Genomic DNA, 72,089 nt, shown 5'->3' with positions numbered 1-72,089 from the left:
TCAATGGGGAAAAATATGGAGTTTCTTACGGTTGTAATGGAAATATTTACTGGCAGCAGACAAGAATATCTTCCTCTGAGGGGAAGGCTGCATTTGTTGAAGATTTGCTTGGATTCTGCCTTCCTTGCTGGGAATAGTTATTTACTTTTAATTAGCCCTAAATACAGTTCAGCAGAGGAAGGGCCTTATTTTAAAACCATCATTGCTGTTTTAAATCTGACTGCAACAAAAAAGAATGATTGACAGTGATTAAAAGGGCAGTTGATGGGGACATATTAGAAATCATTGTCAATAATAAAATCTGACAACAGGAACAACATGTATTTTATGTTCCCATAAACACAGATTTAGTGCAAGTAAGCCCACATAATAGTACTTGTGGCATGGGCTGAATTACTCCGAACTTAATTTAGAACAACATAAAAGATCCAGGATCAGCTGCAGAGCAGCAGGCTCAACTTCAGCTTGGGGGATGCATCTGTTATGAGAACTAAAGCAATTTCTGTGGTTTGTACTGCATCCTTTCAATTTAGGAAGAACCCCATAAATATGTAGCATTCTCTGAAGGTGATCTCACCTTTCCATGGTGTCAGATGGTGCAGTCAATTTTCTCAACTACCCCATAGCTCTCTCTTGAGCACCCTCTTTCAGTCCCACAGACAACACACAGAGACACACACACACATACATACGCATGCTCCCAACATTATGGCTAATTGAATTTCTTTTTATTATTTCCTGCCTGTCAACCTAATATGGGTGAATTCTTTTGGATGTTCTTTGCTCTTAGGCTACTTTGAGGAACAAGGAAGAAAATGACCTCTCACCAATGGGGCTGTGTTTTGGTTTGCTAAAGCTCCCAGAATGCAATATACCAGAAATGGGTTGGCTTTTTTAATGGGGATTTATTAACTTACAATTTACAGTTCTTAGGACATGAAAATGTCCAACTCTCCCCTTTGGACTCTGAAGACAAACTGCTGGCATCTGGGACACCACTGTCACATGGGAAAGCACATGGCTGCATCTGCTGGTCCTTTGTTCCCAGGCTTCATTGCTTCAGCTTCTGGTTCCAGTGGCTTCTTCTCTGAGCTTCTGTGGGTCCTCTCTTAGCTTCTCCAGGGTTTTTCTTGTGAGCTTCTCTTAATTTCATCTCTTAGGTTCTCTGAGCTGTCTGGGGCCTTTACTGTGTATCCTTTAACCTCTTATGAAGGACATCCAGTAAGGGGATTAAGACCCACCTTGAATGGGGTGGGTCACATCTCAATTGAAATAACTTAATCAAAAGTTCCATCCCTCAATAGGTCTACACCCACAAATATGGACCAAAAGAACATGGTTTTTTTCAGGGGTACATAACAGCTTCCTTCAAACCACCACAGAGTGGAAAGGGATTCAAGGATGGCACTCATCTCTCCCGTCCTTCTTGATTTCTCTGGATCACCAGGTGGCAGTGTCTCTGGGGATGGGGTGGTGGAGGAAGTCCTTCATTATTACACTCACCCATACTTGCTTTCCACTGTGTTGAGCCTGAACCAGGATTGCAGCCTTTTACTTATAAAACTTAAAAAAAAAGTCTATACTCTCATTCACAACCATTTTCCTCAAGTCACATCCCCACCATGTGCAGAGGTTTTACCAGCCCCATGTCAGGAGTGGTACCACCCTTCCCATGACCTTTTATTTCTTTTTTAATGATCTTTTTTGTTTTGTTTTGTTTTGTTTTTAATTCAGTTTTATTGAGATATGTTCACATACCATACAATCATCCATTGTGTACAATCAGCTGTTCACAGTACCATCACATAGTCGTGCATTCATCACCCCAATCTACTTTTGAACATTTTCCTTATACCAGAAAGAATCAGAATAAGAAAAAAAAATAAAAAGAAAAAAGAAAAACCTAAATCATCCCCCTTATCCTACCCTATTTTTCATTTAGTTTTTGTCCCCATTTTCTACTCATCCATCCATACACTGGATAAAGGGAGTGCGATCCACACGGTTTTCACAATCACACTGTCACCCTTGTAATCTACATTGTTATACAGTCATCTTCAAGAGTCAAGGCTACTGGGTTGGAGTTTGGTAGTTTCAGGTATTTACCTCTAGCTATTCCAATACATTAAAACCTAAAAAGCATTATCTATATAGTGCATAAGAATGTCCACCAGAGTGACCTCGTAACTCCATTTGAAATCTCTCAGCCACTGAAGCTTTATTTCATTTCATTTCACCTCTCCCTTTTGCTCAAGAAGATGTTCTCAGACCCATGATGCCGGGTCCACATTTATCCCGGGAGTCATATCTTGTGTTGCCAGGGAGATTTACACCCCTGGGAGTCAGATCCCTCATGGGAGGGAGGACAGTGAGATCACCTGCTAAAGTGGCTTAGTTAGAGAGAGAGGGCCACATCTGAGCAACAAAGAGGCACTCAGGGGGAGACTCTTAGGCACAACTATAAGCCAGTTTAGCCTCTCCTTTGTAGTAACAAGCTTCATAGGGGCAAGCTCCAAGACAGAGGGCCCAGCATGTCAAGCTGTCAGTCCCCAGTGTTTGTGAGAATATCAGCAACAATCCAGGTGAGGAAGTCCAACACTTCCGCATCCTCCCCCAGTTCCTCGGGGGGGGGGGGGGGGGCGGATATATATTTTTATTCTCTGCCAAAATTACTTTGGGATGTGTTGCTATTTCACACTAACCTATAATGAGCTACCATATCTCACTTCCTATTCAAAGTTCCAGGTAATTGTGGTGTTTGAACAAACTGGCTTTAGAGGTCATATTGTTTAGAAAATATAGCTCTTACACCAAATAAACATTTCTTCCCTTGGTCTCACATGGAAGTTGAAGTTTTAATACACAGTCAGCTTCAACCTTTACCCTTTGGCCTAATTTTCCCTAGTCTTAACCAGATCTGCCTCATTCACATCTCTAATTGAAGTCTGGGCTCCTTTTCAGCTGTTTTTCTGAACAATTGCTGTATGCATTAACAGTGACATTCATATCTGCTGAGCTCTAGCTCTGAGTTTCAGGTGTCACACAGATACCCAATGTTCCAGAGACCAATCAGGTTATACATCAAGGGATCAACATCTCAGTGTTTGGAGATAGCCATTACAATTCAGGAATAGATTTGACTGCTGTAAGAGCTTACAATCTAGGGACCATTATGATAATCATTTCCCTTTTAGGCTGTGCTCTAAGATTCAGTTCTGAGTTTACACATTGTAGTTAGCCATGACCTTTTTAAAAAAAAAAAAATAAAGAAGTTTACAGAAAAATCTTGTATAAAATGCTGGCACATAAAACCTGTGCCATTTTAGATGTATTATGTCCCCCCAAATGCCACGTTCCTTGATGCAATCTTGTGGGGGCAGACATATTAATATTGATTAGGTTGGAATCTTTTGATTGAGTGTTTCCATTGAGATATGACTCAATCAACTGTGGCTGAGACTTTGATTGGATAATTTTCATGGAGGTGTTACTCGACCCATTCATGATGGGTCTTAATTAAATCACTGGAGGGAGGTGGGGCAAGATGGCAGACTGGTGAGCTGTATGATTTAGTTACTCCTTCAGGAAAGTAGGTAGAAAGCCAGGAACTGCATGGACTGGACACCACAGAGCAATTGGACTTTGGGCATACTTCATACAACACTCATGAACACATGGCACTGCTGAGATCAGTGAAATCTTTAAGTTTTTGTCACCAGGGGACCCGCACTCCTCCCTGCCAGGCTCAGTCCCGTGGGAGGAGGGGCTGTCAGCTCCGGGAAGGAGAAGGGAGAACTGCAGTGGCAGCCCTTATCGGAAATTCATTCTACTGATCCAAACTCCAATCATAGACTGAGACCAGACACCAGAGAATCTGAGAGCAGCCAGCCCAGCAGAGAGGAGACAGGCATAGAAAAAAACAGCACGAGAAACTCCAAAATAAAAGCGGAGGATTTTTGGAGTTCTGGTGAACATAGAAAGGGGAAGGGCAGAGCTCAGGCCCTGAGGCTCATATGCAAATCCCGAAGAAAAGCTGATCTCTCTGCCCTGTGGACCTTTCCTTAATGGCCCTAATTGCTTTGTCTCTTAGCATTTCAATAACCCATTAGATCTCTGAGGAGGGCCCTTTTTTTTTTAAAATCCTTTTTTCCTTTTCTAAAACAATTACTCTAAGAAACCCAATACAGAAAGCCTCAAAGACTTGCAATTTGGGCAGGTTGAGACAAGAGCAGAACTAAGAGAGCTCTGAGACAAAAAGCAATAATCTAGTGGCTGAGAAAATTCACTAAACACCACAACTTCCGAAGAAAAGGGGGGTGTCCGCTCACAGCCATCATCCTGGTGGACAGGAAACACTCCTGCCCATTGCCAGCCCCATAGCCCAGAGCTGCCCCAGACAACCCAGTGTAACGGAAGTGCTTCAAATAACAGGCACACACCACAAAACTGGGTGTGGACATTAGCCTTCCCTACAACCTCAGCTGATTGTCCCAGAGTTGGGAAGGTGGAGCAGTGTGAATTAACAAAGCCCCATTCAGCCATCATTTCAGCAGACTAGGAGCCTCCATACACAGCCCAGCAGCCCAGAACTGCCCTGGGGGGATGGTACTCACCTGTGACATAGCACAGTTATCCCTCAGCAGAGGACCAGGGGGTGCACGGCCTGGAAGAGGGACTCACTCGTAACTCTCAGGAGCCATACACCACTACCGAGGACTTGTGGGTCAGTGGCAGAGACAAGCTGTGGCAGGACTGAACTGAAGGATTAGACTATTGCAGCAGCTTTAAAACTCTAGGATCAACAGGGAGATTTGATTGTTAGAGCCACCCCCCCTCTCTGACCGCCCAGAAACACACCCCATATACAGCGCAGGCAACACCAACTACACATGCAAGCTTGGTACACCAATTGGACCCCACAAGACTCACTCCCCCACTCACCACAAAGGCAAAGCAGGGGAGAACTGGCTTGTGGAGAACAGGTGGCTCGTGGACGCCACCTGCTGGTTAGTTAGAGAAAGTGTACTCCACAAAGCTGTAGATCTGATAAATTAGAGATAAGGACTTCAATTGGTCTACAAATCCTAAAAGAACCCTAACAAGTTAAGCAAATGCCAAGAGGCCAAAAACAACAGAAAATTATAAAGCATATGAAAAAACCAGATGATATGGGTAACCCAAGCCTAAGCAACCAAATCAAAAGATCAGAAGAGACACAGTCCCTAGAGCAGCTACTCAAAGAACTAAAGATGAACAATGAGACCATAGTACGGGATACAAAGGATATCAAGAAGACCCTAGAAGAGCATAAAGAAGACATTGCAAGACTAAATAAAAAAATAGGTGATCTTATGGAAATTAAAGAAACTGTTGACCAAATTAAAAAGATTCTGGACACTCATAGTACAAGACTAGAGGAAGCTCAACAACTAATCAGTGACCTGGAAGATGACAGAATGGAAAATGAAAGCATAAAAGAAAGAATGGGGGAAAAAATTGAAGAAATAGAAACGGACCTCAGAGATATGATAGATAATATAAAACGTCCGAATATAAGACTCATTGGTGTTCCAGAAGGGGAAGAAAAGGGTAAAGATCTAGGAAGAGTATTCAAAGAAATTGTTGGGGAAAACTTCCCAAATCTTCTAAACAACATAAATACACAAATCATAAATGCCCAGCAAACTCCAAATAGAATAAATCCAAATAAACCCACTCCGAGACATATTCTGATCACACTGTCAAACACGGTAGAGAAGGAGCAAGTTCTGAAAGCAGCAAGAGAAAAGCAATTCACCACATACAAAGGAAACAGCATAAGACTAAGTAGTGACTACTCAGCAGCCACCATGGAGGCAAGAAGGCAGTGGCACGATATATTTAAAATTCTGAGTGAGAAAAATTTCCAACCAAGAATACTTTATCCAGCAAAGCTCTCCTTCAAATTTGAGGGAGAGCTTAAATTTTTCACAAACAAATGCTGAGAGAATTTGCTAACAAGAGACCTGCCCTACTGGAGATACTAAAGGGAGCCCTAAAGACAGAGAAACAAAGACAGGACAGAGAGACTTGGAGAAAGGTTCAGTGCTAAAGAGATTCAGTATGGGTACAATAAAGGATATTAATAGAGAGAGGGGAAAAATATATCTGACAAACATAAACCAAAGGACAAGATGGCTGATTCAAGAAATGCCTTCACGGTTATAACATTGAACGTAAATGGATTAAACTCCCCAATTAAAAGATATAGATTCGCAGAATGGATAAAAAAAAAAATGAACCATCAATATGTTGCATACAAGAGACTCATCTAAGACACAGGCACACAAAGAAATTGAAAGTGAAAGGATGGAAAAAATATTTCATGCAAGCTACAGCCAAAAGAAAGCAGGTATAGCAATATTAATCTCAGATAAAATAGACTTGAAATGCAGGGATGTTTTGAGAGACAAAGAAGGCCGCTACATGCTAATAAAAGGGGCAATTGAACAAGAAGAAATAACAATCGTAAATGTCTATGCACCCAATCAAGGTGCCACAAAATACATGAGAGAAACACTGGCAAAACTAAAGGAAGCAATTGATGTTTCCACAATAATTGTGGGAGACTTCAACACATCACTCTCTCCTATAGATAGATCAACCAGACAGAAGACCAATAAGGAAATTGAAAACCTAAACAATCTGATAAATGAATTAGATTTAACAGACATATACAGAACATTACATCCCAAATCACCAGGATACACATACTTTTCTAGTGCTCACGGAACTTTCTCCAGAATAGATCATATGCTGGGACATAAAACAAGCCTCAATAAATTTAAAAAGATTGAAATTATTCAAAGCACATTCTCTGACCACAATGGAATACAATTAGAAGTCAATAACCATCAGAGACTTAGAAAATTCACAAATACCTGGAGGTTAAACAACACACTCCTAAACAATCAGTGGGTTAAAGAAGAGATAGCAAGAGAAATTGCTAAATATATAGAGATGAATGAAAATGAGAACACAGCATACCAAAACCTATGAGATGCAGCAAAAGCAGTACTGAGGGGGAAATTTACAGCACTAAACGCATATATTAAAAAGGAAGAAAGAGCAAAATTAAAGAACTAATGGATCAACTGAAGAAGCTAGAAAATGAACAGCAAACCAATCCTAAACCAAGTAGAAGAAAAGAAATAACAAGGATTAAAGCAGAAATAAATGACATAGAGAACAAAAAAACAATAGAGAGGATAAATATCACCAAAAGTTGGTTCTTTGAGAAGATCAACAAGATTGACAAGCCCCTAGCTAGACTGACAAAATCAAAAAGAGAGAAGACCCATATAAACAAAATAATGAATGAAAAAGGTGACATAACTGCAGATCCTGAAGAAATTAAAAAAATTGTAAGGGGATACTATGAACAACTGTATGCAACAAAGTGGATAATGTAGAAGAAATGGACAATTTCCTGGAAACATATGAACAACCTAGACTGACCAGAGAAGAACTAGAAGACCTCAACCAACCCATCACAAGCAAAGAGATCCAATCAGTCATCAAAAATCTTCCCACAAATAAATGCCCAGGGCCAGATGGCTTCACAGGGGAATTCTACCAAACTTTCCAGAAAGAACTGACACCAATCTTACTCAAACTCTTTCAAAACATTGAAGAAAATGGAACACTACCTAACTCATTTTATGAAGCTAACATCAATCTAATACCAAAACCAGGCAAAGATGCTACAAAAAAGGAAAACTACCGGCCAATCTCCCTAATGAATATAGATGCAAAAATCCTCAACAAAATACTTGCAAATCGAATCCAAAGACACATTAAAAAAATCACACCATGACCAAGTGGGGTTCATTCCAGGCATGCAACATAAGAAAATCAATCAATGTATTACAACACATTAACAATTCGAAAGGGAAAAATCAAATGATTTAACAATTCGAAAGGGAAAAATCAAATGATCATCTCAATAGATGCTGAAAAAGCATTTGACAAAATCCAACATCCGTTTTTGATAAAAACACTTCAAAAGGTAGGAATTGAAGGAAACTTCCTCAATATGATAAAGAGCATATATGAAAAACCCACAGCCTGCATAGTACTCAATGGTGAGAGACTGAAAGCCTTCTCTCTAAGATCAGGAACAAGACAAGGATGGCCACTGTCACCACTGCTATTCAACATTTGCTGGAAGTGCTAGCCAGGGCAATCCAGCAAGACAAAGAAATAAAAGGCATCCAAATTGGAAAAGAAGAAGTAAAACTGTCATTGTTTGTAGATGATATATTCTTATATCTGGAAAACCCTGAGAAATCGGTGATACAGCTACTAGAGCTAATAAACAAATTTAGCAAAGTAGCAGGATACAAGATTAATGCACATAAGTTAGTAATGTTTCTATATGCTAGAAATGAACAAACTGAAGAGACACTCAAGAAAAAGATACCATTTTCAATAGTAACTAAAAAAATCAAGTACCTAGGAATAAACTTAACCAAAGATGTAAAAGACCTATACAAAGAAAACTACATAACTCTACTAAAAGAAATAGAAGGGGACCTTAAAAGATGGAAAAATATTCCATGTTCATGGATAGGAAGTCTAAATGTCATTAAGATGTCAATTCTACCCAAACTCATCTACAGATTCAATGCAATCCCAATCAAAATCCCAACAACCTACTTTGCAGACTTGGAAAAGCTAGTTATCAAATTTATTTGGAAAGGGAAGATGCCTCAAATTGCTAAAGACACTCTGGAAAAGAAAACCAAAGTGGGAGGACTTACACTCCCTGACTTTGAAGCTTATTATAAAGCCACAGTAGTCAAAACAGCATGGTACTGGCACAAAGATAGACATATAGATCAATGGAATTGAATTGAGAATTTGGAGATAGGCCCCCAGATTTATGGCCTTTGATAAGGTCCCCAAAGTCACTGAACTGAGTCATAATGGTCTTTTCAACAAATGGGGCTGGGAGAGTTGGATATCCATACCCAAAAGAATGACGAGGACCCCTACCTCACACCCTACACAAAAATTAACTCAAAACGGACAAAAGATCTCAATATAAAAGAAAGTACCATAAAACTCCTAGAAGATAATGTAGGAAAACGTCTTCAAGACCTTGTATTAGGCGGCCACCTCCTAGACTTTACACCCAAAGCACAAGCAACAAAAGAAAAAATAGATAAATGGGAACTCCTCAAGCTCAGAAGTTTCTGCACCTCAAAGGAATTTCTCAAAAAGGTGAAGAGGCAGCCAACTCAATGGTAAAAAATTTTTGGAAACCATGTATCTGACAAAAGACTGATATCTTGCATATATAAAGAAATCCTACAACTCAATGACAATAGTACAGACAGCCCAATTATAAAATGGGCAAAAGATATGAAAAGACAGTTCTCTGAAGAGGAAATACAAATGGCCAAGAAACACATGAAAAAATGTTCAGCTTCACTAGCTATTAGAGAGATGCAAATTAAGACCACAATGAGATACCATCTAACACCGATTAGAGTGGCTGCCATTAAACAAACAGGAAAGTACAAATGCTGGAGGGGATGTGGAGAAATTGGAACTCTTATTCATTGTTGGTGGGACTGTATAATGGTTCAGCCACTCTGGAAGTCAGTCTGGCAGTTCCTTAGAAAACTAGATATAGAGTTACCATTCGATCCAGCGATTGCACTTCTCGGTATATACCCGGAAGATCGGAAAGCAGTGACACTAACAGATATCTGCACGCCAATGTTCATAGCAGCATTATTCACAATTGCCAAGAGATGGAAACAACCCAAATGTCTTTCAACAGATGAGTGGATAAATAAAACGTGGTATATACACACGATGGAATACTACGCAGCAGTAAGAAGGAACGATCTCGTGAAACATATGACAACATGGATGAACCTTGAAGACATAATGCTGAGCGAAATAAGCCAGGCACAAAAAGAGAAATATTATATGCTACCACTAATGTGAACTTTGAAAAATGTAAAACAAATGGTTTATAATGTAGAATGTAGGGGAACTAGCAATAGAGAGCAATTAAGGAAGGGGGAACAATAATCCAAGAAGAACAGAAAAGCTATTTAACGTTCTGGGGATGCCCAGGAATGACTATGGTCTGCTAATTTCTGATGGATACAGTAGGAACAAGTTCACAGAAATGTTGTTATATTAGGTAACTTTCTTGGGGTAAAGTAGGAACATGTTGGAAGTAAAGCAGTTGTCTTAGGTTAGTTGTCTTTTTCTTACTCCCTTGTTACGGTCTCTTTGAAATGTTCTTTTATTGTATGTTTTTTTTTTTTTAATTTTTTTTTCATACAGTTGATTTTAAAAAGGGAAAAAAGTTAAAAAAGAACAACAACAACAAAAAAAAACAAGGAAAAAAATATGTAGAGCCCCTTGAGGAGCCTGTGGAGAATGCAGGGGTATTGGCCTACCCCACCTCGATGGTTGCTAACATGACCACAGACATAGGGGACTGGTGGTTTGATGGGTTGAGCCCTCTACCATAGGTTTTACCCTTGGGAAGACGGTTGCTGCAATGGAGAGGCTAGGTCTCCCTATAGTTGTGCCTAAGAGCCTCCTCCAGAATGCCTCTTTGTTGCTCAGATGTGGCCCTCTCTCTCTGGCTAAGCCAACTTGAAAGGTGAAATCACTGCCCTCCCTCCTACGTGGGATCAGACACCCAGGGGAGTGAATCTCCCTGGCAACGTGGAATATGACTCCCGGGGAGGAATGTAGACCTGGCATTGTGGGACGGAGAACATCTTCTTGACCAAAAGGGGGATGTGAAAGGAAATGAAATAAGCTTCAGTGGCAGAGAGATTCCAAAAGGAGCTGAGAGGTCACTCTGGTGGGCACTCTTACGCACAATTTAGATGACCCTTTTTAGGTTCTAAAGAATTGGGGTAGCTGGTGGTGGATACCTGAAACTATCTAACTGCAACCCAGAACCCATGAATCTCGAAGACAATTGTATAAAAATGTAGCTTATCAGGGGTGACAATGGGATTGGGAAAACCATAAGGACCACACTCCACTTTGTCTAGTTTATGGATGGATGAGTAGAAAAATAGGGGAAGGAAACAAACAAACAAACAGACAGAGGTACCCAGTGTTCTTTTTTACTTCAATTGCTCTTTTTCACTTTAATTATTATTCTTGTTATTTTTGTGTGTGTGCTAATGAAGGTGTCAGGGATTGATTTAGGTGATGAAGTACAACTATGTAATGGTACTGTGAACAATTGAATGTACGATTTGTTTTGTATGACTGCATGGTATGTGAATATATCTCAATAAAATGAAGATAAAAAAATGAATCACTGGAGTCATATAAAAGAGCTGACAAACAGAATGTACTCAGTGCTGCAACTTAAAGAGACATTTTGAAGTCGGCCGTTGAAAGCTGACACTGACATTTTGGGGAAAGCCATTTTGAAATGCAACCTGGGAGTAAGCAGACACCAACCATGGCTTCCGAGCTAACAGAGGTTTTCTGGATGCCAATGGCCTTTCTCCAGTGAAGGTACCCTATTGTTGATGCCTTACCTTGGACACTTTATGGCCTTAAGACCATAACTTTGTAATCAAATAAACCACTTTTTTAAAAGCCAATCTATTGCTGGCGTTTTGCAAAATGGCAGCATTAGCAAATCAGAACACCACCCTATTATTAACACCTTGTAGTAGTGTAGTACTTTGTTACAATCGATGAATGCACATTTTTATAATTGTGCTATTAACTATAGTCCATGGTTTACCTTATGGTTCACTGTTTTTGGTTGTACAGTACCATGGATTAAAAAAAAAATTTTCCCTTTTAACCACATTCAACTATATAATTCAGTGCTATTAATTATGTTCACAATGTTGTGCTACCATCACCACCATCCATTACCAAAACTGTTCCATCATCCCAAATGGAAACTACACATTTTAAGCCTTACCTCCTTCTTCCCTACTGCCACCCCGTCCCTTGCTAACCTATATTCTAGATTCTGACTCAATGAGTTTGCTTATTCTAATTATTTCATATCAGTGAAATCATACAATATTTGTCATTTTGTGAATGACTGATTTCACTCAATATGTCTTCAAGGATCATTCATGTTGTCACTTGCATCAGAACTTCATTCCTTTTAATGTCTGAATAATATTCCACTGTGCATATATTTCATATTTCATTTATCCATTCATTCATTGATGAAAACGGGTTGCTTCCATCTTGTGGCAATTGTGAATAATGCCACCACGAACATCAGTGTGCAAATATCTGTTCGAGTCTATGCTTTCAGTTCTTTTGGGTATATACCTAGAAAGCTATACTTAACTTTCTGAGAAACTGTCGAGCTGTCTTCCACAGTGGCTGCACAATTTTACATTCCCACCTGCAGTTAATACATGTTCTTATTTCTCCACATCCAGCACTTGTAATTTTCCATTTATTAATAGTAGTCATTCTAGTGGGTGTGAAACTGTAGCTCATTGTGATTTTGATTTGCATTTCCCTGAAGGCTAATGATATTGAGCATTTTTCATGTGCTTTTGGCCATTTGTGTATCTTCTATGGAGAAATGTCCATTCAAGACTTCTGTCCATTTTTAATTTGGGTTGTTTATCCTTTCTTTTTTTTTTTTTTGTCATTGAGTTGTAAGATTCATTTATATATTCTGGATATTAAACTCTTATCAGATACGTGCTTTCCAAATATTTTCTCCTATAGAGTAGGTTGTTGTTTCACTTTCATGGTAAAGTCCTTTGAGGCATAAAAGTTTTAATTTCGATGAGGTCCCATTTATCTATTTTTTCTTTTGTTGCTTGTGCTTTGAGTGTAAAGTCTAAGAAACCATTGCCTAACACAAGATCCTGAAGATGCTTCCCTACATTTTCTTCTAGGAGCTTGATAGTTCTGGCTCATATATGTAGCTCTTTCATCCATTTTCAGTTGATTTTTGTATATGGTGTGAAGTGGGGGGTCTACCTTCATTCTTTTGCATATGGAGATTGTTTTCCCAGCACCATTGTTGAAGAGACTATTCTTTCCCAACTGAGTGATCTTCACCCCCATGTCAAAAGACAGTTGGCCAAAAATATAAAGGTTGGTTTCTGAACCGTCAATTTGATTCCATTGGTCTATATGTCATCCTTGTGCCAGTACCATGCTGTTTTGATTACTGTGTCTTTGTAATAAGTTTAAGGATTAGGAAGTGTGAGTCCCCCAACTTCATTCTTCTTTTTCAAAATGGGTTAGGCTAATTGGGGTCCCTTACCCTTCCATATAAATTTGATGAATGTCTTTTCCATTTCTGCAAAGAAGGCTGTTGGAATTTTGATTGGGATTGCTTTGCATCTGTAAATTGCTTTGGGTAAAATTGACATCTTAACAATATTTGGTCTTCCAACCCATGAACACAAAATACCCTTCGGTTTATTTAGATCTTCCTAGATTTCTTTTAGCGATGTTTTATTGTTTTCTATGTACAAGTCCTTTACATCCTTGGTTAGATGCATTTCTAGATATTTGATTCTCCATGACTTCCTACCCCGGGCTGAAGAGCAGAGGAAGTCTCTCTCCCCTTCAGTCCCAAGGGATGCCCACATTTCCTACCCCAGTATGAATGGCATTTCTTTTAATGGCAATGTCCCCTCACCCCCAGCCTTATCATGAATGCAAACCTTACCCTTGCAATTTCTGGCAGTCTTGACGCAGTGGGAGCAAACAAATCCACTATTATATAAATCTACCGTCAGTTAAATTAGATTCCTATTCTGGAAAGCTGCTCTCATTCCCTAAGCCTTGCTTGCGTGGAAGGAGGCAGCAAACACAGCATCAGACATGGCCAGCCAGAGCTCCACAGAAACCAGCTTTCCCGTGATGTTCCCTGGCATGGAGGCTCCAGTCCTACAAGGGTGAATACAAGAATTTTCCAAGGCTGCGATTTTATACTCAGGGGTGGTGTGAGTGGAAGGAAGTTCATTTGCTAGTGTTGCTATTTTAGGAGGTATTGAAAGGTAGATTTTCTTTCTCAGAGTCATTTTTCAAATCCTGGTAATTTCTACATGTGACTCTAAGCTGTTCACGCATAAATCTTAGGGAATGAAAGGAGGTGACCAGCTGAGTGACAAGAATGTATCTTAGTAAACCAAAATAAGCAAAACCCTCAAATCTCCTATACAGGAATTTTTATTGTAATAATTGTTACAGATTTGCTCTTTCCTGCTTGATGTGCTAAAGCCCTACCCCCAGGAAGTGTATGTGGAGATTTAAGTCAAACCTGCAACTCAATGCAAAACTAACCCCAGGCTATGCTTCCCCAAGAAAATACAGAGATGACAAATAAAATGCAATTGTTATTTTGTAGAACAGCTTCCATAAGTCTTTTTTGGCCCTGGGGAAATGAGCAAGATGTTCTTTGTGAAGTTCACACTTATTAAACCAAACAGGGCCATAGGAAATCTTATGTCTCTTCCATCTTTCTACTTCCAGTCTCTGGTGGATAAGACAGGGCTGCAAATGGCCTAAAATATACAATCACTGTAATTTCAGGAAGTGAAATATCTGAAAGGCCCTTTGGAGAAATTGCATGTTGTAATATGTGACTTATGTTAGAAGCCAAGTCAGTAGAGGAAAGGACTGTTTTGCAGTTACTGACAGAAGAAATTTGCCAAACAGTACTTGTTCTCAGTTGTCAGAGTGGTTGGCAGGTGAGGCCCCAAAGGACTTTACAGGGCTGCTGTTGAAATAGATTTGGCTTCTTGTTCCTGATAAAGTAAATTGGTCTAGCTTCTGGAACTCTCTAAATTTTCAGGCTTGAAACTCAAGATGTCCTGTGCTAGAGCATTCCTGATAGAAATGTAAAGGAATAATGCTCTGTATTAGAAAGTTCAGATCTCTCAATACCCTTATAAAGGTAAGTGATTTTTAATACCCATTCTTACTGATAGCTGGAAGAGCTCCCCTGCAATTTGTGTTTCCTTTATTTCTTCAACAAATGTTATGTACCATACACTCTTCTAGACACTGGAGATACATAAATGAACTAAAGAAGAAAAGCTCTTCATGAGAGCTTACATTTTAGTTGGAGGGGACAGACTACGATGAAATAGACATCTAGGAGGGCACATGCTGATGACTGCGGCAGAGGATAAATAAAGCAAGTTCAAGAGATACAGAATGGTGGGAGCTGGGGCAGGCAGAGATGTGAATGAAGCATAGAAAGAGCAATTGGGAATTGGGGCTAGAAATACAAGTAAAATAAAATTCACTGTATTGATAGGATCTCTATGTTTCATGCTGCTACCATGAAGGGAAGGGCTTAGAAACTCCCTTATAATAATAATAAACAATATTTATTGAGCCCTTTAAATGTGTTTTTTTCTCAATTAATTCATTATTGACACAACACATGATGACAAGCTCAGAGAAGATAGGCGATTTGCTAAGTGCTGGATTTGGGACTTGAACCCAAACTGTCTGACTGCCTTTCTATCTGATGCTTTCACTGGGTATTGGCTACATTGGGCATAGAGTTTTGCATATATTGAATAGATTTGGGGTTCATAAGGGTTCTGACATCATGTATATGCCCCTACCCCAAAGCTTCCTTTGTTTCTAGTAACACAACCTGTAAGGAGTTGAATGGTGTCCCCCCCAAAGTCATGTCCACTGGAAACTATGAATATTATCTTATATGGCAAAAGATGTGACTGAATTGAGGATCTCCGGATTAAATCATCATGGATTGAATGAAATCACCTAAATCCAATGGAGGAGGATCTTTATTAGAAATAGAAAAGGAGAGAACAGTCAGACACGAGAGGGGAGAATACCATGTGACATTGCAGGCACAGATTTCCAGGGATTGCTGGCAAACCACCAGGAGCTGGGAAGAGGCAAGGAGGGATTCCCCCTACAGGTTTCAGAGAGAGTGCATGGCCCTGCCGATACCTTGATTTTGGACTTCTAGACTCCAGAACTGTGAGACAATAAATTTCTGTTGTTTTAAGCCACCAAATTTGTGTACTTTGTTACAGCAGTCCCAGGAAACCAAGACAACAGTCCCTCCAATTTAGGCAAGTGTTTCTAATAAGAACACCCTTCCCCCAAAATACTCTCAGCCTCACACACAGTGTGCACAACAAGCTATGAGGACTTCCCCTCCCTCTCCCACCTCATTCCCTGCCACCCTCCTCCTTGATCACACCACTCCAGCCACACTGGCTTCACTGCAGCAGCTTGAACATGCCAAACACGTGTCAACCTCAGGGCCCTTGCACTCGCTGTTCCCTATGCTGGGAGCACTTTTCCTCAGATACACACATGGCTGCTCCTTCACATTGTTCAGGTTTCTACTCAGACATCATCTTACAGGGATGCATTCTCTAACTAACAGATACAAAACTGCACACGGCCCTGCAACTTGCCCACTCCTTTTCTATCACTCAGTGTTCTGCTTTAGTTTTATTCACAGCTCTTATCACCTTTGATATATTTTATGAATTGTTTTTGGTCTGCCTTTCCTCATTAGATGATCTGTTTTGTTTACTTCTGTTTCCCCAGCAACTAGAACAATGCTTGGCATATGACAGGCATTCAACCAATATTTTTAATATTGTGCATGGAACTTTGCATATATTGAATAGATATTGATTTAATATTTTAAATCACAGTGAATGTTCCTCATTAGCAAGATCTGCTCATCTTGAAAAATATTGTCAGCTTAACAAAGAAAAAAGTACAGTACCTATCAGACTTTTCTAGACAAGTTTTATGTCCTTTATTAATAGTATAATACAATTCCTTGGAGACAAGTATAATAAGAGCCATTTCTTTGGGTTCTTGTCATTGGAGAGTCATTGCAAGATGGAAGCCAGTGGTATTCTGAGGTCAGGAAGTTTCACTTGGGTGTTTTTCAGATGCTATTTTAAGAAAAAGTGATCAAACGGTATGAAAGTCTTTAATAGTCACAAAAGTAATAGATGCTGATTCTGTCTGCAAGTAGGAGGCTACTTCAGGAGTCTAGAAAGAAGATATGGGTGTTTGGGGTTATTTTTTAATGGAAGAGATGAAAAGAAGTAAATAGGTTTACCAACAGGAATTTCTGAAGGATTGAAAGGAGAGATGTGAAAGAAATGGGAAATAAAAGAATGATTCTAAAGATTTTGGCTAAATGATATTTACTGAAATGTGAAGACTGGAAGGGAATAGGGGAAACCAAGACTTTTGGACTTAGTTAAATTTGAAAACCCTATCAGACTTCCATATGGAGATGTCAAAGCTTAGGGTATAGATTTGGAGCTAGAAAAAATTTTGAAGTCATCAATATAACTATGATATTTAAATCCTATGACTAGATAGGCCTGTCCTATGAGAGTTTAACATTGAAGAGAGGAAGTCCCAAGATGGAGCCTTGATGTACAGTCTTCCAAAACTAGGTCATAAAATGCTTTAACTGAGGTCAATCTCAGTTTCTCCCTCCCCTTCTCTCTCTCTGTGGTTGCCCTTGGAACCCAGCCACTGTGTTTGAGGCAGCCCAGGACACACGGAGAGGCCAAGAGTACTTATTCTGGCTGAAGTTCCCAGCTGAAGTCTGAGCCCACAGCCAGCATCAACCTGCAGATGAGTGAGTGAATGAGCTTCAAGAAGGTTCCAGCCCACAGCCTTTGCATCTTCCAATGAAGGCCCAGACATTGTGGAGCAGGAATAAGCCATCCCTCCCCTGCCCTGTCTGAATTCCTGACTTGCAGAATTCATGAGCATAATAAATGGTATTTTTGCACCATCAAAATTTGGAGTAATTTTTATACAGCATTACAACTGGCTCTTCTCTCTTGGGACATGCATCTTGGTTTCCCTGAGCCGACATGTAAAATTCTGGCTACCCTGAAGTGTCCCTACTAGACAGATCACATGGAAAGGCCATAGAAAGCAACAGCTGCCATAGTATGTAACTTTCATGGGGTAAAGTAGGAACATGTTGGAAGTTAAGCAGTTATCTTAGGTTAGTTGTCTTTTTCTTACTCCCTTGCTATGGTCTCTTTGAAATGTTCTTTTATTGTATGTTTGTTTTCTTTTTAACTTTTTTTTTCATACAGTTGATTTGAAAAAAGAAGGGAAAGTTAAAAAAAAAAAAAAAGAAGAAAAAAGACAAACAAGGAAAAAAAAAAACAAAAAAAAAAAAACGATGTAGTGCCCCCTTGAGGAGCCTGTGGAGAATGCAGGGGTATTCGCCTACCCCACCTCGATGGTTGCTAACATGACCACAGACATAGGGGACTGGTGGTTTGATGGGTTGAGCCCTCTACCATAAGTTTTACCCTTGGGAAGACGGTTGCTGCAAAGGAGAGGCTAGGCCTCCCTGTATTTGTGCCTAAGAGTCTCCTCCTGAATGCCTCTTTGTTGCTCAGATGTGGCCCTCTCTCTCTGGCTAAGCCAACTTGAAAGGTGAAATCACTGCCCTCCCTCCTACGTGGGATCAGACACCCAGGGGAGTGAATCTCCCTGGCAACGTGGAATATGACTCCCGGGGAGGAATGTAGACCCGGCATCGTGGGATGGAGAACATCTTCTTGACCAAAAGGGGGATGTGAAAGGAAATGAAATAAGCTTCAGTGGCAGAGAGATTCCAAAACGAGCCGAGAGATCACTCTGGTGGGCACTCTTACGCACACTTTAGACAACCTTTTTTAGGTTCTAAAGAATTGGGGTAGCTGGTGGTGGATACCTGAAACTATTAAACTACAACCCAGAACCCATGAATCTCGAAGACAGTTGTATAAAAATGTAGCTTATGAGGGGTGACAATGGGATTGGGAAAGCCATAAGGACCAAACTCCACTTTGTCTAGTTTATGGATGGATGTGTAGAAAAGTAGGGGAAGGAAACAAACAGACAAAGGTACCCAGTGTTCTTTTTTACTTCAATTGCTCTTTTTCACTCTAATTATTATTCTTGTTATTTTTGTGTGTGTGCTAATGAAGGTGTCAGGGATTGATTTAGGTGATGAATGTACAACTATGTAATGGTACTGTAAACAATCGAAAGTACAATTTGTTTTGTATGACTGCGTGGTATGTGAATATATCTCAATAAAATGATAAAAAAAAAAAAAAAAAGAAAGCAACAGCTGCCTGGGGAGGACCAGCTGTTGAGGTCCCCAGGTGTTTTGAGTTTTCCCAGCATCTACTGCCAGGCATGTGAACTTAGTGAAACTTCAGGTGATTCCTGCCAGCCTCACGCTGCCTGGCTGACGTCCACTGGAGGAAAGGCAAACTGTCCCTCCAGAGCTGTGCCCAAGGTATCCATTGGTGAGCTCTTCTGGTTTGGAGCCACTATGATGGGATGCTTTGTTATGCAACATTAGACAACTGCAAAAGGGAACTTCCCAGGGAAATGTAGTGATAAATATGAGTTGCAGTGAGGGGAAGAGTGAATGGGAGGTGAGAAAATGGAAGCAATGTGTAGACAACTCTTGCAAGAGGTTGGGCTGTGAAAAGGAATGGAGAACTGCAGTGTTAGCATGAGGAGAATGTGAAAATGAGGGGTTTTTTGCTTTTTTTTCTAAGATGGAGGAAATTAAAGCACGTTTGCAGGATCTGGAAAATAATTCTGCAGAGAAGTACATATTAGTTTATAAGATAAGTTTAAAGCATAGACCAATTGAGCAAACTCCTTGAAAAGGTGTAAAGGGATGGAATTATCAGAGCAGTGTGCGATTGGCCTTCCCTTACACTAGGAGAGAAGTAAAAGGAAGTTGAGTGTAGGTGGAGGCAGGTTTGCAGATGTGTTGGTGGGAATATGAAAGTCTCCATCCATTGGTTTCTATCTTCTGAATGAAGAAAGGAGCAAAGTCATCACTGGAGTTTGAAGGGGGTAGAGGAGTGGTTTAAGGAGAGATGGGGGGATTGGAATCAACATCTTAGAATGGTGGAATGTGGTAGAAATGCTGGGCAGTGTGGAATGCACATTTGAGTTGACCTGCTCAGCCACTTGGTAGCAGGTGGAGAAAAGGACAGTAACATGGCAAAACCAGGGTCAGGGTTTTCCCAGGAAGGTATGTCAGAGAGAGGGGCATTGAATAGAAGGGTGTTTGTGAAGTAGTGATTATAGCAATGGGCCGTGGCACAGACACTAAGAAGGGAAACAAATTAATGAGAAAAAGCTGTTACCTGGCTTGGTGATCTCAATGAGGCTGAAAATTTGTTGGAATAGAGTTTCTAGATTAATAGGTTGGAAGGCTGGAAGAGGTTAGCTGAAGAACGAGATGCTGGGAATTGTGTGAGGCAGCTGCTGGGGTTGACAGAGTCCAGGGAATGTTACTAGTGAAAGAAGCCTAAGCACTAAGAAATCAATTAATTTGCATCAACAGCCAAAGACAACCAGGTGGCCGGAGACAGATGGAAACTTTTCAGTCTATTTTGAGAACAGGTTGTATTGCCTCAGATGTAAAAGTTTCTTACAAGAAAAATGGACCTAAAAAACCTTTGAAAAGTTCCCCTTGAGAATTTTCTTTTCCAAGTATTGTTAAAAAAAAAATGACCACAGTGTTTCTTATATTAAGGTTGACGCTGATGTGAAATGTGGAAATAAATGAAAACCTGTTGGAAGTCTCTGAAATGGAGCTAATATACCTGTAGCTGGCTTACATAATGAGTCTCCCCTTGTTTCTTGGTTATTGGCCTCAGATAAATAGCTGATCTCAGCCCATGCTCTGTGGCCTTCTTCCTGCTGAGTCTCTGCCAGTACAGCTTGCTGAATCTTGTGGAGACAATTATAATGCTGCCCCTGCAATAACTGAACTGGGGCCAGGAGTGCTAACTTCAGCATTGAACACACTTTTTGATTGGATTTTTCTGTTGTTCATTTTTTCCTTCATTTTGGAGGGATTGGCGACCATGGATTTATAAACCTTACTGATACATTCCCCACATTTGGGAGATGAACTAAAATATGGTTGTTCTGTTGAAACAGAACATTCTGGAAGAACCATATGCTCTGCAGAAATGAAAAAGATAGCCATGACAGGTGGTATTTTCTAAAGATTATGTGCAAACCAAAAATGAAAGTGCCCTATGGAGCTCATATTTCTTTCAGCTCTCTCCCCCCTTCTTTCCATTCTACCATCCCAACAGCCACAGAATCAAACCACAGACAAATTAGTTCTCCCAACCTTCAAAATTAATAAATCATCTGACTCAAGAATCTTGAGGTAGCCATTGTCCAACAGAAATGTATGTGATGATGGAAACATTCTATGTCTTCACTGTCTAATACGGTGACCACTAGTTACAGGTGCTATTGAGAACTTGAAATGTGGCTACTGTGACTGAGAAACTAAATGTTTGTATTTATTCATTCTAATTAATACAATTTAAACAGCCAGGTGTTTGTTGAATGAGTGAATGAGTGATTTAAACTCACATGAAAATGAAGAAATTAGTAATCTTAATCTCACATATCTTCCAATATCTCCTCAGTGTTCACTGACTGTTATTTCTGTTAACTCAACCTAATATATTTCCCAATTCCAATACATTAAGATTTCCCTTCTGATCAAACCAGCCGACACATTCACTAATGGTCACTTTATCATGCAGCACAGGTAGAAAATGTTGCATTTATTGAGTATCTGCTCTGTGCAGAGTAATGTAACAGAAGATGCAAAAGAAATGGAGCTTTTCTGCTGCAGAAGTGTCCTAGATGCTGGGCCATGAGGCAGAATTTCTAAAGTAGACCAGCTCTCTGCAGCAATGCAATAAGAAGAGATTACCCCCCAACCATTGTACAAATGAAAAACAGAACCCTCATAGTTTGATGTAGGCTTTGGGCAAAATGGGTGCAAAACATATGTAAGCCATGGCACCTTTGCTTGATAAATGGGGCACAGTTGTAGAAATATTTCTGAAAATATCAAAAATTGCCAAGTTTTTATGGTTTCCAATAATATACATTTATTATTCTCACTCACAGGTCTTCAGATTAGCTGGGGTAGTAACTTCCTGGAAGATGACCATTTCATGGCAGATGGTAGAGAAAGGCAAGCCACACAACACATTTAAGCCTTGGTTCATGTGACATGGACTAACATTCCATTGACCAGAGCAAGTAACATGGCCAAGTCCAAAGTCAATGAAGCAGGAATTTGTATTCTACCAACCTAACCAGGAGGCACTGTAAAGTCATGTGGCAAAAAGTATCAGTACAGAGTTTGTTAATGGAGAAAAGAGTTTGGAACAATAATAAAATTGGAACAATAATAAACTCAAACTCCATGGGTTTGCCTAGGATAATCTTTTTCTGAGGGAAGAATAAATCTTTTTGTCAGTTGGTGGATTCTCACTTCTACCTATTCTTACTTCCTTGGGTGGAATCAACTCTCCTTGTTAATAGCAAAAAGCAGAGAGAGTACTCAAGTCATCACATTGCACACCATATCACAAAGGCCACCACAACAGGAGGGCAAGTTTGGTGCAGCCTGGGACCTGCTTCTGTGCAGCAATGGCCACCACAGAGAACGTGTGAGTCACTGTGCACTTATCAAAACTCTCGGTTTATTGACACTGACTGTGACTTTACAAGGAGAAGACATAACATGTCTACAGTATGCAAGATGTTTTAAAACTTGCAGGCTCTGTGTAATCTTTAAAATTCTAAATCTAAGTCTAGCCCCTTGTGATCTCATCCTTCGTCAACTCCCCAACTCCTCCCAGACCTTCTTCCAAGGTGGAACTAGTGCTTTCTTCTAATTACTAATTTCTTCATTTTCATGTGAGTTTAAATCACTCATTCACTCATTCAACAATTATTGATTGAGCATCAGCTCTGTGCCAGGCAATACTTGAAGCTGTATCGACACTGCAGGGAACAAAACATAAAAATGTGCTTGTCCTCATGTAGTTTACATTTTAATGGAGGAAGAGAAATGCAATAGGAAATTAAACAAGTAGATATATAACATGATTTTTCTAAAAGATAAAGCAAGATACAGGGCTATAGAGTAACTGCAGTGCTAGCTACCTTAGCTATGGAGGTTAGGAAAGTTCACTCTGAAGATGCGGCCTTTGAGAAGAGACCCAAATAAACTGAGGAATATAGCAAATGATAAAAGAATCTTCCAGGCAAAGCGGACACCAAGGGCATGGGGATGTGCAAGGGATGTTCAGGGGGCAGCTGGAAGAACCATGTGGCTGTAGCAGAGCAAGGTGATAGGAAGGAATCAGGTTGGAGAGTGAGCGCGGGGTGATGATGCAGTCCCTCATAGGCTGGGAAGTCACTGGAACATTTTGAGCAGTGGAACGACATGAATGTAACTCTGGAGAGAGGAGGTGTGTGTGTTCCCGAGGACTGGCTGGGTGCCTGCCTACTTCCATGTCAAACCAACCTCTCTTCTATTGAACTGGATGCCAGCTGTGCATTTGCTTCATTTTGGCTCATCATTTCTTATGCTTCCAAGAACATAACACTCTGTGTTTTCCCTCTTCTTAATCTCACATATCTTCCAATATCTTCTCAGAGTTCACTGACTATTATTTCTGTTAACTCAACCTAATACATTTCTCAATTCCAATACATTAAGATTTCCCTTCTGATCAAACCAGCTAACACATTCACTGCACATGTTTATTGTACACATGCTGTGTGCAAGGTTCTGAACAAGGAAACAAGAGGACTTCAGTGCGGGAACTTATAGTCTAATATGGAGTTTCCAAATTGTTTCAAGTAGGCTGACCTCTATTATTATCAGAAAAACTCCCGATCTCCTGCCTGATAATACTTTAGAATGTTTAATACTCATTCATTGAGAAACTACATAATGATAAGAAGCTATTGTACATTCAATAGCACTTTTTGTGCATTTCTTTTTAATTAACACAATGAATACTACATAATAGTAAATGCATGTGTAAGACAGGTTACCTATTCAGTAAAATGTGAGATGTAAGCACGGTTTAGCATCCCTTTGTGATAATTCCATCCCCATGTTATACCCACACATCTGAGGAAGAGTACAAAAACTGAAACCAAACTGAGCTGACCCTCAGCCTATTTACTCTGATAACAGAGACAAAGCTCCATTTACACAACTGTTTTGTAACTTGTTTTGGTGCATCATCAGTTACCAAAGCTCAGACTCCAAGGATGTCCCTAACTAAATGCAAACTACTCATGAGTCAGGATGATAGTGGCCTGTGAGTGACTGGACTCTTGAGTAAATTGCAGAAAGTGGGAGCAGGCATGGTTACACAATTTGCAGGGCCTGGTGCAAAATGAAAATGCAGATCCCCTTATTCAAAAGTTATTAAGAGCTTCAAGATGGTGACAGTAGAGCATTAAACCAAGTGTGGGGCTCTTCTGAGGGTGGGGCTCTGTACAGTCGGTGAAACCAGCCCTTAATGGGGACTTGGAATAACACAAGATATCTGTCATAGACAGTGGGCCTTTAAGCTGCCCTGACATAATCCATTGCCATTCAGAAACAGCGAATATCATAGTCGCACCTACTATGCACTGTGTGCATCTGTAAGTGCTTTCTGTTGCAATGTCACATTCAGGTTATGAGGAAGGTACTACTGTTATCCCCATTTTACAGATGAAGAAACCAAGGCCCAGAGAGGATTAGGAACTTGCCCAGGTTTTGCAGCTAGTAAGAGGAACAACCAGGATTCAGTCCCATATCACCTGACTTCAGAACTTAGGCCTTTAACTGCTAATGTATTTCTGGTTCCTAAAGGAAGTACCCCATGCCCTGCTGTTCGTTTGTTTGTTTTTTCCTTTTTTTAAAATTCAGTTTATTGAGTTATAGTCACCCTACAATCATCCACAGTGTACAATCAATTGTTCACAATATACCATCATATAGCTGTGCATTCATCACCAAAATAAATATTTGAACATTTTCATTATTCCAAAAAAATAAAAAAAATAAAAAATAAAAATAAGAATAAAAACACAAGTGAAGAAGAATACCAAAAACATCCCACCCACCCCTATTTCCCCTATTATTCATTTAATTTTTGTTCCCATTTTTCTACTCATCTGTCCATACACTGGATAGGTGGAGTGTGAGCTACAAGGTTTTCACAATCACGAAGTCACACCATATAAGCTACATAGTTATACAATCATCCTCAAGAATCAAGGCTACTGGGTTGCAGTTTGGCAGTTTCAGGTATTTACTCCTAGCTATTCCAATACACTAAAAACTAAAAAGGGATATCTATATATAGTACATAAGAATACCCTCCAGAGTGATCTCTCGACTCCATTTGAAATCTCTCAGCCACTGAAACTTTATTTTGTTTAATTTCTCTTCCCCTTTTTGTTCAAGATTTTCTCAGTCCCATGATGCCAGGTCCAGGCTCATCCCCAGGAGTCATGTCCCTTGTTGCCAGGGGGACTTACAGTCCTGGGAATCATGTCCCACATAGGGGGGAAGGCAGTGAGTTTACCTGCTAACTGGGTGAGAGAGAAAGAGACAGAGAGACAGGGAGAGAGAGAGAGAAGAGGTTCTCTGGGGAGACACTTAGGCATAATTATAAGTAAGGTTAGCCTCTCCTTTGCAGTAACAAGCTTTATAACAGTAAGACCCAAGATCAAGGGCTTGGCCTATCAAATTGGTAGTCTTCAATGTTTGTGAGAATATCAGTAATAACCTTGGTGGGGAAGTCAAACATTTCCACATTTTTCCCCAGTTCCTCAGGAGGGCCCTGTGAATACATTTCCATTCTCTGTCCAAATTGCTTTGGGATGTATTGTAATTTCACACTAACGTGTACAAACTTACCAGATCTCACTTCCTATTCAAAGTTCCATGTATTTATGGTGTTTGAATAAACTGACTGTACAAGTTAAATTATTTAGTGTGGTGAAGAAAGTATAGATCCTGCACCAAACTTCCCCTGGTCTCACACAGAAGTTGAAGTTTTAAAACACAGTCAGGAGGATGGGCAAGATGGTGGCATAAAGAAGAGTGGAATTTAGTCAGTCCCCTGGAAAAAACTAATAAACAACAAGGAACAACTAGTAAATAATCTGGAATAACTGGTTTGGGGACAGCCATGACTCCACACATCATACACCAACCTGGAATGGGATGAATGCTTGAGATTGCAGCATAGAATCTGTAAGTAAAATCTGCAGAATGGCACCAAGAGCCCCCTCCCCAATGGCAGGCTTTGCTGCAAAACCTCGCTGTGCTAGAAACTAGCAGCACTCTCCAAGTGAGCAAATACAGCTCAGCTGAGCTTCAACTGGGGTTTTAATTAACAAATGTGGACTGCTGAATACAAGCTACAAACCCCCAACAAGCAGACAGAGGCTTTTAGTGACAACTGACCTTAAAAACCAGAAGACTCATCTGTCCTGGGAGGGGAGCCCAGAAGACCAGGTGTTACCTCTGGCCAATGAGTGAAACTGGAGAGCTGTGTACTGGCTCCAAAAGGGGGCTTTCTGTCCCTTTTTCTCTCTCTCATCCTGAGGAGATCAGAAGAGAGAGTTACAGCCATTTCTAGTTTGCAGCACTCTGACCCAGACAGGGGTGGAGATAACAGAGTCAGAGAGACAACAGTTCAAATGCAGATGATAACTCCCCAGGGGGTGTATCTTCCCTAAGAGTAAGGAGGTGGAGCCCAGCTTTCCCTTCAGAACCAGACCACAGAGCCTGGGGGGAAACAGCGAAAAGAAAAACTAAGGAGGCCACAGCTCCTTACACCAGTTGGGAGCAACAGGCTGACAGACACCACCTGCTGGGCAGGTTAGGAAAAGCAAAGCAGAGGCGGGGCAAGATGGCAGACTGGTGAGCTGTATGTTTTAGTTACTCCTCCAGGAAAGTAGGTAAAAAGCCAGGAACTGCGTGGACTGGACACCACAGAGCAATCTGTCTTTGGGCATACTTCATACAACACTCATGAAAACGTGGAACTGCTGAGATCAGCGAAATCTGTAAGTTTTTGCGGCCAGGGGACCCGCGCCCCTCCCTGCCAGGCTCAGTCCTGGGGGAGGAGGGGCTGTCAGCTCCAGGAAGGAGAAGGGAGAATTGCAGTGGCTGCTCTTACCGGAAACTCATTCTACTGATTCAAACTCCAACCATAGATAGACTGAGGCCAGACACCAGAGACTCTGAGAGCAGCCAGCCCAGCAGAGAGGAGACAGGCATAGAAAAAAAACAACACGAAAAACTCCAAAATAAAAGCAGAGGATTTTTGGAGTTCTGGTGAACACAGAAAGGGGAAGGGCGGAGATCAGGCCTTGAGGCGCATATGCAAATCCCGAAGCAAGGCTGATCTCTCTGCCCTGGGCACTTTTCCTTAATGGCCCTGGTTGCTTTGTCTATTAGCATTTCAATAACCCATTAGATCTCTGAGGAGGGCCGTTTTTTTTTTTTTTTTTTTTTTTTAAATCCTTTTTGCTTTTTCTAAAACAATTACTCTAAGAAGCTCAATACAGAAAGCTTCAAAGAATTGAAATTTGGGCACGTCAAGTCAAGAGCAGAACTAAGAGAGCTCTGAGACAAAAGGCAATAATCCAGTGGCTGAGAAAATTCACTAAACAACACAACTTCCCAAGAAAAGGGGGGTGTCCGCTCACAGCCACCATCCTGGTGGACAGGAAACACTCCTGCCCATCGCCAGCCCCATAGCCCAGAGCTGCCCCAGACAACCCAGTGTGACGGAAGTGCTTCAAATAACAGGCACACACCACAAAACTGGGCGTGGACATTAGCCTTCCCTGCAACCTCAGCTGAATGTCCCAGAGCTGGGAAGGGGGAGCAGTGTGAATTAACAGAGCCCCATTCAGCCATCATTTGAGCAGACTGGGAGCCTCCCAACACAGCCCAGCAGCCCAGAACTGCCCTGGGGGGACGGCACTCACCTGCGACATAGCACAGTCATCCCTCAACAGAGGACCCGGGGTGCACAGCCTGGAAGAGGGGCCCACTTGCAAGTCTCAGGAGCCATACACCAATACCAAAGACTTGTGGGTCAGTGGCAGAGACAAACTGTGGCAGGACTGAACTGAAGGATTAGACTATTGCAGTAGCTTTAAAACTCTAGGATCATCAGGGAGATTTGATTGTTAGGGCCACCCCCCCTCCCCGACTGCCCAGAAACACGCCCCACATACAGGGCAGGCAACACCAACTACACACGCAAGCTTGGGACACCAATTGGGCCCCACAAGACTCACTCCCCCACTCACCAAAAAGGCTAAGCAGGGGAGATCTGGCTTGTGGAGAACAGGTGGCTCGTGGACGCCACCTGCTGGTTAGTTAGAGAAAGTGTACTCCACGAAGCTGTAGATCTGATAAATTAGAGATAAGGACTTCAACTGGTCTACAAACCCTAAAAGAACCCTATCAAGGTCAGCAAATGCCACGAGGCCAAAAACAACAGAAAATTATAAAGCATATGAAAAAACCAGACGATATGGATAACCCAAGCCCAAGCACCCAAATCAAAAGACCAGAAGAGACACACCTAGAGCAGCTACTCAAAGAACTAAAGATGAACAATGAGACCCTAGTACGGGATATGAAGGAAATCAAGAAGACCCTAGAAGAGCATAAAGAAGACATTGCAAGACTAAATAAAAAAATGGATGATCTTATGGAAATTAAAGAAACTGTTGACCAAATTAAAAAGATTCTGGACACTCATAGTACAAGACTAGAGGAAGTTGAACAACGAATCAGTGACCTGGAAGAGGACAGAATGGAAAATGAAAACATAAAAGAAAGAATGGGGAAAAAAATTGAAAAACTCGAAATGGACCTCAGGGATATGATAGATAATATGAAACGTCCGAATATAAGACTCATTGGTGTCCCAGAAGGGGAAGAAAAGGGTAAAGGTCTAGGAAGAGTATTCAAAGAAATTGTTGGGGAAAACTTCCCAAATCTTCTAAACAACATAAATACACAAATCATAAATGCTCAGCGAACTCCAAATAGAATAAATCCAAAAAAACCCACTCCGAGACATATACTGATCACACTGTCAAACATAGAAGAGAAGGAGCAAGTTCTGAAAGCAGCAAGAGAAAAGCAATACACCACATACAAAGGAAACAGCATAAGACTAAGTAGTGACTACTCAGCAGCCACCATGGAGGCGAGAAGGCAGTGGCACGATATATTTAAAATTCTGAGTGAGAGGAATTTCCAGCCAAGAATACTTTATCCAGCAAAGCTCTCCTTCAAATTTGAGGGAGAGCTTAAATTTTCACAGACAAAGAAATGCTGAGAGAATTTGCTAACAAGAGACCTGCCCTACTGGAGATACTAAAGGGAGCCCTACAGACAGAGAAACAAAGACAGGACAGAGAGACTTGGAGAAAGGTTCAGTACTAAAGAGATTCGGTATAGGTACAATAAAGGATATTAATAGAGAGAGGGAAAAATATGGCAAACATAATCCAAAGGATAAGATGGCCGATTCAAGAAATGCCTTCACGGTTTTAACGTTGAATGTAAATGGATTAAACTCCCCAATTAAAAGATATAGATTCGCAGAATGGATCAAAAAAAATGAACCATCAATATGTTGCATACAAGAGACTCATCTTAGACACAGGGACACAAAGAAACTGAAAGTGAAAGGATGGAAAAAAATATTTCATGCAAGCTACAGCCAAAAGAAAGCAGGTGTAGCAATATTAATCTCAGATAAAATAGACTTCAAATGTAGGGATGCTTTGAGAGACAAAGAAGGCCACTACATACTAATAAAAGGGGCAATTCAGCAAGAAGAAATAACAATAGTAAATGTCTATGCACCCAATCAAGGTGCCACAAAATACATGAGAGAAACATTGGCAAAACTAAAGGAAGCAATTGATGTTTCCACAATAATTGTGGGAGACTTCAACACATCACTCTCTCCTATAGATAGATCAACCAGACAGAAGACCAATAAGGAAACTGAAAACCTAAACAATCTGATAAATGAATTAGATTTAACAGACATCTACAGGACATTACATCCCAAATCACCAGGATACACATACTTTTCTAGTGCTCATGGAACTTTCTCCAGAATAGATCATATGCTGGGACATAAAACAAGCCTCAATAAATTTAAAAAGATTGAAATTATTCAAAGCACATTCTCTGACCACAATGGAATACAATTAGAAGTCAATAACCATCAGAGACTTAGAAAATTCACAAATACCTGGAGGTTAAACAACACACTCCTAAACAATCAGTGGGTTAAAGAAGAAATAGCAAGAGAAATTGCTAAATATATAGAGACGAATGAAAATGAGAACACAACATACCAAAACCTATGGGATGCAGCAAAAGCAGTGCTAAGGGGGAAATTTATAGCACTAAACGCATATATTAAAAAGGAAGAAAGAGCCAAAATCAAAGAACTAATGGATCAACTGAAGAAGCTAGAAAATGAACAGCAAACCAATCCTAAACCAAGTACAAGAAAAGAAATAACAAGGATTAAAGCAGAAATAAATGACATAGAGAACAAAAAAACAATAGAAAGGATAAATATCACCAAAAGTTGGTTCTTTGAGAAGATCAACAAGATTGACAAGCCCCTAGCTAGACTGACAAAATCAAAAAGAGAGAAGACCCATATAAACAAAATAATGAATGAAAAAGGTGACATAACTGCAGATCCTGAAGAAATTAAAAAAATTATAAGAGGATATTATGAACAACTGTATGGCAACAAACAGGACAATGTAGAAGAAATGGACAATTTCCTGGAAACATATGAACAACCTAGACTGACCAGAGAAGAAATAGAAGACCTCAACCAACCCATCACAAGCAAAGAGATCCAATCAGTCATCAAAAATCTTCCCACAAATAAATGCCCAGGGCCAGATGGCTTCACAGGGGAATTCTACCAAACTTTCCAGAAAGAACTGACACCAATCTTACTCAAACTCTTTCAAAACATTGAAAAAAATGGAACACTACCTAATTCATTTTATGAAGCTAACATCAATCTAATACCAAAACCAGGCAAAGATGCTACAAAAAAGGAAAACTACCGGCCAATCTCCCTAATGAATATAGATGCAAAAATCCTCAACAAAATACTTGCAAATCGAATCCAAAGACACATTAAAAAAATCATACACCATGACCTAGTGGGGTTCATTCCAGGCATGCAAGGATGGTTCAACATAAGAAAAACAATCAATGTATTACAACACATTAAAAACTCGAAAGGGAAAAATCAATTGATCATCTCAATAGATGCTGAAAAAGCATTTGACAAAATCCAACATCCGTTTTTGATAAAAACACTTCAAAAGGTAGGAATTGAAGGAAACTTCCTCAACATGATAAAGAGCATATATGAAAAACCCACAGCCAGCATAGTACTCAATGGTGAGAGACTGAAAGCCTTCCCTCTAAGATCAGGAACAAGACAAGGATGCCCGCTGTCACCACTGTTATTCAACATTGTGCTGGAAGTGCTAGCCAGGGCAATCCGGCAAGACAAAGAAATAAAAGGCATCCAAATTGGAAAAGAAGAAGTAAAACTGTCATTGTTTGCAGATGATATGATCTTATATCTAGAAAACCCTGAGAAATCAACCATACACCTACTAGAGCTAATAAACAAATTTAGCAAAGTAGCGGGATACAAGATTAATGCACATAAGTCAGTAATGTTTCTATATGCTAGAAATGAACAAACTGAAGAGACACTCAAGAAAAAGATACCATTTTCAATAGCAACTAAAAAAATCAAGTACCTAGGAATAAACTTAACCAAAGATGTAAAAGACCTATACAAAGAAAACTACATAACTCTACTAAAAGAAATAGAAGGGGACCTTAAAAGATGGAAAAATATTCCCTGTTCATGGATAGGAAGGCTAAATGTCATTAAGATGTCAATTCTACCCAAACTCATCTACAGATTCAATGCAATCCCAATCAAAATTCCAACAACCTACTTTGCAGACTTGGAAAAGCTAGTTATCAAATTTATTTGGAAAGGGAAGATGCCTCGAATTGCTAAAGACACTTTAAAAAAGAAAAACGAAGTGGGAGGACTTACACTCCCTGACTTTGAAGCTTATTATAAAGCCACAGTTGCCAAAACAGCATGGTACTGGCACAAAGATAGACATATAGATCAATGGAATCGAATTGAGAATTCAGAGATAGACCCTCAGATCTATGGCCGACTGATCTTTGATAAGGCCCCCAAAGTCACCGAACTGAGCCATAATGGTCTTTTCAACAAATGTGGCTGGGAGATTTGGATATCCATATCCAAAAGAATGAAAGAGGACCCCTACCTCACCCCCTACACAAAAATTAACTCAAAATGGACCAAAGATCTTAATATAAAAGAAAGTACCATTAAACTCCTAGAAGATAATGTAGGAAAACATCTTCAAGACCTTGTATTAGGAGGCCACTTCCTAGACTTTACACCCAAAGCACAAGCAACAAAAGAGAAAATAGATAAATGGGAACTCCTCAAGCTTAGAAGTTTCTGCACCTCAAAGGAATTTCTCAAAAAGGTAAAGAGGCAGCCAACTCAATGGGAAAAAATTTTTGGAAACCATGTATCTGACAAAAGACTGATATCTTGCATATACAAAGAAATCCTACAACTCAATGACAATAGTACAGACAGCCCAATTATAAAATGGGCAAAAGATATGAAAAGACAGTTCTCTGAAGAGGAAATACAAATGGCCAAGAAACACATGAAAAAATGTTCAGCTTCACTAGCTATTAGAGAGATGCAAATTAAGACCACAATGAGATACCATCTAACACCGGTTAGAATGGCTGCCATTAAACAAACAGGAAACTACAAATGCTGGAGGGGATGTGGAGAAATTGGAACTCTTATTCATTGTTGGTGGGACTGTATAATGGTTCAGCCACTCTGGAAGTCAGTCTGGCAGTTCCTTAGAAAACTAGAGATAGAGCTACCATTCGATCCAGCGATTGCACTTCTCGGGATATACCCGGAAGATCGGAAAGCAGTGACACGAACAGATATCTGCACGCCAATGTTCATAGCAGCATTATTCACAATTGCCAAGAGATGGAAACAACCCAAATGTCCTTCAACAGATGAGTGGATAAATAAAATGTGGTATATACACACGATGGAATACTACGCGGCAGTAAGAAGGAACGATCTGGTGAAACATATGACAACATGGATGAACCTTGAAGACATAATGCTGAGCGAAATAAGCCAGGCACAAAAAGAGAAATATTATATGCTACCACTAATGTGAACTTTGAAAAATGTAAAACAAATGGTTTATAATGTAGAATGTAGGGGAACTAGCAGTAGAGAGCAATTAAGGAAGGGGGAACAATAATCCAAGAAGAACAGATAAGCTATTTAACGTTCTGGGGATGCCCAGAAATGACTATGGTCTGTTAATTTCTGATGGATGTAGTAGGAACAAGTTCACTGAAATGTTGCTATAGTATGTAACTTTCTTGGGGTAAAGTAGGAACATGTTGGAAGTTAAGCAGTTATCTTAGGTTAGTTGTCTTTTTCTTACTCCCTTGCTATGGTCTCTTTGAAATGTTCTTTTATTGTATGTTTGTTTTCCTTTTAACTTTTTTTTTCATACAGTTGATTTGAAAAAAGAAGGGAAAGTTAAAAAAAAAAAAAAAAGAAAAAAGACAAACAAGGAAAAAAAAAATAAAAAAAAAAAAAAAAAAAGATTTGGTGCCCCCTTGAGGAGCCTGTGGAGAATGCAGGGGTGTTCGCCTGCCCCACCTCCATGGTTGCTGACATGACCACAGACATAGGGGACTGGTGGTTTGATGGCTTGAGCCCTCTACCATAAGTTTTACCCTTGGGAAGACGGTTGCTGCAAAGGAGAGGCTAGGCCTCCCTGTATTTGTGCCTAAGAGTCTCCTCCTGAATGCCTCTTTGTTGCTCAGATGTGGCCCTCTCTCTCTGGCTAAGCCAACTTGAAAGGTGAAATCACTGCCCTCCCCCCTACGTGGGATCAGACACCCAGGGAAGTGAATCTCCCTGGCAACGTGGAATATGACTCCCGGGGAGGAATGTAGACCTGGCATCGTGGGATGGAGAACATCTTCTTGACCAAAAGGGGGATGTGAAAGGAAATGAAATAAGCTTCAGTGGCAGAGAGATTCCAAAACGAGCCGAGAGATCACTCTGGTGGGCACTCTTACGCACACTTTAGACAACCTTTTTTAGGTTCTAAAGAATTGGGGTAGCTGGTGGTGGATACCTGAAACTATTAAACTACAACCCAGAACCCATGAATCTCGAAGACAGTTGTATAAAAATGTAGCTTATGAGGGGTGACAGTGGGATTGGGAATTCCATAAGGACCAAACTCCACTTTGTCTAGTTTATGGATCGATGTGTAGAAAAGTAGGGGAAGCAAACAAACAGACAAAGGTACCTAGTGTTCTTTTTTACTTCAATTGCTCTTTTTCACTCTAATTATTATTCTGGTTATTTTTGTGTGTGTGCTAATGAAGGTGTCAGGGATTGATTTAGTTGATGAATGTACAACTATGTAATGGTACTGTAAACAATCGAAAGTACAATTTGTTTTGTATGACTGCGTGGTATGTGAATATATCTCAATAAAATGATGATAAAAAAAAAAAAAAAAAAAAAAAAAAAAAAAAAAGCAAAGCAACTGGAAACCTCGATACACCCTGAATAAAAGCCCATTCTGAGACCTGAACCCATTCTGGTCTGGGAAAATCTGACTAGGGTATCCAAGGAAGCCAGATGTCTAGACAACAGAAAACTACAATCTATACTAGGAAAAATGAAGATGTGGCCCAGTCAAAGAAACAAACTTACACCTCAATCAAGATACAGTTGAGATACGGTTTCACTTTAATGAAACAATTTATTAAAGAGTTTCAAAAAAATATGCTAAATCAAATCAAAAGCCAAATCAATGAGTTCATGGTAGATATAACAAAAGAGATGAAGGCTATAAAGAAAATACTGGGCAAATATAAGGTAGAAATCAAAAGTTCGAAAAAACAGCAGGCAGAATCTATGAAATGAAAGGCACAACACAAGAGATGAAAAACACAATGGAGACATACAACAGCAGATCTCAAGAGGCAGAACAAAACACTCAGGAACTGGAGAACAAGGCACCTGAAATCCTACACACAAAAGAACAGATAGGGAAAAGAATGGAAAAATATGAGCAGGGAATTGAACGACAACATGAAGCACATGAATGTACATGTCAGGGTTGTCCCAGAAGGAGAAGAGAAGGGAAAGGGGCAGAAGTAATAATAGAGGAAATAATCAATGAAAATTTCCCAACTCTTATGAAAGACATAAAATTATAGATCTAAGAAGGGCAGTGTTCCCCAAACAGAATAGATTTGAATAGACCTATGCCAAGACACTTAATAATCAGATTATCAAATGTCAAAGACAGAGAATCCTGAAAGCAGCAAGAGAAAAGTGATCCATCACATACAAAGGAAGCTTGATAATACTATCTGCAGATTTCTCAGCAGAAATCATGGAGGCAAGAAGGCAGTGGGGTGATATATTTAAGATACTGAAAGAGAAAAACCACCAACCAAGAATCCTATGTCTGGCAAAACTGTCCTTCAAATATGAGGGAGCATTTAAAATATTCTCTGACAGACAATGACACCGTTTGTGAACAAGATATCTACACTACAGGAAATACTAAAGGGAGCACTACACACAGATAGGAATGACAGGAGTGAGAAGTTTGGAACATGATTTTGGGTGTTGGTAGCACAGCAATGTAAGTACACTGAAAAAAGATGGCTGTGAGTATGGTTGAAAGAGGAAGGTTAGGAGCATGTGGGACACCAGAAGGAAAGAGGAAAGATAAAGACTGGGACTGTAAGCACAGTGAAACCTAGAGTGTTCAACAATTGTGATAAAATGTACAAATATGTTTTTACATGAGGGAGAACAAATGAATGTCAGCCTTGCAAGGTGTTAAAAATAGCATGGTTTGGGGGAAAAATACAATCAATGCAAACTAGAGACTATAGTTAACAGAAACTGTATTATGTTTCCTTTAATTTAACAAAGGCAATATACCAAAGCTAAATGCATATAAGAGGAGGACATAGGGGAGTGGTATGGGACTCTTGGCATTGGTGATGTTGTCTGACTCTTTTATCTTACTTTAGTTTAATTCTATCTTTCCTTTCATTGCTTTTTAGCTGTCATTTTTTGTTTGTTTGTTTGTTTTTCTTTCTTTTTGTTTTTCTTTTGTCTCTCTACCTTCTTTGACTCTTCCTTCTTCTTTGTGGAAGAAATGGAGATGTGCTTACATAGATAGTGGTGATGATGATGAATACGTAGATATGTAACTATACAGGGAACCAGCAATTGTTTACTTAGGATGGAAAGTATGGTGAGTGAACAAAAATGTCTTAAAAAAAAATGGGTTGATGAAGAAACCTTGAGGGTACTACATTGAGTGAAATAATTCAGACACATAAGGACAAATATTGCATGGTCTCACTGATATGAACTAATTATAATATGTAAACACATAGACATGAAATATAAGTTAACAGGATAGAGAATGAGGCTAAAGAATGGGGAGAGGTTTCTTATTATGAGCAGAATGTTCAACTAGGTGGAATCTAAGTGTTTGGAAGTGGACAGAGGTGACAGTTATTGTGAGATTTACTAACAGTGCTGAATGGTGTGCGAATGTGGTGGAAAGGGGAAGCTTAGAGTTACATATGTCACCAGAAGGAAAGTTGGAGGTTAAAAGATGGGAATGTATAAAACAGTGAATCTTGTGTTGGGCAATTTGTAATGTTGTACAAATATTAGAAATCTCTTTCATGAACTAGAACAAATGTATGACACTATAACTAGAAGCTAATAATAGTGAAAAATATACCTATTGCTAACTATGTACTACAGTTAACAGCATTTTACATTCTTTCATCAACAGTAGCAAATCTGCTATACCAATACTATGAGTCAATAATGGAGGGGTGGTGGTTAGCTGTAGGGGAGGAATTGAGTTTTTCTTTTTGGTCTTTATTTCTTTTCTAGAGTAATGAAAAGTTCTAAAAATTGAAAAAAAAATTGTGGTGATGGATGCACAGCTGTATGATGGTACCGTGGGCAATTGATTGTACACTTTGGATCTTTGGATAATTGTATGGTATGTGAACAATCTCAATAAAATAAAATAAAATAAAATAAAATAAAAAACCACAGTCAGTATCGTCATTTATCCTTTGGCCTGTTTTGCCTTAGTCCTTAATAGATCCACTTCATTCTTATCTCTAATTTAAGTCTGAACTTGTTTTTAGCTTTTTTAACAGTTGCCATATGAAGTAATTTGACATTCATAGCTGCCAAGCTATAGCTCTGAGTTTCAGATGTCACACAAATGAAGTTCCAGGGACCGACCAGGTTATACGCAAAGAGCTCAGCATCTCAGAATTTAGAGATAACCATTACAACTCAGGAATAGATGTGACTGCTGTAAGAGCTTACAATCTAGGAACCTTTACAATAAACCTTCCCTTGGTAATCTGTGCTCTGAGATTCAATTTTCAGAGTTTGCACATTATAGTCCACATTAGTGAGGCATTATAATGTTTGTCTCTTTGTTTCTGGCTTATTTCACACAAAATGCTGTCCTTAAGATCCATTCACCTAGTTGCATGCCTCACAACTTCATTCCTTCTTGCAGTTACTCAATTTTCTATTGCATGCATACATCACAGTTCACCATTCTGTTCATCATTCAATGTACCCTTAGGCCACCTCCATCCATTGCAAATCCTGAATACTGCCACCATATACACTAGTGTGCAAATGCCCATTTGTGTCCCTGATCTCAGATCTTCCAAGTATATACCCAGTAATGGGTTATATGCCCTGATGTTTTGAGGATTAAATGAGAAAATGTAGGCAAAATGTTTAATTTCATGTTATACATATTGAGCATCTACTATGGGCTAGGCATTGTTCTAAGCACCTTGCATATGTTAGCTTATTTCATCTTCAAAACTAACACATGGATAAGTTTTATCAACTGCATGTTTTATAAAAATGCCATAATTACATTTACTTGTAAAAGTAATAAATGCTACTTGCAAAAAGTTCAAACATTGCACAGGTTAGAAATCAAGTCCTCTGCAGCCCCATTTGTTGGACAAAACCACTAGGTTTCAGCAATCAAATCTTTGTGGGGAGCAAACACAGAACATGGTTTTCCCCCATGTTCACTACAGATTCTCCTTCCGAGAATGACTTCCAAGGAAAATTTTGACTTCTGTTATGAACAAGCTAATAAAACCACTGTCAGTATTTCTCAGAAGGAGTAAATTTTAGAAGGAAATAAGTGGCCCAATGGATTTGATGGGTTTTATATGAGCACAAAATATGTTTCCATCTTTTTAGATCCCCTTCTATTTCTTTAGTAAAGTTATGTAGTTTTCTATGTATAGGTCTTTTACATCCTTGGTTAAGTTTATTCCTAGGTACTAGATTCTTTTAGTTGCTACTGAGAATGGAATCTTTTTCTTCAGTGTCTCTTCAGTTAGGTCATTTCCATTATATAGGAACATTACTGACTCATGTGTATTAATCTTGTATCCCACTACTTTGCTAAATTTCCTTATTAGCTCAAATAGCTGTGTCATTGATTTCCCAGGGTTTTCCTAAAATAAGATCAAGTCATCTGCAAATAATGACAGTTTTACTTCTTCCTTTCCAATTTGGTTGGCTTTTTTTTCTTTGTCTTGCCGGATTGCCCTGGCTAGCACTTCCAGCACAATGTTGAATAAGCATATGCATTGCTCCTGTCTCGTTCCTGATCTTAGAGGGAAGGCTTTCAGTCTCTCACCATTGAGTACTATGCTGGCTGTGGGTTTTTTATACATGCCCTTTATCACATTGAGGAAGTTTCCTTCAATTCCTACCTTTTAAAGTGTTCTTATCAAAAAGCGATGTTGGATTTTGTCGAATGCTTTTTCAGCATCTATTGAGATGATCATTTGATTTTTCTCTTTTGATTTGTTAATGTGTTGTAATACATTGATTGATTTTCTTATGTTGAACCATCCTTGCATGCCTGGAATGAACCCCACTTGGTCATGGTGTATGATTTTTTTAATGTGTCTTTGGATTTGATTTGCAAGTATTTTGTTGAGAATTTTTGAGTCTATATTCATGAGGGTGATTGGCCCATAGTTTTCCTTCTTGTAGCATCTTTGCCTGGTTTTGGTATTAGAGTGATGTTAGCTTCATAAAATGAGTCAGGTAGTGTTCCATTTTCTTCAATTTTTTGAAAGAGTTTAAGTAAGATTGGTATCAGTTCTGTTAACTGCATTTTCATGTTGAGAAAATTAAGGAAAGGAAAATTAGACATGATGTAACTTGCCCATAGGATACACAGCAGGTGAGAGTTTGAACCTGTGTTTGAACCAAGGGCAAGCACACAAAGTGCATACTAAAAATGGGAGCATTGATTATTAAACAGTTATTTGATTATGTAGTTGTACAGTCATAAGGATATTTTGAGGCATTATCTTTAAAACACTTCCTTTCCAATGGAAAGTGAATGCAAAATTATAGCTGGAATCAGAAAACAGAATAAAACCAGGTTCTTGCTCAAGTGGTATCCACATTTTATGAGCCCTTATCTTTTCTGGGTCTGTAACATGTGTCTTTTTTTTTTTTTTTTAATGATCTTGTCATTGATTCTCCAGTAGGATGTAAATAAGGAAGCCTCTGTTTTCCCCCAATTTCTCTCCATTTTCATATTAAACTTGTCATAAGAGTAATCATTACTCTTCCTCAACTACCTGCTGCCTCCTCTGATCTATGTTGTGTAAAAGTTTCACATTCTGCAAAGACAGTTCATGCAAAGGCATACCCTGGGCCAACAGTAATTTGTGTGCAAAGATAGAGAGATCAAGAGAAAAGATTAGCTCCTTGTGAAAACTAACAGAACAAGCCTTTGCCATCCCCTGCGTCGAAGTGTGAGCTATTTAATTACCAAGGCACAGGCCAGAAACCAAACCCCCAATAGATGTTTTCACTTATATTGCCCATTAGAGAGCATCAATGAGCTGCTGAACATTAGCTGTTCCAGATAATGTAATCCCCTTCTTCTAACACCAGGAATTGATGCCACACTCCTCTTTATGCTACCTCTAGCTTTCCCTAAAACCCCATTAGAGAGATTGTGTTCATTAAACAAATAGTGATTGAGAGTCTCTTAAAGCTTCGTGTGAGAAACATAGAGGAATCAAAGCTTCAGGTTCTTTGGAATCTAGTGATGGGCAAAAGACATTTATCCTCAGGTATCTGTTGAATTCGGGGAGAGATACAAAGACTGTGCTGTGAACATCTAGACAGGAAGGAAATCTGTTTTACCAGAGATTTCAAAATAGACAGTCTGTGAACCAATCCATGACTCAGCTAAGTGACCTGGCATCTTACACGTCTTCTGCACACTTCTTAATTTTTCTCAATCTTTCTGATTCAATGTGAGGCTTATCTAAGCACTTTCAAATCAAATTCCATCCATGCTCAAGAATCACTTAAATATTGAAGTATTTTACCTAACTGCTCCCTGAGTCAGCTTACAGGAAAAGAAGGAGAAATCAGAGATTGCAGAGAGGTTTAGCATTTTTAATTGTCCCAGGTCTCAGACACTCTAACCTTTAAACTGTGATGGTGACCTGTTAGTTTCTCTCCAAACTGGCTGCCATCAATGACTCTCTTGTTTCATTATTGGGAAGTGGAGTCCATTTCTCCCCTCCTCTTAAATCTGGACTTGCTGTAGTAAATTGCTTGACCAACAATATGAACAGCAGTGGTATTCTGGGACTTTCCAAGCCAGTTCAAAATAGGCCTCTCCCACCTGGGTCTCTTTCTCTGGCAGCTCTGAGCTACCATGTAAGAAGTCCAGAGACTGCCATGCTGGAAAGGCCACTTCAGGCACCCCGATGACAGCTCCAGCTGAGCCCAGCCTCCAGGCCTCAAATCCAAGGAACTAGGCATGGGATTTGTGCTTTGGCACTTCTACCGCAGCCCATTTGCCAGTTGAATATTATTGAGCAACCTTCGTCAACACCATATAGAGTGGATGAACCCTGTTATGCCCCATTCACATTCCTGATTGACATGACTATGAGATATAATAAAAGACTTATTGTTCTAAGTCACTAAGTTTTAGGGTAATTTATCACAAAGCAGTAAAAACAGGGACAGTAACCAGAATCAGGGCTTTAAGAAAATTTTGCTTTCTCTTTACATTTATGAAACAGAACAGACTTTATGTAACATGTAATTGCATCCCCATATTTTATAGATGAGAAAACTGAAGTCCAAAGACTCAAATTGCTGTCCAGGTTTTCATCATTCTCTTTCATTCCTCTCCTCTCTTTTTAATCTTGAGTTGTTCTCAGAATAAATTAGGAAAGTTATTAATTTTATTCTTGAACTCATCAATAATGTGAACAAAAATGAAATGGCTGGGAAGAGCAAATTTAGAGGAGTAAAAAAGCTCTGCCTAATTTATCTTGTAGCCTCAGTGTTTGTTATAGTGTTGTTGAATAATGGAATGAATGAATAAATGAAACTTCTTCTCTTTGTGTAAATGTAGAGTTTGGCAACAAGGCAGCTCAGATTGTGTCTCACTTTAACCACGTTATCCTTCATAATTAATTCATCTGACCCACTGCCCTTTGACAGATGACTCTGGGGTGTCAACTGGAAAACTAGTCATGTCAGAATCTGGGAATACATGACATAGCTCTCTGGAGGGCAGCGTGCCTGTCTCTACCAGTCTTCCAGCAAGGACTGAATAAATGCTTTTTCTTGGAGGCTACACCTCTCCGTATCATGTACCATATTTGCTGCCCTTAAGGCTCTGCTGGCAGACGTGGCATGGGTCATTTTTTCCTAGCAGTGAATTCATTCTTCATGAATTACCACTTTGAAATCCAGTTGTTTGGATTGCAAAGCTTAAGGTGACCCAATGAGGAATGAGGTCCTGCCTAGCAACTCAATAAGTGTGTGGTAGTTGTTGGTGTCATTGTGTTTGTGTGTGTGACTCAACACAGAAACCAGGAAATGTCAAGGGTCCTGCTTGTAGTGAACTTACGTTACTAGTGGAGGTACAAACCAACTTTAGGTTCTCTGTTTCTCTAAGACAATTTGTCCTTTGAAACCTGAGCAGCACAGATTGGAAGAAGCACAAAATTCGTTGGTCACCCTGCTCAGGAAACCATAAGAATCAGAGCACTCAAAGCTCATGTCCATTCCTGCCACAAACCACACCATGGTGACTCCTTGGAAATAATGGAGGTACAGCCCAGGCAGGAAGTTGGGTTTCAGGGTTGGGATGGGGGAAGGGTTCTTTGACTAGGCTTCATTGACGGGGGTAACTTTCTGCAAATGAGACCCTTGACCTTTTGACCTTTGACACTCCCGGGACCACTGAGTCTGCAGCTGCTGCATCTCCTGGGCTCTCCCCCAAGAAGTTGAGCTCTGAAGGCCCTTTGTGAATAGACAATCCACTCTTATCCAAGAGGGATGGGATCACTTCTTGTCAGGGAAACAATCCAGGGCTCCTGTCTTTCAGGGAAAGTATGAACCACAGCCAAACCATAAAAATCAGTCTGCTAAAATAGCCTCAGCAAGTCTACCTGTTTTTTTTTTTTTTAAGGAATAAGCAAAAGGACATTGGAGGCTTTAGGAGGAGCCCAGCTCCAATCCTTCCCACTACCAATGGGAGGCCAGGGCCAGTGCCACTCCTTTGACTTCAAGGGGGTGCAGCCCACCAGCTGGGCCTTCCAAGGGCCTCAGACCACTTCCCCCCACCTCCTCCCACACCAACCAGTGATAATACATCTGGATTATCAAACAGGACCTTAGAAGATATTATTAAAGTGCCGACTCATTTCAATGAGGCTGAATTGAATCAGAGTGGGCCTTGACCCATATGGCTGGAGGCCCTATAGGCAGAGGAAATTCAGTCAGTAGAAACCAGAAGTCAGTAGAATCCAGAAGTAAGAAGCTAGAGAATGAGGCAGATCACCATGCGATGGAGGTAGAGAGGCAAGCCTAATGGATAATACATCCATTAGGCAAGTATTTACTGAATTCAGGACTAAATGCCAGACATTGTACTCTACCCTGGGGGATACAGTTTGCATAAAGAACACACATGGTTCCTGCCCTCGTGGAACTTACAGTCTAGTGGAAGAAAGAAATGTTAATCAAACAATTCCATGAACAATGTAAAATAATAACTATAATAAGTATTAGGAAGCAGAAATTAAAAGTGCTCTATTCTCATCTATAAAACAGGGATTTGACTTAGGAAGATAGGACAAGTGAAGCTGCTTGCAGAAAGAGAAATCTGGGCTGAAATCTGAACTTTGATTAGGGTTTAACTAGGTGATAAGAAACAGGAGTATTATTTTCACCAGAACAACCAGAGTATGCAAAGGCCCCATGGCAGACAGAACATGGTACATTTGAGGATGGAAAAAGGCTAGAGAGGCTGGAGTGAAGAGATAATGTCTTAGTGTGCTGAGACTGCTATGACTTAAACAACAGGAATTTATCATCTCATGTTTTGGAAGCTGGAAGTCCGAAATCAAGGTCTGGCAGGCCATGGTCTCTCCCAGAGTCTGTGGCATTCTGGTGCTGGCTCACCATAATCCTCGGGTCTCCTGGGCTTGCCTCTCTACCTCCATCGCATGGCGATCTGCCTCATTCTCTAGCTTCTTACTTCTGGATTCTACTGACTTCTAGTTTCTACTGACTGAATTTCCTCTGCCTATAGGGCCTCCAGCCATATGGGTCAAGGCCCACTCTGATTCAATTCAGCCTCATTGAAATGAGTCGGCACTTTAATAATATCTTCTAAGGTCATGTTTGCACCCACTTTGAAAATGTGGAATGACTTGCTCATTGGCATCATCTGTTATACCATCTGGTGGGGCAGCCAGTCTCAGTTGACTATAAGGAAGCTGAGACCCGTGCCTTAACCAGGGGGCTTCATTTCCTGGCCAAAATAAAGCGTGTTGGAGCCAAGCACCCACCAAGCCTCCCCTATATTCTGAACTCTTGTCCCCATATTGCTCTGTACACTCTGGCAACCTTTTTCTCATTCCTCCACTCTCAAGCCCTCTGCCTGAGCAGAAATGCTGATCAGCCAACTTCCTTCTAAACCCAATCTCTTCCATGAAGGTTCCATTCAGCAAATTGTCTTTAAAGGAAACTTGGCAGTCCCTTGTGGACACAAGTTCCAATGTGATTGCTTCAAGCTGAGATTCTCTGACCTCCTCTAGCCCCATTTACTTCAGGCCCAGGAAGTAGGGTGGAAATCTTCCTTGCCCCTAAATTGGCTTGATCTCCAATCCCTTCTTGTCCAATCCCTGCTCCTTTGAAATGCAGACCATCTTGGTTTAACACTCTCCCCTTCCCTCTTGATATCATCTACCACCATCTCAGGCACTCTCTCCTTCTCCCTCACTGTTCACACTTCTAACCTCCAACTTCAGTTATCAATTTTGTCACTTCAACATCCTCATGGAAGAACCATTTAACAGTCTTGTCCTCATCCACATTAGTGATCTTTCTTTTCTAATCAAAGTCAAATCTGAATCTTGTCAGTAACAGACACTCCTTTGAAATCACTTGCCAGCCCCCATTCCCAATTTTCAACCCAACCTTTTCTAATTTCTTTTTGCCTGATCAAGTAGCCCCATCAGGTCATTCTTTGACTTCATTTTGACTGCTGAGCTTTGACTCCTCCTTTCTCTTTCTCTCTAAATCTCCACCAGTCTTCACTGCCTTCTTTATCCACATTAGATTTCATGGCCCATCATTGGTGCAGGGTGTTGAGTAAGATGTTTCAAGGGTGTCATGGAGTCATGATAGCTGCTAAATGAATTAGACAGACAACCTGCAGGACTCTTCAAGAACTAGTTATAATGTTCCAAATTTCCACTTCAAGGAAGAATTGAAAACAAGTAGAGAAAATTGTGCATGAGGAGACTTTTTGAAGGGAGAAGCTATGCTGTTAGACTCCCTTCTCTAGAGAGAAGGGTGGGCGTGTTCCTTCTTCGTCAAGCCTAGTGAGGGGCACTTCTAGAAAACTACTCAGAGAAAGTGGAATGCATTTCTTACAGTTGGGAAATACAGAAGATGGTGCCTATATAACTTCCATGAAAAATAAAGCAAAATAGGGCTATATTTGTAAAAGAAATAAGCTCTGCTTCAATGGCAGGAGCAATTCAAGGCACCATGCTAGGATTAGACTATACTTCTGGAGGTTTTTATAGTAAATCCAACAACCTGATGAGTTTTCTATGGATTGAATATGAGCCATGAGGGTAAGGGGCACCTGCCCAAATAGACCAGTGGGGAGAGAGTCTGTGTGGAGAGCCCCCATCCCCCCAAATCAGAACATGAGCTAGAAGGAATTATAGTTGGGGGGCCTAGAATCAAAGTCCCAAAAGGCCTACATAAATGCCCATGGGAAGAAAAGTCAGCATTAAACCTCTGCCACTCAGAGTTCTCCTTGTTCCAACCACCTGACAACGCCCCAGTTCTTAATAAAGTCAACTGTATCCCTAGTCCTAGGACACATGAGAATGATTGGAGAAAATTAACTAAATGAACAGACGGGTGTCTCTATAAGCTGTTGTTCAATAACCTTGACTAGCCCCTCAAAACTGTAAGACAATCATGATTTTCAAGTTATCTTCTTCTCCCACTCTCCAAAAACACTACTTTATGCTTTATTCCCCTTCCGTGGTCTGTGAATTTTTCTCTACAACGTTCACTCTTAGTGGATGATGTTGCCTCAAACTTCACAGAGAAACTAGAACTCCTCAGACAGCAGTAGAACTACAAACACTGGCATCTGCAGCCACCTCCACCTCTTCCTGTGTCAATGGGGGGGAGGGCTCCTCACCCTCCTATCAGAGGCCAAGCCCCACCCATCTGCTCTGAGCATTATCCCTTTCTTCTCAGGACATTCACCTTTAGCTATCCTCTCACTTCTTTCTTTGCCTCACCTCTAGTGACCCCTGTCTATTATTCAAATATGCTTAAAGATCTCCCAACCTAAAAAACCAAACTAAAACAACAGACCTCCATGGAGATGCTTCCCTGATTCTTGCTGACTATTCACATCCAAACTTCTCTACAATGATTTCTACACACTCTTGTCATCACAGGCTTACCTCCCATTCTCTCCAGAAACTACTTCTAGCCTGGCTTCTGTAAACACCAAGCCATCTAACTGCTCTTCAGTGAGCTCAGTATGACTGAATCCAATAAAAATTTACCTTGCATCCATGTTTGACAAGTTGACATTCCTTCTTTCTTTCATTCAACAAATATTTATTGAGGATCTGCAATGTTCCTGGCAGTATGCTGGGTACTAGGGGTATAGTCCTTGCCCTCATGGAGCTTGAAGACTCGAAACATTCTCTTCCCTTGACATCAGTGTCACCCCACTCTCCTGTTCCTTGTACTATTTCTCTGCCCCCTCCTAGATATGCCTTGCTGATTCACTCTATTCCATTCAAACTCCCAACATTGTGTTGTCCTCATATGACCACTGCTGGAGCTTCTTCTCTTCACTCTTTGCATTGTCCTTAGGCATCAACTTATATGCTAGCAACTCTCATTTATATGCCCAGTTCAAACCTCTCTATAGTAAGTTTCAGATCCTTTATATTAACAGCCTAATCTACATCCTTGTCAGTATGTCCTGCTCCACATTTTCAAAACTGATCTCTCATCTGCCCACCAACCTGGCCCTCCTACAGAGTCTCATTTAGTAAATGACACTATCAGTTAATCCTCTGTTATTCCATGGGAAGCTGTACTACAAAGTGCTATCAGTGTCACTCACATCACTCCTTCCTCTCTCATCCTGTGCATCTAATCACCAAGTTTAGTTTAGTTTATTTCTTAAACATAAGGAACTCCATCTACTTCTCTCCATCTCTATTTCCACCACCAGCCTAGTCCAAGCCACCATTATTTTTCACCTGCCCCATTCCACATCAGCCAGAGCTCCTTTAAAAAGGCAATGTATGGTGAGACCCTTTCCTTTCTCTCATGTTGGAGTGGGGATAATAGGGTGGGGCAATGTCTTTCGCTATCCTTTGGAGAAAGAGGGAATTCAACGGCCAAACTTATGGTTTTTCCAGCCAGCTTATTGTCTACAGCTGAACTCAGGAAGTCTGGTAAAAAAAAAAAAAATAGAAATTATGTGGTGAAACACACCACACATACACATTTCTTTATGTTAAAATAAAATCAGTGTTAGAAAAACTCTGCTTATGGAGTTTTATTGGGTTGCCAAACTTGGAAAATTTCCTATCTCTGATTTCTAGATAAACTGCAGTAGTTTTGTGATGGTTAATTTTATGTCAACTTAGCTAGATTATGGTGTCTAGTTGTTTGGTTGAATACTGGCTTAGTCTTAATTGTGGTGTATGTTGTAGATGGGATTACTTTCTACAATCGGTTTGTTACTGAACCAAAGTGGTGGATTCTTTGCCCGATGCACTCAAATGACCAATTCCTGAGACACCAGGCTTTGAAAGAGATAAAGAGTTTATTGCTAGGTGTGAAGCAGGAGAACAGATGGCCTATTGGCCCCAAAATCTGTCTCCCTGAACTGCAGTAATTCCTGATGGTTTTATAATGTTAAAAGATGGGCATGTTTTAGGACAATGAGCAAAATGGCCCCAGATGATGTAATTAGAGGTGATCTAATTATTGAGCATGCACAGATTGATTACATGCTTAGTCACGGAATGTATGTAAGAAAATGTCGGCCTTAACATGATAATGGGTGTGATTTTTAGTATTATAATGAGGCACAGATGACTCATAGGTTAAAGTCTAAGCTACTTGCATGTCAGGTGGGCCTATTTTGGTTAGATCCAGCTTCGGTAATAAAGATAACTTTGGACCTGGGGTGGGTTAGTTCTGGGCTGATCTAAGGCTTTTCATTAATAAACATTAAGGGCTTAGTGATCACAAGACTCCAAAGTCAAAAAACCAGATAAAATGGATAAAGTGAGGAGTCAGTCATGAGGCTTTACAATCACAAGGGCACAAGATAAAGGCTATACAGTCATCATCAGGGATCAAGGCAGTTGGATAAAAGTTCAAAGATTTCAGGGATTTCCCTCTGTCTACTCCAATATACCAGAAAGTAAGAAGGAATATCTAGATAATGATTCAGTAATCATAATCATCCCTTAAGTCCTAACTTCTCAGTTACAAGTTGACCTGAAGTAAAGGAGATGACCCTCCATAATGTGGATGAACTGAGGGTTCCAGAGGCCAGAAGAATGTCTGTCTCAAGACTTTAACATCAACTCTTACCAGAATTTCCAGCCTGAGGCCTGCCTATGGAATTCGTACTTGCAGTTCTCACAATCATGTGAGCCAATTCCTTATAATAAGTCCCTCATATGTTTATGATGTTCTGTTGGTTCTGTTTTTCTGGAGAACTCTGACTTCATACAATTCTGAAACCAGCCTATTCTTAAAATATCCTTCCCTATCTGTTCCTCTCTCTCTCTTGCTCTCCACATCTGGTCTTTGTTTTTCATTTGCTGATGTATCCTGTTGTTTATATCACTTAAAGCTAACTTAATAATTTGCTGAAGCAAAAACTTACCACCATATGGGAAAAGGTAGACTTTTCTCAGTGGAGATATTGGTATTATTTTAAACTACTAATTGTAATCAACATTTTATGGTTCAGAGATCCTTCAGAAAATATCTCTGTGTGTGATTTTCTAAGATGAGAGGGTGGTAAGAAATTAGGAATTTAAGACTTGCCTTGGTCCCTGGCTGCTAGGACACCTTTGGTGGGGTCACTTGGCTTCTTTTAGTTCCAGAATTAAGAGTGGAAACTCAGTGGCCTCAGTTAATTTCACTAAAGGAGAGATTCTTCAACTTACTCTCATAGCAATAGGTAAGATCCATGGTGCTGGGCCAAAGTATCAAGAAGACTCATATAGGGCTCAGGTTCCACAGCCCTTTTTTGGCTAAGAACTGCAATTAAGTAAAAAATTAATAGTAATCTTGGAAGTTCAATGCCACCTCACCACTCTTTTTGTTTTCGGCACTTAGCTCAATAAGCCAAAAGTGAATAATAAATTCATGTTCAGTGAATTTAAATCTCACAGGGAAGTTCAGAGTATCCCTTTGATGTCAAGAGAATGCTGCTGAGAATAAGTTTGTAAGTGGACAGTGCTGGTGTGTGTGAAAATGACAACTTGCGGGAAAAAGTTAGTGACACATGGGAGCCAACCCTTATTTGAGACAAAGTGACACATATTAAAGAAGAGACAGGAGCATGGGTGCTTTGAAGCAAGTTCACACCATGTTCTCAGCACAGACCAGGAAAATGAATGAGGCAGATCACTGGGAGGGGGCAAGGAAAGATTTTTAGGAGCAGGACTTCTGGGGAGAGAGCACTAGAAAGAAGTAGGAGGGGGAAAAAAAACCTATTTTGGGAAATCAACCTATTACCTGCATTCCAGAACTATTAAGGGTATTTTAGGGCCAATGATACATTATTGCTGAGGGAGGTGGGAGCTGTGTCCCCACTCTTCTCCTCATCCACCTCTTCTTTCCACACTGTTGTCCTCAAAGTGTATGAGTTAAGGTATAATTTTTAGAATGACAAACAGGTGTAATAATAAAAACAATCAATTTTCATATGAATAATCTGGATGTCAGTCCCATTGTGTGGGCTTTATGAAAGAATTAATGTCTGATGAAGTTCAGTTTTCTTATTACTACAGTGTGTGTTTCAAATGCAGATTTCCTGGCACCACTGAAGATTTACTGAATTAGAATCTCTAAGGGTGCACCCCAGGAATCTGCATGTTAACAATTCAAATTCCTCAGGTGATGCTTACACACCTACTTTTGAGACCTGAAAGTGCTGACAGATAGCATCCTTAGTTGATAAAACTAACAATTTGAGTAACCATCATTAAGACATAGGTTACACCTTGGTTTTCAATGATAAACAACCTTCTGTTGGATTCACCTTCTCACCAACGGTTTCCATTTGCTGAGGACGGACTACAACTCAAAGCCAAGTTATCCTTAGCCTCGTTAGCCCTCTCTCCTAAACAACTGAGGTTCTAGGTCCAACCAAGATTTGTTCATATGCCCAATGGACTGAAATGCAGTTTATGAATTGTATTTTACATTATTGATGCTCTCTGACTCCTATCAACTGTGGGTATGAAATCACTGAAAACTCCCCACACATTAAATCTCATAACTCTTTGGTAGTTCCAATGTAATAAGATAATTCTGTTAACCATATAAATCATAAGATTTAAAAATTCTTTAATTTTTCTCAGCATGTTTGATACACTTTGGAATTTAAAAATATGTGATCTGAATAAAAGATAATGCCAGGCTATTGTTTGTTAATTTCTGGTAGGTATGATAGGAACAAGTTCACAGAAATGTTGCTATATTATGTTATTTTCTTGGGGTAGAGTAGGAACATGTTGGAAGTAAAGTAGTTATTTTAGGTTAGTTGTCTTTTTCTTACTCCCTTTTTATGGTTTGTTTGAAATGTTTTTTATTGCATGTTTTTTGTTTTAATTTGTTTTGATATAGTTAATAGTTAATTTTTTTTTAAAAGGGTTAATTTAAAAAAAAATGAAAAAAAAAAAAAATATGGAGAGCCCCCCTGAAGAGCTGGGGGAGAATGCAGGGGTGTTGGGCTTCCCCACCTCGGTGGTTGCTGATGTGCTCACAGACATAGGGGACTGGTAGTTTTGATGGGTTGAGACCTCTACCACAGGACTTGCCCTTGGGAAGACTGTTGCTGCAAAGTAGAGGCTAGGCCTCCCTATAATTGTGCCTAAGGTTCTCCTCCTGAATGCCTCTTTGTTGCTCAGATGTGGCCCCCTCTCTCTAGTTAAGCCAACTTTAGCAGGTGAAATCACTGCCCCCCCACACACACACATGGGATCTGACACCCAGGGGTATAAATTCCCCTGACAACGTGGACTATGACTCCTGGGGAGGAATCTTGACCTGGCGTCATGGGATGCGGAACATCTTCTTGACCAAAAGGAGGATGTGAAAGGAAATGAAATAAGCTTCAGTGGCAGAGAGATTCCAAAAGGAGCTGAGAGGTCACTCTGGTGGGCACTCTTACGCACAATATAGATAATCCTTTTTAGATTCTAATGAATTGGAATAACTAGCAGTAAATACCTGAAACTATCATACTACAGCCCAGAACCCTTGAATCTTGAAGATGATTGTATAAAAATGTAGCTTATGAGAGGTGACAAGTGATTGGGAAAGCCATATGGATCACACTCCCCTTTGTCCAGTGTATGGATGGATGAGTAGAAAAATGGGGGCAAAAAAAAAAAAGGCACCCAGTGTTCTTTTCTACTTTAATTGTTCTTTTTCACTTTAATTTTTATTCTTATTATTTTTGTGTGTGTGGTAATGAAAATGTTCAAAATTAATTTTGATGATAAACGCACAACTGTGTAGTGGTACTGTGAACAATTGATTGCATGCTTTGTATGACTGCATAGTATGTATGGTATGTGAATATATCTCAATAAAATTGAATTAAAAAAAAAAAAGATCATGTCAGAATAAATTCTAAGCACCAACACAGATGGTCATGAGTCTTAAGGAAATGATGTTGGAAGTTCAAGTAGCAGACTGGGCATTTGTTACAACTGTCATTGATATGCGTTTGGTCTTACTTTTGAAATTTTCTTCTGCCTTTCTTTCTTTAGTGGGAAAATTTGCTTTCTCCCACTTTTACTTTATGAGGTGTGAATAAATTTCCTTTCTTTGAACAATTGAAGCAATCTCCGATATTTTAAAGCAGCTAGAAATTCCACTTTGGTTTCCACCAAAACATTGTCAATTAGCCCCGAAAGATGACTTCAACAAAGCTGGATGTGTTTGAATATTGCATCTCATTTCTTTGACTGGAGTAGGCAATATTTGAAATGAGTTTGTCAAATATTTTTAAATTGATCTGATACACTGTGTCCATTACAACATAATGCAGTTGTATTCTGTGAAATGACTAATAAACATAACAGCTGAAGAATGGATCATGATATAAGGAAATGAAAGTGTCACCCAATAAAGCCCAGCCCCTTCAGGGCCCATCTTAGCAACAAACAGACCATCAAAAAGCAGAGAACATCCCTGGAGAAGTTTCTCAAAGAGACCCCGAAGGGAAATTCTGTTTGTTGGGGACTGAATCATGTACTCCACAAAAGACGTGTTCAAATCTTAATCATTGTTCCTATGGGTGAGAACTCATTTGTAAATAGGAACTTTGAAGATGTTATTAGTTAAGGTGTGGACCCATTTGTGAATGGGCTCTCCAAAGATCCTATTTAAATGAGGCCAAGCTGAATCAGGTGAGTCTTTAATCCCTAAAAGTGTAGTGCTTACAAGCAAAGGAAATTTGGATACGGTGACTCAGAAGAAGCCAGAAGTCAGTGGAAATCAGTGGGGAGACACCAGGAGAGAGAAAGCACCTTGTGATGGAGTTTGCCAGAACACCACAGACTCCAGGAGAGGGTGAGCCCTGCCGAGACCTTGATGTTGTATGTTTAGTTTCTGAAACTATGAGACAATAAATTCCTGTTGTTTAAACCAGCCTATGGTGTGATATTTGTCATAGCAGCCCCAGAGAACTAAGACACCAGTCAATACACATGGCAAACTTAAAATCATCTGTGAGTTTCTTGACCAAAAGGGGGATGCGAAATAAAGCTCTAGTGGCTGAGAGATTTCAAATGGAGTTGAGAGGTCACTCTGGTGAACATTCTTGTGCACTATATAGATAACACTTTTTAGGTTTTATTGTATTGGAATAGCTAGAAGTAAATACCCGAAACTATCAAACTCCAATCCAGTAGCCTTGACTCTTGAAGACGATTGTATAACAATGTAGATCACAAGGGGTGACAGTGTGATTGTGAAAACATTGTGGATCATGCTCCCTTTATCCAGTGCATGGATGGATGAGTAGATAAATGGGGACAAAAGCTAAATGAAAAATAGAGTGGGGTGGGGGGATGATTTGGGTCTTCTTATTTATTTTTATTTTTTATTCTTATTCTGATTCTTTCTGGTATAAGGAAAATGTTCAAAAATAGATTGGGTTGATGAATGCACAACTATATGATGGTACTTGTGAAGAGCTGATTGTACAACATGGATGATTGTATGGTATGTGAATACATCTCAATAAAACTGAATTTAAAAAAATCATCTGTGAGTTACTGTCACATCAGAACAGGGCAGTTACCCCAATCTCCCCATCCCTCTTTCAAAAATCCCCCCACCTTCATCACCCAAATCCCAAATCATGCTGCCTTTTGTCCCTTGCCCACTCCTCTAAGCACTCTGGGTAACCTCCTTCCTCCCTAAAATAACTCTCTGCCCTTTCTGATAGAACCAAAGGTATGCTGTAAATTTTGTACAGTTCAGTACCTGTCTGTTTCGATTTGCTGAAGCGGATGAAATGCAATATACCAGAAATGGGTTGGCTTTTACAATGGGGATATATTAACTTACAATTTACAGTTCTAAGGCTGTGAAAATGTTCAACTCAAAGCATCAACAGGATGATACTGGACTCTGGAGACAGGCTGCTGGCATCTGGGACACCTCTGTCACATGGGAAGGCACATGGCCGGTGTTTGCTGGTCCTTCACTCCCAGGTTTTGTTGCTTTCAGCTTTTGGCATCAGTGGCTTCATCTCTGAGCTTCCGTGGGTCCTCTCTTCATTTCTCTGGGCTTTTCTCTATGAGCTTCTCTTAATTTCATCTCTTAGCTTCTGTATGTGTTTTATCCTCTTATAAAGGGCTCCAAGGACGGTCACATTTCAATTGAAATAACCTAAACAAAAGATCCCACCTATAACAGGTCTGCACACAGAGGAATGGATGAAAAAAACATGGCCTTTTCTGGGGTACATAATAGCTTCAAGCTACCACACTGTCTTTAAGTTCAAACGCCATGTTGAATTTTAAGAAAGTGATCTGAATTTTTTTAATGTAATTTAAGCCCATTTAAGGGTTATTGTAAAACTAAGGCCTCACTTATAAAAGCTTAATCCCTCACATGAAGAGAGAAAGGAATACCTGGCTATCTCCAGCAAAGGTCAAAGAAGGAGCTATGGTAACAAACTGTCATTGGTTTTATCTATTTCAGTACTGGAAATTTCACATCTCAGGAAACCCTCGTTCCCTGCAAGATGGTGGATCACCCTAGAGGGAACCCTCTAGGCCCGTCTCTGGGACAGCCTGATTATAATGAGACTCCAAAGAATACCCCAAGGATGGGATTAGCGTCCTCCCTTGATGGAAAATGGCAGCTCCATGGCTCCCAGGGGACACACAGGTTTCAGCGTTCAGTGTGATCTGCCTGTGGCAAAGTCAGGGACCCCCACCTTCCCCCCAAATAGGGTCTAGGGGCAACAGAAGGAGTAAGAAAACTTGGTTTTGCTTCATTCATATCTGCCAAGTCTTAGCCTTGTTTTCAACAAATTAGCCTTATTTTCACCTTTCAAACTAGAAAATTAGTCATTAATAAGATTAAAAGTCACTCCATGGCTACTTATCTACACGGATGAAACAAATGCTTTTTAGCCCCGAGTAATTTAACTAGCCCTGACCTTATAAGATGACGCCAACACATAGTACATATTGTTCTATCTTTTTTTTTTTTTTTGATAGTTCTAATGACAATATTATGATAGTTGTTTATAATGTTAAAAATTACACTAAAAAGTACAGGTTACCTGGGGCAGGGGTGGGAGTGGGCGATGGGCAGTTAATACCTGACTGGTGCAGAACTTCTGTGTGGGGTGATGGAATAGTTTCGGTGATGGATGGTGGTGATGGTAGTACAACATTATGAATGTAATTAACGCCACTTAATTGTTGTTCTAGTTTGCTAATGCTGCGGAATGCAAAACACCAGAGACGGATTGGTTTTTATAAAAAGGGGGTTTATTTGGCTATACAGTTACAGTCTTAAGGCCATAAAGTGTCCAAGGTAACACATCAGTAATCGGGTACCTTCACTGGAGGATGGCCAATGGTGTCCCGAAAACCTCTGTTAGCTGGGAAGGCACATGGCTGGTGTCTGCTCCAAAGTTCTGGTTTCAAAATGGCTTTCTCCCAGGACGTTCCTCTCTAGCAAGCTTGCTCCTCTTCAAAACGTCACTCACAGCTGCACTGAGTTCCTTCTCTTTGAGTCAGCTCATTTACATGGCTCCACTGATCAAGGCCCACCCTGAATGGGTAAGGCCATGCCTCCTTGGGAATATCTCATCCAAGTCATCACCGGCAGCTGGGTGGGGCACATTCCAAGCAAATCTAATCAGCACCAAAACATCTGCCCCACAAGACGTCATCAAAGATAATAGCGTTTGGGGGACACAATACATTCAAACTGGCACAATCATATACTTAAAAATGGTTAAAATGGGAAAATTTATGTTGTATATATGTTACCCAATAGATTAAAAAAAACCCATACACCTGTACAACACAAGAAGTTAACTCTAATGTGAACTATAGACTGTAGTTAATAATATAATTACAACTACATTTGCTCATCGATTGTAACAAATGTACCACACTAATGAAGAATGTCAGTAATAGGAACACCATGTTAATGATGGGGAGGGGGGAATTATATGGGAACTCTGTACTTTCTGCGTGATTTTTTCCGTAAACCTACAACTGCTTTAAAAAAAAATTTTTTTAATTACATTTCTGAGAAAGCCACCCATGCCATACCCTTTCAAAATTCAAGCTGGTAGTGTTTATGAGCAGCCAGACTAATTGCTATTTCATCTGGCTTGACTGTGCGGGGCAGAGAAGCTTCAGGGCTGAGCTAGCTCCCTCCTGCAATGCCCCCCACCCCACTGGCATCATTTCAATGCTTGTCTCTCTCCCTGAGTGCATGTCCTTAAGCCATTTCTCTGATTGGCAACTTGGTATTGTTAATTAGGCCTCCTGTGTACTGAGGTCTTTGTCCTTTTGGTGGCCAGAAGGTTTGTGACTTAAGGGGAATGTGCAGGGAGAAGCAGCTAATTTCTTACAAAAGCACATCTTGTTGCTATTGTAAATGCACTTGTTATTTTCAAGACATAAAAGCATATGAAGATAAATTAACAGTGGGCATCAGTTTAAACCACATCTTTAATAATTTTACAAAGAAAATATGATGGAAGGCATTTGGTTTCTTAATTATTCTGTTAATATTTTTCTCTACATTTGCGAAGTACATTTGATATACAGTATGAACTAAATGAATCAAGATTTAGCTAGAATTGAAATATAGGGTTCACAAGATAAATGTTCTATATTTGATTCATTAGGAAGACTTCACCATGACGACAACCAACCTAAATCCTCAGAACAAGTGATCCAAAGACCATGTGCCAGTTTGAATGTATTATGTCCCCCCAGATGCCATTATCTTTGATGTAATCTTGTGTGAGCAGGCATTATCAGTGTTGATTAGATTGTAATTCTTTGAGTGTTTCTTTGGAATGTGCCCCACCCAGCTGTGGGTGATGACTCTGATTGGATAATTTCCATGGAGATGTTGCTCCACCCGTTTGGGGTGGGTCTAAGTTGAGTCACTGGAGCCATATAAATGAGCTGACAGGCAGAGGGAACTCAGTGTAGCTGTGAGTGACATTTTGAAAAGGAGCTACAGCCAAGAGGGACACTTTGAAGAAAGCCCAGGAGCTGCAGATGAGAGACAGTTTGAAGACGGCCATTGAAAGTAGACTCTTGCTCCAGAGAAGCTGAGAGAGGACAAATACTCCAAGTGTGACTAAGAGTGACATTTTTGAGGAACTGCTGCTTAGAGAGAAACGTCCTGGGAGAAAGCCATTTTGAAACCAGAACTTTGGAGCAGACACCAGCCATGTGCCTTCCCAGCTAACAGAGGTTTTCCAGACACCATTGGCCATCCTCCAGTGAAGGTACCCGATTGCTGATGTGTTACCTTGGACACTTTATGGCCTTGAGACTGTAACTGTGTAACCAAGTAAACCCCTTTTATAAAAGCCAATCCATTTCTGGTGTTTTGCATTCCGGCAGCATTAGCAAACTAGAACAGACCATATGAAAATAGAGAAAGACTTCTTAAGATAGAAATTCCAAATCCAGGATTGGTCTCTGACAACCTAAAAAAGCATAAGGAAAACAGCCTGATGAGCACTTTATGGAAACCTAGTCATCAACCTAAACCTCTTGCCCCTGAGTTGTCTCCCTGGTAATCAGCCCAGGAGGTTTGGGAATGTTGTTTCACTCTTCTTTCTATGGGCTTTTGCTTTCCTTGCCCTCTTCTATGCGAAGTCAAGCTGTCTCTCTTGGGTCCTTCTTTTGCCCCTTTCTTTACTCAAAATTCTTCAGTTCTGACAGCAACTCAGCTCACATGGGCTTAAGCAAAAAAGGAGGTTTATTGCAATGATCGGGGTAGAACCCAAATGCAGAGAAGAGCTGAGGAGCCCATGGAATGCGGAGGGAGCACAGGGTCTGGGTCCCGCACCTGCTCTTCTTACTCCGCTTGGTCTACAAGGCTTCATCCACTACAACCATGGACAGGATTTTGCCAAGGGCAGAGACATGCCCACCTCAGGGTTGTGTTGGTCCAAGGTCCGTGAAAGGGGCTCAGGTTCAGAAGGAAAACCCAAGTAAGGACTCTGGGCCTCTCCCTGAGCCAGTAACCCAGGTTGGTGGAATGGAGCTGGTGGAATAAGCCACCATGTGGGGCCTGCCCTCCACCCTGCTGTACCGGGAGGCAGAGACTGTTGCCAAGAAAGGGTGGGTGGGGAAGGATGCTGAGTGGGCAAATGGTAATGTGGTTAATATTTACTGAGTCCTTAGCATATCCCAGGCACTGACATGTTTGCTTTGGTGTATTCTCTCCCTAATCTTTCCACAAGTCTAAGAAGTTTGAGCCCTTACACAGTTTACCTGAGGTCCAGTAATGCGTGAACAGCAGAGGCAGGATTTGAATCCAGACTGGCTGACTCCAGGTCCAGCCTCTCAACCACTGCCACCTACCATATTTGTCAAATTCTCTTTGCTCCCCTCCTTTTGCTTTCTCCTCTGTAACAAGACGAATGACTTTCCCCTCTGTAAGATGATAGAAGGGCTTGGTGAGGGTTGGGCATGGCAATGAGGGAATTCTTGGAAATCCTTCTTGCCCTGGGTTTGAGTTAAAACCAGTGTCTTCTGGTCTTAATCTCTTCTAGCAATTTCTATTGCTATTTCTATTCTATTCAACCACTTTCTCCCAACCTGAACCAAGAACTAGATTCAGATTCCCTGATTTCTGAACAGAAAGCAGTTCTTGTTATTTTTCACTAAGGCAGATCATGAGATTCCTTGCAGGCAAAATGCCCATTGAACACCAGAAAACAATCTTACACAAAAGCTTGTGAGGGGAAAATAAAGGAGAGAAAACAATAATATACAGAAATCTATTTAAAATGACGGATCACTCATGTTTTATCAGTTTATTGTCCCACCTCGGGGCTAAATAGCCACTGAAAAATAATTTCGTTCTTGATTGTAGACTACCTTCTCTGCTTCTCTCTTGATTTCACATCTATGTAAGCACTTTCAAGATCTAATCCCAATCCATCTCCTCTATGTGGCTCCCCTTCACTAAGGCAGATAAGGCAGAGGGCTCCTTTTTGTGTTCCAGTCATTCAAACATATATATTTATCACATCATTACTTGTTCCCATATGCTTTCCTCCCACAAACAATTGCGATTTTCTTAAGAACACTACCAGTAGCTTGTGGACCTATATTTTTCTACCCTACTCAATAGTGCCTGGCACAAAGTAGAAGTTCAATAAATATTAATTTGTGGATCCCACTGATCCTTCTTTGGCTCTTCTAATATGTTCTGCATTTTCCTGCCTTTAGTCCTTTGTGCTTGTAACTGGTTGAGTGAATGTGCTAGACTCAGTCAGGTGCAAGCAAGAAACAACCCTCTTCAGTCCCTCCATGGCATCTTCAAACCTGCTGCTCAGATCCATTCTGAACAACCTCAGGATGACATCTCAAATAAGTCTCAGAGTTTTTCATTTCTCTCTCAGCTAATAAATGAATTGTCTCCTTTTCAGAGGCACAAGGCAGTCAAATCACTTAATCAAAAATCACAAAACTAGTAAGTTACAGGGGCCAGACCTGGCAACCAGCTGTCCAGGCTCAAGGCAGTTTTTCCTTCCTGCATCCAAAGACATTCGTTGAGAAAATCCCATGTTTTAGGAGGGACTGTGCCTGAAAAATCAATGCATTTAGAGAAGACATAAGATTCTATCCAGTCAAGGACTTGCTTCAGAGAACCCTCTGGGGCATGATGATTCTGTAAGCAGTGTCCTTTGTCAGTCTCCAAATCACCCTAGCAATAAAAAGTCATTTGGGTTTGGTTGTGTCGGATCTCCAGCCACTCCCCTTCTGCTCTCTTCCTCTCTATACTGAAAGCCCCAAACACGTCATGGTGTTCTGTGCCTTTGAGTTGTGTACATGCGATTCCTTCTGCCAGCAATGCCCTGCCATGAGTCAGCACCATCTCCCCCTCTCTGAAACTTTGCAGTCAAGCTTGGGTGCTCTTTCCACTGTGTTCTCTCTGTACCTCTATTATACCCTTACCACAACGGGATAAATTTGTTTTGTGTGTGTCTGTGTGAGCCTCTCCATGAGACTTTGAGATCCTGAAGAGCAGGCACCATGCTTCCTTATCTGCATAGTTCTAGCATCTAATTCAGTGCCTGCCCTTCATATATTCCTTCATTTTATAAATTTGATTGAATGCCTATTATATACCCACCATGGTATATTATATACCCACCATGGTGGGTACTTCAGCTACTCACCATGGGTACAAATTAATCGTCTCTGTCCTAAAAACTTTCAATAATAATTGTTGCAAGTTCTCCCAACCCATCACCCTCCCACCACCATGATTCCATCTAAGTTCTTGGGGCCCTATGTCGTGCTGAAGCATTGGGTTGTGGGGCAAGGGGTCTTGTCTTCAGCTATTGTCCATGCAGGACCTAGCACACTGCTCCTTGGAGTCTTGTCTGAAAGGCCCTTGGAGGTGGACTCCCTGTGTCTTTAAAGCTAGTGCCTGGCACAAGACTCATTCTTCTGTCCCCTTCTGCCCCCATCCCCACCCTTTACTGGGCCATAGGAAGCTCTGAGAAGCTGGCAAAGACTTTTCCTACTTTGGGGCACATGGTATCAGTCTGCCCTTAAGTCTCCTGAAATCTATTATGGATTCCTGCCATGTACCATCCCTACAGATTGCATCCACCCCAAGGCACTAGACCTCCTTTTCTCAGGCACTGAGATTGTCTTCTCCAGTCCCCCTGCTAGATGCTTTCCCCTTCCCCACACTGGGCAAAGGCTCCTAGTCTCAGACGGTGGGAAGCTGTTCCAACTCACCCTAAGTTCTTTCTGCCTCAGCTTGGGGATTTGAAGGTCAAAAGCCTTTTACCTCCTTATGCTGCAACCGTCTTTCTTTCTAACATTTGTAATGGTAATAACCCAAATAGGAAAAGAGCAAGAGAAAAGGAAATGTAAGAAAGTAAATGTCAAAAATATTATTGGGGAATAGTTAATAGTCATAGCACCTAATTGCTTCTTGGCTCTCATAATGTGCCAGGAACCACTACAAGTAATTCGCATGCCTTAGGTAAATTAATTGTCACAACTCATGAGGTATGTAAAATTGTTGTCCATGTAATACAGATGAGGCACAGGCCAATAGAATCAATAGGAATCGGAGCCTGATGGGAACACAGGGTCTAGCTGCAGAATCCACCCTCATAACTGTTACCCTATTGCCTCCCTACATCTAGTGACCCAACCTAGACCCCAAGCACTTGAGTCCCCTGCAGTGTGGTAGAGTCATATCACAAACCAGCACAAAGCAGGCACTTATTAATACTTGCCAAACAAAGGCATATGAACAAATCCGAAAGTATGATTGATAAAATCCTGCAGAGAGGCAATTCACCAGGGACATGATTTTTGGTATTGTTCAACATATCCATTACATTGTCTAGTAAAAAAAAATATTATGAATTGGAAATCTCTGCATGTTCTAGAAGAAACAATGACTATTCTGAGCACAAGGCTCTAAATCCTTCTGTGGCCAGACATGCTTTGGACTAGAGCCAAAAGCCAACAGGAATCTGAAAAGAACTCCCTAAAATGAATATATTTACATTTATTCCATAAACTTATGTTTCCTTTTCAAGCAATGACATCCATCTGCCACTCTTCAAAGTCACTCTTGCTGGGCATAGAAAGCCACCCTGCTGAAGGTCTATTTTTAACTGGCCTGTGAGTTGGGACTTGCAGACATGTACACACTGTTTTGGTCTCCATATTTTTCTTTCTCTTCCCTTAGTCTTGGAGCTTGTGTTTATTTCATCAGCAGTTAGAACTGAAAATCTCCAGGGCCTCCAGCAGGGCAAATCAGTTTCTAGCATTTTTTTAAAAATTGGTTCTTGAGAACATTGGTGGTGGTTCATCATGAGGAAAATTAAGGTAATATTAAAGGTTTTCAGGGACCTCAAAGTGTGTTTTAACTTCATTGAAGTTGGTTTTAAAGAGCATTGGTCCATGAAAACTTAAAGTTGGAAGAGATCTTAAGATGTTTTTATCGACGTTTCTGCTTTAACACAGACGTGATATTCAACCTATGTTAACATTTTACTGATATAGACCCAGCACTGTGCTAGGTTTGGATAAAGAAGTGCTTTTTGGAAGCTCGTGGTCCACTTGAGAGGGCAAGATATAAATGCATGTGTAAAGCAAAATGCTCCAAGAGCCAAGGAAGACGGATATGACTGAGAGACAAATGTTTCTCACAGTTAATGGGACTGGCTGCTCTCAGGAGGGTGAGGTCTCTGCACACTGGAGTGATCCAAGAAGATCTCCCAGAGACCGAAGACAGAGAGGACTAGAAATTGGCCTGAAGGAAGGGTAAGATCTGTGGATGGGAGCAAGCATTCCTAAAAAATTATAGGAGATAGTCATTTGAACCAAATGAAGTTGCTGACATTTGACGTTTTTGACCCACAAAAATGGCAATTTGATGTGTTTCAATCTAATACGGGCAAAGGGTCTGGGGCAAGAATTTGACTGCCTGTCCCACTGGTGAGGGGTGACATATTGCTGTAGAATGTCGTGGCCACAAAATACCTGCTCCACTCAGTGACTGGGACTGGGTTTCCTCTTGGAGCCTCAGTTTCCTCCTCTGTAATACGAGGACAGATACTTGCACCTGCTTCACAGGATTGATGGAGCTTTAAGGTGGATGATGCCTCTAAGTGCTTTGCACAGGGCCTGGGACATAGTTGAGATCTTAATAAATGTTAGGGTAACTTTTAGGACTCCCTGGGTTGCAAGTAATAAAAGCTAAATTAAGATAGCTTAAATGGGAAAGGGAGGTTATTAAAGACTTGGGTGTCTCGTAGAACTAAAGGTGAGAGCTTAGCCCAGTGATTCTCCATTAGGGGTAGCTCCCCCCCCCCTCCCCGGAGACATTTGGCAATACCTGGAGACATTTTTGGTTGTCACAACTGGAAGAGGTGCTACTGGCTTCTAGGTGGAAGAAACCAGGGATGCTGCTCAGCATCCTGCAGTGTACAGGACAGTCCCCACAACAAAGAATTCTCTGGTCCCAAACATCAATAGTGCAGAGGTTGAGAAACCCAAGAGGCTAGGGGCTGGGGTGTCACTCAGACCCTCAAAGCCATGCCTCTCAATGTTTGCTGCTCTTGAAGCTTCTTTCCTTCCCCTCCAAACCCACCTTCCTCTCCTCTTCTTGGATGCTGGAGCTGGGTCTCTACAAATCACATTTCTGCTTTGCCTACTGGGTCCCTGTCAGACTTTGTCTAGGGGACGTGTGCTTGAGGCATTCTGTGAGGCTGCAGGAGGGAGAAGGAACTTGCCCCTTCCAGTTTGCCTTCTGTTCTTGACTGTGTCATCTAGCAACAGGGTTTCCCCCAGCAGTGGCAGCTGGTTCCAGTAGCAATTGGTTCCAGTTTCCAGTTTTTTTCCACACTTCCACACCAGTCCCATGGTGACCTTCAGAGAGACCAGCTCCTGCTGGCCAGCACTCTTTCCCTGAGACATAGTCCCTAGAGACTTTCTATGAGCTCCAGAGGGACCAATACCCACCGGGCAGTGCCCTCTGCCCCCTTCTGATGATTGAGTCCCAGCTGTGTGTGACCCATTTCCCAAACTTCCAGGTTCTGATAAGCCCAACCTCTGCCCTTTGTTCCCCTAGCCCTAGGGGTGTTAGGCTCTTCCAGAAGTTACTATCTCTAAATAACTTCATTGTTCCTTTTACACCTTTACAACCTTCCAATATCTTTTGATATTGCTAAATCTTTTGTTAAAATATCTGATTTGGTTTCTGATTGAACTTGAAAGTTCTGCCTGAACTTTACTGATACACATAGACTACCTACTTTCTTCTTCTTTTTTTAGAGTGGCTTCTCTGCTTCTCTGGTCCCTACCTCAGGGCTCCAGAGCTTACATATTTCAGGTTCAGTCATCTGAAGAGGACGAATCTCTCTTAGTGCCAATGACAAATTCCTGATGGAGAGCTAATTGGCCCACCCCGAGTCATGTGCCCATACTCATCCAATCAACTGTGGCAGAGGGTAAGTCCATGTTGCACAACGGCAGTCCCCTCTCACTATTACAGGTCAAAGGTTTGGTAGGAAGCTACTTTCCAGCTCTCTGAACTCCAGAGTTTGTCTACCAAATGTAGTTACTGTTGGTTATAGTTTGGTAGTCAAGGGTATGCCCTGAAAGTGTTTCTCAGTAAATTAGTGTTAATATTGGGCTTTTATGTTTTCAATCTTAGCAGAAAGTAGGGGGGAATTATCTTTTAGGAAAGAGGATGCCATTAGTTTGCTAATGCTGCTGGAATGCAAAACACCAGAAATGGATCAGCTTTTATAAAGGGGATTTATTTGGTTACAGAGTTACTATCTTAAAGCCATAAAGTGTCCAAGGTCAGGCATCAACAATCAGGTGCCTTCACTGGAGGGTGACCAATGGTGTCCGGAAAACCTCTGTTAGCTGGGAAGGCACGTGTCTGGCATCTTCTCTAGAGTTCTGGTTCCAAAATGATTTTCTGCCAGGACGTTCCTCTCTAGGCTGCAGTTCATGAAAAATGTCGCTCTTAATTGTTCTTGGGGCATTTGATCTCTCATAACTTCTCCAGAACAAGAGTCTGCTTTCAATGGCCATCTTCAAACTGTCTCTCATCTGCAGCTACTCTCTCAGCTTCTGTGTATTCGTCAAAGTGTCCCTCTTGGCTGTAGTAAGCTCGTTCCTTCTCTCTGAGCTTATATAGTGCTCCAGTAAACTCATCAAGGCCCATGTGGAATGGGCAGGGCCACACCTCCATGGAACTATCCAATCAGAGTCATCACCCAAAGTTGGGTGGGGTGCATTTCCATGGAAACAACCTAATCCAAAGTTTCCAACTTAATCACCACTAATATGTCTGCCCCCAGAAGATTGCATCAAAGAACATGGCTTTTTCTGGGGGACATAATATATACAATCTGGTACACCAACTCATAGTACCCTAAGAAATACGGTGCATAAAGTTTACCTTGGAACCCTCATCTTCCTTTTCTGGGCCTACATTTAGTTTCCTAAAGTTAATGTAAATACAGGCTTAAAATAAGAATAAATAAGAACTAGTTTCCAGGAGACAGAAAATTCCCAACTTTTGAGTTTTAAAAATGGCTTAAAAATCTCACAAATAGGTAAATGACATAAGATTATAGTCCTATTCTAAAAGTTTCCCCTGGCCAGGAGGGTTTATGGAAAGAGTCCTGGGATTAAGAGGCTAAAGCCAAAAGTTTAAATCCTTTTTCCAAAGTCAAATGGCTCAAGGAACCTCTCTGAGCATCTGTTTGCTCAGCCACAAAATGGGAATAATAACCTCAACCATGGCAACCATGGCATCACAATTAAATCAAATAATACCTGTGAAAGCTCCTAACAAAATGTTTAGAACATGGTAGAGACTTAATAACTGCGAATTATATTTCTTCTGTGGAGTCCTGAACTCAAGTGCTTTAACACAAGTCAATACTTGGTAATAATACTGAAACACAGATCTGTTACTCCAAAGAGAGGCAAACTGCCCCCTGAACATGGCCTTATGCAAACTCCAATCACTGTATTCAAAATATCGACACTACCCAAAAGGCTTCCTGGCAACTGGACAGGATCCCAGAGGCACAACAGTGTCTGGCCAAGAACATAATCTCTGGAGTCAGAAGGACCTGGTTTTAAATCCAGTGTTGCTACACACCAGCTGGGTGGGACCCTGGGAAAATTATTTCTGCTTTATCCATGAAATGGTGCTGATGATAATACCCATTTAAAATTCTTGTTGTAAAGAATGGTTGAAATCAACCAGGTAAAGGCACTTAGTTTGGTGAATGCCCATTACTCAATAGCAGTAGGTTTAGTTTGGCTCTTATTATTACATTCTGTTGGTAAGCCTTTTGAGACTAGTTTGAAAATTTTGTGAAGCCTAAAGGCAAAAGGGTTACAATTAGATTTTTTTTAAAAACAGGAGAATTTTGAAGGAATATAGACTTCTTTAATTTCATAGTATACTCTATTTGTCAACACTTTTCTCTTATAGCTGAAAAATCTTCCCACTTTTCTCTAACTGGCTGTCATGGTGCTCCATGATCAAGCTTTTGATGGGGTCCATGCTTGATATCAACTGTAATGGCAGCTTCCTTGTTTGGCACCATGCATTAGATTTTCCTCAGGTTTGGGTGTGTTGTCAGGCAGGTCAATTCATGTAGGACCATGTGACTGCTAGCCCATGGGCCAAAGAGGCCGTCCATGAACAAAAACCAGCTCATTGGAACATGCTACCTAACAACTACACCAGGACTGCCTTAGGTTTGTAGACTTACCCAAGAATAACCTCCAATGAGACAGTGGTTTAGAAATAATTACACATAATAAAAAGGGTGGCGCAAAAACGATATAAGGCAAATGTTTGGTACTAATTTGTGAAGCAAAACATGTCCAATGAACCTTAAATCTCTGCATATTAAGAATATAAATGACTTACCCATGTCTGTCAAAGAGAGATGGATAGATGAATTGTGACATAATTATAAATGGAATAGTATACAGCTGTTCCAGTTTGCTAATGCTGCAGAATGCAAAACACCAGAGATGGATAGGCATTTATAAAATGGGGGTTTATTTTGCTACACAGTTACAGTCTTAAGGCCACAAAACGTCCAAGGTAACACATCAGCAATCGGGTACCTTCACCGGAAGATGGCCAATGGCGTCCGGAAAACCTCTGTTAGCTGGGAAGGCACGTGGCTGGCGTCTGCTCCAAAGTGCTGGTTTCAAAATGGCTTTCTCCCAGGACGTTCCTCTCTAGCAAGCTTGCTCCTCTTCAAAACATCACTCCCAGCTGCACTGAGTTCCATCTCCTTGAGCCAGCACGTTCATATGGCTCCACTGATCAAGGCCCACCCTGAATGGGTGGGGCCACACCTCCATGGGAGTATCCCACCAGAGTCACCTCCCACAGCTGGGTGGGGCACATCTCCATGCAAACAACCTAATCCAAACATTCCAACTTAATCCCCACTATTCTGTCTGTCCCACAAGATTGCACAAAGAATATGGCTTTTTCTGGGGGACATAATACATTCAAACTGGCACAACAGCACCAAAATGAGTGAAATATAGATTCATTATGAATATAGATGAATTTTAGAAACATGTAGTGTGAAAAAAGTAAGTTGCAGAAGAGTGCAATTTTTATAAACTATGATACATTTTTCTAAAGTTCACAAGCAAGTGAAACTAAACAGTATATTGCTGAAGGAAGAATGCATATGTAGTACATTTGGAAAGAAAGTAAAAAGGTATACATTTTTTCAAATTTGAGACTTCCTTTTTTAAAAAATACAATGGAATATTATTCAGCAAAAGAATGAGCAAATTACTGATACATGTAACAATGCAGATGAATTTATAGACAGCAGAAAAGGTACATATTTTATTATTCCATTTATATGAATTTTGAGAACAGGTAAAATTGGTCTATAAAGATAGAAATCAGAAAAGTAGTTACCTTGAGGGGAACAGGATGAGGTATTGTCTGGGAAAGGATCTGAGGGAATCTCTGGGGTGATTCTATTTCTTGATCTGGGTGAGGGTTACATGGGTGTTTATACATATAAAAATTTCATCAGGCTGGACACATACAATATGTGCATTTTACTCTAGTATATCTCAATTACAAATAAATTTAAATGATAATAATAGTTGGTGGCTTTTTAAAAAAATCTAAAATCCTTTTTGGTAACATAAAAGTAGCCAACTCTACATAGTCACCCAAATTTTATTTTGACATTTTATTGGTCCATGAAATCATAAATAGAACCATCACTCTAACCTGGTGAATTTTCATAGCACTTAGTACATCCTCCCTTATTTATGTTTCTTCTTTCCTCTCTCAGACTACAAGGACCAGGAGAACAGAAACCATGTCCTCATGGTTCCCAAACTGTGCACCAAGGAACCCCAGGGTGCCACAGCAAACACACAAGGGCACTGTGGGATATTTCAAATTTTTCAGAGAAACACAGCAACATCTTGTCAGATACCATATGAACTTCTAGCTCTGGGCAATTCAGTTCCAAATTTAATTAGCACTATGTTCATTGTCAGAATGTCGTATCTTTGTAAAGCTGAGTTTGGCAGTTACAAAAATCAAATAAAGCACAAAAATCAGTGTGGAACTGGAAATGAGAGTGGTGGTATCCAGTCCGAATCCAAGGTGTGAGAATTTGTGCAGTGCCCAACAGGCACATATACCGCAACTATTTAGAAATGAAATCAAAATATTATTTTTCCCTTTCAATTTCTATACATTTGTCTTTCAAATGGCTAACAAATTGTTAATCCACACGTACTTATTAAGTTTGAAACAAACTACTTAAAAAACAGAACAGTTAATTATTTGTGGCATGCCATGAAAAAAATTACTGGGACCCTATGGGTGCCGTGAATTCGTGAACTGCGATTCCTAAATTTTAGGAACTGTGATTCCTTTGTGACACACACATAAATACAAACACCCAAACACATATGAATCACCCTGCACTCTGTCTTACATATAATAAATTCTCAACAAGTTCACCGAGGAATGAATACATGAGGGGACGTGTGAGGAAGCAGGGCCTCTGGCTGACCCTCTCAGCCCTGGAGGTGCCTTCAAGTTTGCCATTTCCATGTGGCTCACACTTCATTGACGACTCGATCCCAGCCTTTCGCTCTGACAGAGAATTGGCACTCAAGGAAGGCCCCGAGATCATGTTGGCCCCACTACGTGGGCACATGGGAAGGTTTCACAAAGGATGGGAACAGCACAGAGAAGTGAGGTGTAGGACTGAGAGAGGAGCTGGCTCTGAGACCAAAGGGTTTCCGGCATAAGGGCCATCATGCCCAAGAATACACAAGAAAATCTGGGAACAAATGTATCAAGGCAGCCAAGATGGAGCAGAGAGAGAGGCTGAACCAAAAGGAAGGGAGATGTGAGATGAAAAACAAGAAGGGGATGGCTGGAAGAGGCATGAAAGTGAGACACTGAAAAAATTGGGGGATGGTATCTCCAAATTTGAATTTAGTTGGAATTTAGTAAAGGAAAAGAGCAGGTCAGGTATTTAAAGAAGCGGTGATGTGGTTAGAGTCTCAGGAAAGTAAGATAATTTTAGTCCTGATGTCTTTGTACTAAAGGTCCCCTGGTTGTCAAGTAGCTTGAGGGGTCCAGACAGGCTCTGAGCAGTGTTTGAAAGGAGATGGAGCATCCAAAATAGAACCCAGCATAGATGGATGCTCCACTATGTTCTCAAGTGACAGAAAACAATTTCAGTTCTTTTTCTGAGGCTGAAAAGTTCCACACTGGATAAAAGCCTATGGATTCAGCTAGAGAACTTGGTCTGTATAGTCTTCACCTTTAGATAACCTGTGGCAGCAAGTGGGATGTGACTTGAATATCAAAATCTTCTTACACACAGCTTCTGTCGACCGAGCAAAGGTTCCAGATGGTCTGCCAAGCTAGCAGGCGGCTCTGCCTTGCAAGGCTCAGACCAAGTTTTGCTTCGTTCGTTCCTTCAGAGGGCTCATTCATTTTGCATTGCACCTCAGATTTTAATGTAGATCACATTTCCGTGTTATCCCTAAATCATCACACTGTTTATAACAAATTATTTGAATCTACTTGAACTTGAAACTTTTTATAACTTCATGGCAAAACTATATTCTTTTATTTTTTGTTAATTCTAACAAATGATGCTAGCATAAATTTAACCAATGCACTCTATTATGCTGATAAAGAATTCACTGATAAAGATCAGAACTATATTCTTAATTCAAACATTATTCTATTAGCATGTGAGATATTTTTATTCTAAAATACCCTGTTATCTTCTTGCTAATTCTTTGAGGTTGCATTGTATTGTGGTCATTTTTGGTGTTCTTATTGAAGGGAAAGACATCTGTGGAATCAATGTTATTGGGAAATGCCAGGGAGGCAGTTGAATTTTGTAGCAATTTTGACCGGGCATCAAAAACCTGGGATCAAATCTCAAGTCTATCAGGCATTTGCTGTGACTTTGAGTCAAGTCAGGTAACCTCTCTGAATGTCCATTTCCTCCTCTCAAAAATGATGTGGAGGCAGTGGGCAGAATATTCTGTGGGCAGAAAAGGAGCTTAAAGTTCATGTTGAAATTCTGTGTCCACCATTTCCAGCAGCCTGAACCCAAGGAAGTTACTTGCCACAGTCCCAAATTTCAGCGGGTGTGAAATAAGAACAATGACATCTTCTTCACAGCATGATGAGAGAAATAAAAGAGATTATACGTAAGGTTGCCAAATATCCTGTTTTGAATACCCTTCTCTGATATTTGTGCTCTCCGTTTGGGAAAATGGTAACTGTGTTATAATACATTGTCATATCATGACTTAGGTGCAATTATTCTTCCTTAATATCTGAGCTTATAACTTACCATGAGGATTGGCAAATTAGATACTAAGTATGGAACTTGCTTCCTTGTAAATTCTGGTGCATCAAGGCAGACATGCTCCAATGAAGGGAAGCACAGAACTGAGAACAGGCAAAACACAACTACGAAATATCACTGAATACTTTCATTTTGTAAGCATAGAGTGCAAGTCAGTCTTATGTCTATTGCCCTCTTTCTCATATATTTAGAACTTTTGCTTTCTTGATTTTTTGTTCTTAAACTTCATTTCTACTTATAAAAATAATATTTATTGAAGGAAATGAAGAAAATACAGCTGTTTCTTAAAAAACACCTGATACCATACTGAGAAATAATCACTGCCAATATTTTGGTGTGTACATTTCTCTCTCTCTCTCTCTCTCTCTCTCTCTCTGTGTATGTGTGTAGATGGATTTGGATACAGATGTTAACTTACTGTAAGCATAATTTTGCAATCTATTTTTATTCAGGTAACATTTTATTATGAACATTTTTCTGGGTCATTAAGTATTCTTCTGCAATGTCTTTTTAAACACCTACAGAAAATTTCACTGTATGGAATTATCAAAATTTATTTCACAGTTCCCTATTGCTGGATTTTTAGGATGTTCTGAACTCTTCAATATTATAAGGCAAGCAGTTGTGGGACTCTCCACAGCTATTATTTTCAAGCACTTCTGATGGGCCAATCCCACCAAGGGAACTATATTTCTGTTATCTCTAATTCTCACAACAACCCTAAAAGATAAATAATGTTATTCCCATTTTATGGGCGAGAAAACTGAGACAGAGAGACTTGCACAGGTGATCATAGTGCTAGCACCAGAGCCGGGGTCCGAACCCAGGCCTGTCTGCTCTGAAGCCTGCATACTTTCCATTATATTGCCTTTTACAGGACTATTTTCTTAGGATGAAGTTTAAAAACTGGGATTGATAAACCAAGGGATGTGCAGAGTTTTAAAATTATTTATTGCAGAACTTTTTAAGACCCGACGTTTCTGGTAGCTTCATCAAGCTTAAATCCAGAATTTTAAAGATTTAATCTAGTTCCAAAACGCCTTTCAAAAACTGATGCTATGATTTTTTGGCATGAAGGTCATATTCAAGTTGCAGAAGGATGAGTTTCAGGTTTATGTAGATAATAAATTGGCTGCCAAAGCACAAATGTGAATCTAAGGAGTCTCCCATTTCAGGAGTGGTTAAAATTCTCAGTAACATGCTCTGAGTCATTCACATGTGACTAATCATGATCAATCTTTTGATGAGTAATTCAGATCTGGAGATTGCCAACATGAAAAAACGGGCTCCCTCCAAACTCTCTTTAAGAGGAGGAGAGTTGATATTTGGGACAAGATGTTCACATCCCTTGAAAGAATGGCATTTCTGGATAAGTGGAAATGTGTTTTCCACAAGGAACCTGCTGCTCTATGTATCAACTAATGTGATTATTGATCTAATTTCTGTACTAAATGCCAGATTGAAAATAATTTTTTGTGCCTAATGACTGTAACAAAATCAGTGCTAAATCAATAGAAACAAAACTTTGAGGTTTGTTAGAGGTTTATAAATTACTTTCACTTATTTGGCAAGCAAAAGAATGTAATGTTGATTGCCATCACTGAATAATTTTTACCTAATAAGCTGTTGCCATCTAGTATTTTTATTATAACCGTCTTGCAATCCTGAACCAACATCAGGTACAATTCCTCTCCTCTTAACAATTAATAATTTGCTTATTTATGCAACAATATTTACTCTCTACCTACTACATGCCAGGCTCTAAGTCATTAGGGATAAATCAGTGAACAAAACTGTAGCTCACTACCCTACTAAAATCTACACTGGCTTGTGGGGATGAAGAGAAGATACAAAATGAA

At 40.3% G+C, this 72,089-nt stretch overlaps 1 long non-coding RNA gene across 1 annotated transcript; it reads left to right on the top strand.

The window, feature by feature from the left end:
• Positions 1-13,836: 13,836 nt before the first annotated feature.
• Positions 13,837-17,747, top strand: LOC119543644. Its single transcript, XR_005218673.1, has 3 exons — positions 13,837-13,937; positions 14,837-14,938; positions 17,542-17,747. It is a non-coding gene; the product is annotated as an uncharacterized LOC119543644 (long non-coding RNA).
• The last annotated feature ends 54,342 nt before the right edge of the window (positions 17,748-72,089 follow it).

The sequence above is a fragment of the Choloepus didactylus genome, chromosome 9 (genome assembly GCF_015220235.1).
Source record: "Choloepus didactylus isolate mChoDid1 chromosome 9, mChoDid1.pri, whole genome shotgun sequence".
NCBI classification, from domain to species: Eukaryota; Metazoa; Chordata; class Mammalia; order Pilosa; family Megalonychidae; genus Choloepus; species Choloepus didactylus.
The sequence above is the reverse complement of the archived record's forward strand: the minus strand, read 5'-3'. Positions and strand labels throughout refer to the sequence as shown.